The sequence below is a fragment of the Monodelphis domestica genome, chromosome 3, assembly GCF_027887165.1.
Source record: "Monodelphis domestica isolate mMonDom1 chromosome 3, mMonDom1.pri, whole genome shotgun sequence".
NCBI classification, from domain to species: domain Eukaryota; kingdom Metazoa; phylum Chordata; class Mammalia; order Didelphimorphia; family Didelphidae; genus Monodelphis; species Monodelphis domestica.
The window spans coordinates 339,967,857-340,039,945 of record NC_077229.1 but is presented as its reverse complement, the minus strand read 5'-3'; positions in this window follow the sequence as shown (position 1 = coordinate 340,039,945).

Below are 72,089 nucleotides of genomic sequence, written 5' to 3'. Positions count from 1 at the left end.
CAAGTACAGCAATCAGGTTATGCGCTGAATCAGACTTTAAATTCAGGTGCACTAAGAATTCTCAGGTACCCAACAGGTACCTGAAACCATAGAAAAATGTAATACTCAATAAGAAAGCTACAAGAGGACCAAGCCAGAACTTATCTCCAGAAGTGTAGCAGAGCCCAGTCTTAACATTAAATCAGAAGACAAGAAGTAATCTGGAAGAATGGGAAAACAGAAGGAATCTTGCCATAATGAGCTATTATGGTGGCTGGGATATTTGGGATACAAATGAAGAAGATAATCTACAATTAATGTTTCAGAGAAAAACACAGTTTGGTCCCAAATTCAATTAGAATCGCTGGAAAAATATGAAGCAAGAGTTTAATAAAATTAAAAAAAATATTTATAGAAATGGAATGAGAGCATTTGAAAAAGTTTGCAAAAAGAATGAGCTATGAAAGAAATAATTGGAAAGATAACAGTTTGGCACAAGAATTACAAACTTTCTCTGAACCACAAAGTCATTGAAAACAAGAATTAATAAAATAAAATGCGGTGACTTCATGAGGCAATAAAAATATTAAAACAAAGTCCAAGACTGAAAAATAAAAGATATTTCACAGCAAAAAAATTGATATATATATATCAAGATATTTCACAGCAAAAATGATATATATAATTTATACATATATATATCAATTTTTGCTGTGAAATATCTTTTATATATATACATATATATATAACGAATGGAGAAGAAAATGTATAAGACATTGGATTATCTGAATCAAAACATAAAGGACCTAGATATAATATTTCAAGAAATATTTTTTTTTATTTTTCTAGATCTTTTAGAACCAGAGGTCAGATTGGGAACAGGAAGAATTCACTAACTACCTTCTTAAGGAAATCCCCAAATGAAAACTCCCAGGAACATCATAGCAAAAATCCAGTTTTCTAAGAAAAAAAAGTACTAAATGAAGGCAGGAAGAAAGAATTCAAGTCCTGAGAAGCCACTTCACTATAAACAAGTAGAGAACATGGAATATGTTAATTCTAGAGAGCAAAGGATATATACTTATAAGCAATAATAAATTACCCCCTAAACGTGAGAATACTGCTACATTTGGAAAATTTTAAAGAGAAGGCTTTCAAATATTCTTGATAAAAAGACAAGATGAAATTCCAGCAGAGCAGTGAAGAGAAAGATAAAAAGGTAAACATGAAGGAACAATGATAATGGACTGCTACATAAAGATAAATAACTTATATTAAAAAATGAGGAGATGGTGCCCATGACTCCTGAATCCTATCATTATTAGCAGTTTGTAAAGAGAGTTCAGTTAGACAAGGCTTGGGAGTGGTTATGTTTAGTGTTTATGATTGTAAGAAAATAAGGGAAAAATAAATGAATAGAAATGCATTTGTGCAGGAGTGAAGGGCAAGGAAGGGTATGAAAAATTATCTTGTAATCAGGGTGTACAAGGAGATCTCTACACAAACAAAAAAGGAAAAATGGGGAAGAGAGTCTGACACTTGAACCTCACTGTCATCTGAACTGATCAAATGAAGGAAAAATACAAACACATAGCAGGATAAAGAACTACATTTCCCTTAAAAGGGAAACAAGAAAGAAAAGGAAGGAGGAGAAGATGGCAGTTTAGGAGGGTCCATAAAGACAGGGATTAGTCCTAAACAAAACAAACTCTAAGGATGTACAAAAAAATACATTTACTGTATGCCACTTTTTGAAGTGGAAAAGAAATTAAGAGGGTGTCCATATACTGGGTAATAGATGAATATAGTATGGCACATAAATATGATGTAATATTGCTGAACTCCTACAGATATATGTAATGACCAACCAAAATTACAGAAGACTAATGAAACATTGCTACAGAGGTGAAGAACTTCCAAAGCAAATGAGACTTTTTTTAAATTGACCAATATGAAAAATCATTTTGATTAACTATGTATGTTCATAATGGGTTTTCTTTTTCATGTGTTCTCATTTGGGGTGGGATGGGAGAGTGAAGAGATGGATTAAAATTATTAAATATAGATATTTTTTAAATCCTTACTTTCCATCTTGCGGTCAATAGGTATTGACTTCAAGGCAGAAGATTGGTAAGGGCTAGACAATGAGGGTTAAGTGACTTGCCTAGGGTCACACAGCTAGGAAGTGTCTGAGGCCAGATTTGAACCTAGGACCTCCCATCTTTGGCCTGGCCCTCAATCCACTGAGCCACCCAACTGCTCCCTGAAATATTTGTTTTAAAAGCAGTCTACTTCATAGATTTTAACTGGCTTTGCAAAAATTACAAGAAACCTTTAGATTTAAAAACCATTAATGGTCCAAAATGATTCCTCTCTAATTGGTCCATTGCTGCTTAAAAATCTTGGGAGTTATTTTTTTTTTCTCCCTGTACTTGTGATACATAGATTCTACTCCCTCATACGATAAAATCATATAATCCAATCAAAGAAAACAGTACTCATATTTGGAGAAATCAGGTGTAATTAACTTGATTAAATTTGTTATTAATTTGATTAAATTTATCTAAATTGCATCAAATAAATTTCAAAGCAAAATATAAATTATAAAGTATTTGTATCCAGATATATTTTCTTACCAAATCCCTGTGATGTTAACTTCATTTTACCAGTCTTTAAAATTTTTTTGAGGATTTGGTGAAAGCATTTATTTTCCTTTTAATATATCTTTATTGATTTATTTTTCCTTTTATCTCCATTTGCTCCTTTTTTCACTTCCTATACACTTTTGACTCTCTTTCTTCCAAATGAGTCATTCATCCCTTCCTTAGGTTTTCTTTACCAAGTCACATGACTTCAGAGCTCCCTTGGTCAAGATAATGGATTTTTAACCCTACATCTGGGATTTTTTTAAAATGTATTGTTAACTTAGTAGAATATGATTGGTTTCTGTGAAATCCTATGTATTTTAAGCATTTAAGCAATTAATTTTTATGAAGCAGGTGTACTCTGACATCTCTCCCAGAACCAGAATGACTTCATCCCTCTAAGGGTTCCCACATACTCTAATGAGTTTGGGTCTGTCTTTTCTCTACTACTCTCTACTGTTTTAAGTTTGTTCATCCTCTAGCAATGTTCTCTCCTTTCTTAGGGTTCCAGTTACCAGCATTCCAGTTGCATTAATCACTTATGGCGAACTTACAGTCCTTACAGAACTTAACTGATTTAGAAATAACAGATGGGTCAGCTGGGTAACTCAGTGGATTGAGAGACAGGCCTAGAGACAGGAGGTCCTGGGTTCAAATCTGGCCTCAGACATTTCCTAGCTGTGTGACCCTGGGCAAGTCACCTAACCCCCATTACCTAGCCCTTACCACTCTTCTGCCTTGGAGCCAAAACACAATATTGATTCCAAGACAGGAGGTAAGGGTTTAAAAAGAAAAAAAGAAAGAACAGATATACAAAAACCTCCCACAATACCTTGGTAACACTTGGTAATACAACTTAGAAAGTCATTAAGAAATGGTGAGAGATTTCCTTCAAAACTTATTGATTTGTAGACTGATACATTATTTCAATTTTTATATAGTCCTAAATTCATGACTGAAAAATGGCATCACCAATTGATGAGACCTTGAGCTGGGCTAGGATCCCAAAGGTAACTTCCCCCCAAATGGCTTCTTTTTTGTCAGGGAATCATTGTTGGACTCACTGTAAAAACTAGCCTTCCAATTACCAGATTTCACCCAAACTTACACACACATAGAGAACTTTAAAATCATTTAGACAACTTTTCCTTCACAAGAACAATAATGTCAAGGGCAAAAACAATGATAACATGTTCTCAAAGGCTGAACCTCCCCTTTACCTAAGTGATATGGGTGGTGGAGGAGGTAGTGAGAGGAGAGGTAAGACTGGAAATCTAGCTTAGCTTCTACATAGCATTTGTCCAGTCAGTTGAAAAGAGACATCAGTTCCAGTTTCTCCAAACTAGAATCCTGAATGTCCCTATAGGTTATCATTCTGTGCTGGCTGATTGTCACATCCTGTCTGGATTCCTGGACTCCAGGGTTTATAGTGTTGAAAATTTTGGCATAGAAACTAGTGTGTAATTAGAATTTGGTACCCCAGGACTCCATTTCCCAGAACCCCACTTTTATCCTCACATTACATCCGTATGTTTTTGGAGATGTCTCTGTAACCATGGCCCTCCTCCTGCTCTCTCTTCTCCGGCTTTCACCATCTGGTAAACTTGTCTTTAAGCAGGCTATACTTTTCCTCTACTTCAAGTGATGATTAAAAAATCTTACAAAACAAATATTTGGACTTATTGGATACTAATTTAATCTTATACTAGGTAGCTCAGAGATGCCACTCCTTGTCTCTAAGAAGGAAAAGAATGAAGTAAAAGGGGGAGGGCACAGGATAATATTTCAAGGGTCCTATGATCCCTTGTATTCTAAAGCAGGTCTTAAGGATCTCACTCCAATTCCCATCTTACCACATAGTCTTAACAGCATTGAATGAAGAAGTCACCCACTTCCTCAATCATATGCAACCAAAAAGAGCTGATTCAGACTTGTTAAAAGAAGCCAAACTTTCTGTCTCATAATAAAAATAGCAAACATCTATATGACTTTTTTGGCAAGACATTGTACTAAACACTTTGCAATTTAACCTTATTTGATTCACACAACAACTTAAGAGGTAGGTTTTATTATTATTTCCATTTTAAAGATCTGGAAACTGAGGCAAACAAGTTAAGTGACTTGCTCATGGTCACAAAGATAGAAAGTGTCTGTGGCCAGACATGAATTCAGGAAGATGAATTTTCTTATTCCAGTTCTAGAACATCTACTGCACCACCTGAATGTCCTAACCTTACTTCTTAGTATAATGTCCAGTCATCTACTAGAAGTGAGAGTGGTAGGGTGGTTTGAGTTTAAAGGAAAAAAAATAACTGAAATGAGGAAGTCAATGAACAGAACACTGTTGGGAAACATCAGTAATGACCCATTTGAAGTTATGATTTGAGAGCTATAACTCATTTTATGGCCAAGGGTTAGCCATAAAAATACTCCTTTTGTCTATAATGGTTTCTTCCAGCTTGAGGAAACTTTGTTTTTCTTTGTCAGAGAAAATGTCTAGGTCCCTTGTTATAAATTCCCGACAATAATATTTGATTTTATTATGTAATACAGATTTCAAGAGGAAAAACAGTAAAGAAATGTGAGTGTAATTTTCAATGTGTTCCTTGTCAATTGCTTTTCAAAAATTCTACAGTCGATTTAGTTTTTTCCCTAGAAAAAAATTTCCCCCTTTTATTAAGTAACAAAAATTGAACTTTAGGATATCTGAACCTCACCCCAGGTCAATATCAAGTTCTCTTCTGACAAAACACATCAAAAGAGCAGTTTCCTGGCAAAGGACTAATGCATACTGTACCAGCCTTTGCTTTGCCAAGCAATCGTTCTTCAGGATGTTGTCATAAAGAACCTGGTTTGATATTCAGTGGAAAATGACCTAAGTTGAACTAAATTGCAGCTAGCAATGCTTTATTGGGAAAAATTTTGAAGGAAACAAAATTGACTGAGCATTTTATTATTTTTTCACATTTTGCTATTAGAAAACAAAAAGTTTATTTTACTCTGGCATGACGAATCTCAACAAGACAGTTGCCCAGGTAAGCAACTGACATCCATATCCAAAAGCATGACCTTTGCCCTGTTCCATGGGAGGCGCTGGTTTGTTTGATGATTATTGAAAATCATTTCATGTTGGCAACCTAGATTGACTTTTTATTAAATTGTGTACCTGTATGGAGAGCTGCAGTACATACATTTGAAGAAGCATTATCTCACACATCTCTTGATGTAATTCATGAACTCTATACCTTGGTTTACCATTGACTTAGGCTACAAACATTTAACCCTTAGTGGCTAAACTTTTAGTAAAAAAGCTTTGCCCTTGGTTAGCCTGCTCCACCATTGCAAAGACAATAATTTAAGCATGTATATTTGGTCTTGATTTGTCAGTATTTATGTTTTCTGGCATCATCTTTTTTTTAAACCCTTGCTCTCTATCTTTATCAATACTATGCATTGGTTCCAAGGCAAAAGATCTGTAAGGGCTAGGCAATGGGGATTAAGGGCCTTGCCTGGATCTCACAGCTAGGAAGCATCTGAGGCCAGATTTAACCAAATTTTAATGACTCTAGGCCCATTATCTATCTACTGAATTACCTCATTACTATCTTTTCATTCTCTGGAGTGATAAGACTTGGGGTTTATATGCCATCACTGTCTTTAACTTCTCATGTGAACTTATGCAAATCAATTAACATCTCTAGGGCACTCAGTTTCCTTATTTATAAAAATAAAAATAAAAAGTTGCATCAAGTAAAATCTTACTCTCTTTTGGAGAATTAGAGTAGCAAACTGATATATTACATGAAGTTTAATTAAAATAGTTACTAAATGAGAGGTATACATTAAAAGAAATGTGTCCTCTTTTATCTTCTGCATCTTGGGGAAAAGAATGTGCAATAGTGTCACGAAAATAAAGTTAAATAAAATAAGAAAGGCATGCATCATATTAACATTTGAAAAACTTCTTCCCTCACAACCACCCCCAAAATGTAAGAGGGAAAATCTGTTATCCCCATTTTCTAGATTTCTCCAAGGTCACATAATAATAATAAAATCTATTTTAAGTAAGGTCAACTACACATGCAAATGTTGACCACATAATTTCCATTCAGTTCAACCTCTTAAAGTGCCTATTTTATGAAAGGCATAATTTATAATTGGCTAGAGATATGAGGAGGAGGATTAGAAATTAAGAAAGATCTGATCCTCCCTTTCAATCTCACATTCTAGTAGGAGAGATAAGATTCATATAAAAACCACTCTTACAAAATATTTAATATTTATATAGCCCTTTAAGATTTGCAAAGATTATCTACAATCTCTCTCTTTTTATATACATACACACACTTTGAAGTCCTACAAAGTAGGAACTATTATTATTATTATCCTGTTTGTCCATATAAAGAAACTGAAGCTGGCATAAATGACTTGTTGAGAGTGACACAACTAGCAAATGTCCAAGGCAGATTTTGATTTTCACTTTTCTTAACTTCACTTCCAGGACTCGATAAGCCAGATATCAAGTTGCCTTTTCAAAAAAGATCATAAATGTTTGAGAGAGGTAGAAGTAAAATTATATTAGGATTCAGAAGAGAAAGTCTTTTTAGTTGGAGGGATCAGAAAAGGCTTCACAGAGAAGATTGATAATTTGGTTGAAAATGGTACAATTTAAAGCAACTAAATGGAGTGTGACTGGTAACTTGGGTTTCCTTCCAGCTTTTGATTTGGGGATTTATTGCCAAACACTTAGCTTTATTTTTCACAAGAAGCCACCAATGAGTAATGCCTTGCATTTGTAGTGACTTGATGAATATTCAGTGTTGTACTGAAGATTTTATATAAAACATATCATTCCTAGGGAAAACCAGCAATTGTGTGTATGTGGTTGAGGGGCAGTTTTTAATGGCAGGTAATGACTAAGAGGAATCATCTTAAGTGTTTGATCTGCAAGAAGCACAATTTGAAATGCAAATATTTCCAATATCCTCTGGGAGATTTATTGATTAATTACTAGCCTTAATTAAAATATAGTACTCTAATAGGTCATAATCCAATTTGCATGTTTATGTATATTTAAAGTTTAAAATAATGTTCAGCAAAGCAATTTAAGGCCAATTTGTGAAAAAGTTAAAAGTATGTTGGAAAGGCCTTAGGCCACTACAATTAGTTAGGACTATATTAAAGGTCTTAATTTACCTAGGACCACAGGTCTTTGGGAGTTAGTCAGCCCTGCCAAGGTCTCCAAGTGTTGAGTGAGTGAGTTGTTAAAGAAAGAATAATATGAGCATAAACTAAAAGTGTCTCCTTCCTCATGCACTAGGGCGATATTTGATATTTTTCTTCACAAGTATTATAAGAAGTCTGTCCTGGGTTATTGTTTGAAGCAGGAGAAAAAGATTGTTGTACCATGACTTATAATGATCTAATAGTTCTATGACAATTAACATAGAGATTAAAATATGCTCATTAGAATATTGTAAAAGATCTACAATTTCTTCAGTGAGGATACATTCAATTCTACAACTTTTTTTTTTTAATCTTCTATATACCAGACCCTGAGCTATTAGCATTAAAAAAAGCTTCTGCCTTCACATAAATAGCAGTCTATTAAGGGAAAACAAATTGCCTATGGAGAGGTAAATACAAAGTAATTTGGAGGCAAAGAGCACCAAAATTGGGTGAAATGCTTTGCAACCTGATTTCTGACATTTTTGTTTAACTGAAAATACTCTTTACAAAGCTACCAGTGGTATCTCTCTCTATCTGTCTTTCTCAATCATGTTATCCTCTCCAATCTCCTCTCAGTCAATGCTAAGAACTTCCTATTATCACACAGATTGAATATAAAATATGCCATTTAGTATTTAAAGCCAATTATCTGGCTTAAAATTATTTCTATTCACATCAAGAGACAACACTTTTAAAGTTCATGTGTAAGTGGATGTCACTTATAAAATCTGCATTTTATGGTAAGAAGGGATTTCCTTTTTTAGTTCTTTTATCCCAAGTGCCTAACACAGTGCTTGGCACATAGTAGGCATTTAATAAATACTTATTGATTGATCAAAAAATAAATAAATTCAATATTTGAGTACCTAAGAAAAGAAAATTTGCCCAGAAGAAGATTAATATAGATCCATAGCCAAGTCCTGAGAAAAAGAAAAACAAAAAGCAAAGTTTCTGTGGTGCTGGGGATACAGAAAGAAACTATATGAAAGTGTGTGGTCCTGAGTTGTGTTACCCAAACACATTAATTTTCCTGACTCATGTGCTTACCTCACAGGATGCTGCTGGTATGTGTTTACTTTCTTGCTAAAAACATTGAATACTTTTGTGGAAGAATGTGAACTGGGTTTATAGGTATATTCTGATGCATTTTTATCACTTATGCACTTATTTTAATATAATCTAATATAATAATGGAGTCAGCAAGCCATTATCAGTTATCTATACTTTTGTTTTGCTACTAAAATTTGATAACTCTGGAAGAGAAAGTGATAGGGACGAATATGCACCTCTGTCTCATTTAAATCTGATTTATTTGTTAGTAAAAAGATATCACCATAGTGATGCCATTTTGGTTCTCTTTTAATAAGAAGGACAATAATCAACCAATTACTTATACTATTTAACTTAAATATAACTTCAAATAATGTGAATTTGAATACATGTGACCCCTTAAGGGAATTCATTACTTATTTTAATTATGACTTAGCTGTATATTATGAAATATTGGGAAATAACCATACCAGGTAAAAAGCCACAAGCAAGCTTTTTTGTTTGTTTTGTGTCATTTTTTCTTGTTTTTAGTTTTAATGAGTAAATTGATTGACATTCTCTTTTTGTTTCCTCATTTTATTTCTAAATTTGTGATTCTAGAATAAAATGTATATTACTTGATTTGAGAACAAAGATTATTACATATTTTTCCTTTATAGCTTTAATGCTTATCACAGTGACTGACAGAGGAGCTTAAATATTTGTTGATTGATTCTTTAATGTAAGCCAGTTTATTCATATAAGCAAGTTGCTTCTGTTGTTAGCAATAATTTTTGCTCTGCCAGCCATGAACCATATGAAAAAAGAGTACTGTTCTATTTCATTGCAAGTGTTTTCCAAAAGTATGTTTTTATTCTATGACTGAATCAGAAATTATTCTGAAGGGATGGTACAGAAACATAAAAGGTTTGATTCCAATTCTATCATTCACATTATTCAATCAGAAGATACTAAGGACTATATTCCAATATAGCAACCTTTTAAATATTGACAGATTTTTGCATAAAGCAAACTCTGAAGTCAATAAAGAGCTTAAATGCTTTTAAAGAGAGAAAAGATCAGTCTTGAAAGATTCCCCCCAAAACTATCAATATCAAAAAGCTTGATGAGGCCTGTAGATACCCTATTTATTTTTTATCATTAATAGAGAATTAGTTAGATCAAAGAAATGGTCAGAAGGTCCAATAAAGATACCACCATTACCCAAAAGAAGAAATAATATAACACAGCATTTCAGTGGAGCCTCCTAAGAACTTTGATTTGTGTGAAAGGTATTATTATACCCATTATACTAATGTGGGGGCTAAAATTAAGTTAAGTGACTTGGCAATGGTCACTCATGGACATAAGCAGAATTTGAATCCAGATCTACGTGATGTCAAGCCTAGTCCTCTATCCACTAGCTCATACTACTGCCAATATCTTAACAGGAAAGCTAACCAACAAAATCATTGGAATATGTTATCAAAGGAAGGACCAGAAGAAATTATGGGAGGAGCTGGGGATGGATACATTTTGATTGGGTAATGTGCAAACAGGCAAATGAAAAAAAAAATTAATGCTTTTTCTATGGTCTTTACCTAGTAATTTAAACTTGTTCCCCCTCACTTTACCATTAAAAAATGGATATATCACTAGTCACTCTTAGAGGCCTGCCATGAACATTAATTTGTTTGTGCTTTCAAAGAACTTCAAAAAATAAAAGCCACTGTGTTTGACAAGTGGAATAATTTATTGAGAGAGAGAAAGAGAGAGAGGGAGATGGGTGGGGGGAGACAGAGAGACAGAGACAGAGAGAGAGAGAGAGAGAGAGAGAGAGAGAGAGAGAGAGAGAGAGAGAGAGAGAGAGAGAGAGAGGAAGAAGATTTTAAAGAGCTTATCATAAAGAAGAGGGCTGTCTTATAAAGTGCACTTCAGAGAAGATAAAAACTTTTCAGTGCTGACCAGGTCACAAAATCATAAGACTGTTATATGGGAGAAGAATGTTACTAAACCAAACTTCTAATAAGATATTTTTTTAGCTGGCTTCTTTTAATCCAAACTTTGTGATATATCAGTTAAATCCCCAGAGATAAGACATGAGATCCCAAGGCTTTAAACTGAAAAAATGGAAAATTGTTTCCATATAAAAGGTATTTAGGGTCATGTAATACACTCCATTTGGTCCTTTATAGGAGTAGATTGGATTACTATATTAAACTCTGTCCCATAAATAACAACAATTTATAAGAAATTGATTTTTTTATTTCTTCTTAAAGGAGAATTTGACTGCACTTTTCAGCTGACTTTGCTCATGTTTCTGAAAGAGCCAAGCTTTCAAGAATACTTTAGAAAAGAAATGAATACTTTTAGCTGGTGTATTTTGGTGACTCAGCACAATTGTTGCTGAGTTGATGACACCTCCTGGGGCTGAAATCCAGCATTTAATGAAGTCTTCCCTAATCTCTTGGCAAGGGAGAGGATAACTGGATGCTCTTAAAAGCTAGCATCCTATGAAATAGAAGAGGATGTGGACTTCTGTTTAAGTATTATATCTACTTAAGTATGCTCATATGTGAAATTCTACATATTTCCCCCTAGTATTATAGGCTATTAGAGAAATGGATGTTAATGATACTACAGAATAAATTTTACATCTTTATATGTGAGGAAACTCAGACCCAGAGAGATAAAATGTCTTGAGCAACTGAGGAATTGCTAGAGCCATGACTTGAACTCAGCTAGGTCCTCCAAATACTCTCTAATTACCTTTTCTATAGATTTATAAATGACACTAATATTACTAATAGATTGGAATCTGCCACCCCTTGTGTAAGTGATGTGTCTTTTTTCACATGATGAAAATTGAAACAGGTATTGCATAATAGCACATGTATTGCATATATTACCTGCTATCTTGAGGAGGGAGGAAGGGAGAGAGGAAAGGAGGCAAGATCAATTGCAAATGTCAGAAAATTATTAGTAAATTTGTATCTACATGTAAACTTTAAAAGAAAAAAAGATAAAAAAATTAAAAGCAAAAACCGCCAAAATAATTCCTCTGAAAGAACAGTATTTTTAAAAAGTTATAAGAAATTTTATTTTTTAAAATATGTATATAATGAAACATCAAATGGACACCTTATATAATTGTAATTAAAAGTTTATTTATGGTAACAGGTATAGTAATGCTTGAAACATTAAGAGAGATTTTGGATGAAGTAATGAAAGAGAATTTATACACAGAATTGATGGAACAGGGAACTTTTCACTGGTGATCCAGCAAGTGCACAGAATCCTGGATTAGAATCCTGTGAAGATAACTGCCATTAGGGGATTTGGGGGAGGATCCTGGAGGAAGAAACATCTCCAGGACCCAGCTCTGACCTCCTGTGGACCTTTTCTACTTGTTGCTATGGATAACCCAGTTGATTGCTGAAGATCCATTTACTCATTCAAACTACAATTACTCTGAAGAAGAAATCTCTACCAAGGTGGATCTGGACTGCTTAGTTTACCTTGGAAGGGGGCTTTTCCCTCACTTGGTTAGACCAAGGTCACACCTGACACCTGACTCCATCACTATCTGTTTTAACTCTAGAGACTATTTCCATTGTGGGTTTAGCCTAGATTAGATCAGATTAGAAGGGGAGAATTGAGGTAGAGAGGGTAGAGAGTGTAGCCTCAGCTCAGCTGAGGGCTGAAAAGACTTTGTGAGGAGTCAGATGGTGGAATATAGATAACTTTATTAGTGTTTAGGGAAATTCTCAGCCCACATACCTTTCCCCATTCTCAACAACAACTATAAGAAACCTGTTACCTTGAGAAGTGGAGTCATAGTGATTGCCTATTGGCCTAAATCATAGAGAGAGAAGACACTTTCATTCTCTGGCCCTGAGAAGACCATCTTGTCTGACTGGGTTGAGTAAAATCCCAGTCAACATTTAATATCATCTTTACAGAAATTAGGGATCATATACTCATTCCATAAAATTCCTATGATATTATGAGCATAGCTCTCAAAGGAGCCAGTATGGTATGGTGGAAGAATTTCTGAGTTTGGAGTCAGATAATCCAAGTTTGAATCCTAATTCTATTCCATATTCTATGTATATATATAACTTAAGAAGAATTGCTTATTTGTGTTATAGATTTTTTATCTATAAAATGAAAGGATTAGAAAATAGCCCTGTTTTCCCTTTAAGCACACTAATTAGGATTCTAAGAAACAATAATGATAATCATCTGTAACTAAAGTTCTATAAACATACTGATTCCTATTTCTACCTACCAAGTTCACATTTATCTATCTATTTATCTATCCATCCATCTCATATCTATTACCTATCTATACAAACATTAAAATAGATAGATGAATATATATACATATGCACACATCACATGTTTAATAATAATAGACATATGTACTCATCTATATATTCCTATGTTTACATATATATATATATATTTGTAGTTATAAAAGTCCATTCTGTGTACATGGAAAAGTACATGGTAAATATTTAATTTATAAGTTATGTATATACTATAGAAGTTAATGACCTTCAACTATAAGCAGCTATATCTTTTTAAAATGTCTTTTTTCATTATTTTAATACTTTGTTTCATTTCTCCTGTGAAATAGATACATATATGCATTGTGTATATATATATATATATGTACATATATATATATATTCATTTTCATACAACTCAGTCCAAAATTATAACAATATGATGGAAATCTCTTTGGACCTAGAATTAGGAGCCCAATGCTTCCATCCAATCAGTGTCACAAATTTATTGTATGACTGAGTAAAGTAAATTCATTTGTATGAGCCTCATTTTCCTATTACATATCATCCTAAAATTATACTAAACGCTAACCATAATAAGTAATGTAATATTTTGGAGTTTGAAAAATGCTTTCTTCATACCATCTCTATAAATTAAGGATACATATTTAATTTGAAAATCATAATCACCATATATGTATTAAATTCTTGCTATATGTTATCCACTTTAGCAGAGTATTAAAAAAAAATGAAAAGGCAGTTGTGATGATTAAGGAACTGTGAAGATAGAATTAACTCTTCCCTTGCCTATTTTTGAATAAATCAACAAAAACTAAAAACACCCCTACTTAATACTAAGTAGGAGAGCTTTACAAGTCACTTACTAAAAGTGGGTGAAAACCCAGAGAAGACTGACCACCCCTAGGCAGTTCTAAGCAAATTCAAAGACTTTAATTGGCTCCCATAAAGTGGAGGAAGGGACAGGAAGTGATGTGGAAAAAGGACTATAAAGGGTCCTGAACTTCCTGTCCAAGAGGTCTTAGGCCTGAATCTGGTGCTTGGAGGATCTTAGACTGGGACTATGGCTTGGAGCTATGAATTGGGACTTCAAACTGGGATTCTGGCTCTTGGGTACTTCTGGAAAGACTGCTCCTGGATTTTCTCCTTTGGAGCTTCAGCTTGGATGAGTAAGAAGCTGACTCTCCATTCCTGGCTTCTGGAGAGATTAGTTATGTAGAAGCCTCCCTTGGATAAATCCTTGTTTAATTCACCACTGAGTCCTCTGGCTGAGGGGTTAATGAGCTCTGCATAGGTTGAGCTGGGGACCAGAGCAACATTTAGGGTGATAGGCTAAACTCCTTACTCTATCATCTTTCCCAGTTCTCTATGTTCACCTGTTCCATCTCTTTGTAAATAAAGCCACTGGAAGTCAATTTGACTTGAGCTATAATATTTTTAAATAGGAGACCACAGTACTATCTTAGAATTCTGATATATTTAGTCAAACCCTTAATTTTAATTCCTTACAGAACTGATATGCAGAATTGCTTAGGTCTTAATGATCAGTGGAATTTAAATATCTTGAAGGCAGGATTATTCAAATTTTGTATTTGTATGACTAGCCACTAATAAAGTTTCAGACATAGAGCACTGAATTTAAGAGGTGCTCAATGTTTGATTTAAGGTCTTTTAAATTGGGTAAGCCAAATTAGCAAAGGATCTTCAATACTTCAAGAATACAAAGTTTCATCAGAATAATTTTCTTTCTCCCTTATACTCCTTTTATTACTTAGGGAAACATTTTTCAAAAGTTGTTGTGACTGAAAAACATCAACTTGGAACTCAAGAAGATAATGAGTCACTCTGAACATGTACTGTTACCATGACCACACTTGGTGTCTTTAAATCTTCTAGAGTTCTGTCAGCTTAGTATGAGAGAATCAGTGATTCTGCAAAATGATAAAGTTTCAGAGAAAGGCCTTTAGGGCAATATATTAAGTAATGGTTATCACTCTCTAGTCATTACCTATATTTAGATATACCCTTTTGCTGGGGAAAACAACAACAATAAGCATTAATAAGAATTGGGACCAAGATGGTGGAGTGGGGAGGGAACTTGCCTGCTCTCTCCCAAATTCCCTTCCAAGTCACTTTAAAACAAATCTACCAAATTTTGGATCAATGAAGTAGTTGTTCTACCAGAAAAGCTTGGAGAATTAGCAGGAGTTTTGTATTCCTTGAGTGGGAGGAAAGCTCAGTCCTTAACAAGAAGCCTGAGCAAGGGTGGGGGACACCCCAGCAAAGGGAAGGGAGACATCCCTCTCCTGAAAAAAAAAAAAGAATGTTCCATCCAAAGCAAGCCAGCAATAGCCTGGATGAGTGAAGGTTAGCAGGGATGCCCTTGACTGGACATTAGCATATAGCAGGCCACCCTTCAGGCCACGCCAGTGGCAAGGCCTCACTGCCCAGAGTAAGCCAACAGTGAAGCTTCACTTTTAGCAAAAACTAACACTGAGTCTTCACTCCCACAGCAATAGTGCTCAAACCTGTCCAGAGTACTAATGAAGCCCAACCTCCAGGGCAATTCAACAGTGAAGACCCCATTATTCAATCAAGCAGTTAGACCACAGCCTTGTACAAACAAGTAGCAAAGGCCCCTCATTGTGCAGGCCAGTAACAAAGTCCCCTCCCTTACCAATACAGTCCTGCACTAAAGTCCCCCACCATTTCAGGCCAGCAACTAAACCCTGAAGTTACATTGCACCAAGAAGAAAAATGACCACTTATTAGGGTAGAAAAACTCACAAAGAGATGCAGAAAATCAAAAATATTAAGTATATCTTTTTTCAGATCATGAAGCCAAAAAAATCAGTCATGGAAAGACAGATAAAAATCAAATGGAAACTAAATAATTGATGTTTAAAGGATTAGTGTGTCAAAGAACAAATCTTAGAAACAATCAGTAATTTCATTGGGAGAATGAAAAGGATTGGACAAGATATTAAAATTTATGGAATGCAACCAAAGCAATACTTAGAGGAAAATTCATATCATTAAATGCTTACATCAATAAATTAGAGAAAGAATAGAACAAAGAACAGAGAAAGAACAGATCAGTTGGGCATCCAACTATAAAAGTTAGAGGGGAAAAAAACCTTAAAATTCCAAAAGAGAAATATTGAAAATCAAAGATGAGATCAATAAAATTTAAAGAAAACCATTGAACTAATAAAGCTAAAAGCCGTCTTTATTTTAAAAAGCTATAAAATAAACAAGTCGTTGCTTAATTTGATTTAAAAAGGAAAGAATAATTCAGAAATGGAAGGAAAGTGATAAATAATAATAATAATGGTTGACTTTGATTTTCCCCTCTCAGAACTAGATAAATCTAACGAAAAAAATAAACAGGAAAGAAGTTGAGGAGATGAGTAGAACTTTAGATAAGTTAAATATACTAGATATCTGCAGAGCTCTCACAAATCTGCATGAGGTTAGTAGTAGATCTAAGTTTGAGCATACATATAATGCAAACAAAGTTTCTGGTGGGACAAAAATGGCTCAGAGAACATAAATATTATGCTTGACTGCTCATCATGATATGCATTTAATACTGCATCCCTAGGGGGTTGTAGCACTATGATCAAACTGGAAAGATTTGTTTTTTAAGAGAATGGTCCTGGCAACAGATTATGTTTCCTGCCATAGGGCAAATATAGCAAAATATGGTCCTGGCAATATATGTTAACTGAGAACCAGATAGGCTAAAGTGATTAAATTAAATGCTTATATCAACATGGAGAAACAGGCCTAATATTACATTGCTAGAGCAGTTGTGAATTCATTTTAGAAAACAAGGTGGACTTATGCATTAAGAATTATAAAGGTATTCATACTCATTGACATAAAGATGCTATTACTAGTGTCAGCTCTGAAAGACATCATTTAGAGGGTAAAAAAGTTGTGTTTGTAACAAAATATTCATGGAAGCTTTATTTGTTATGACAAAATTAGTGGAAATAACACAAAAACAATGAATGGGAGAAATAATTGAATAGATTGATATTTGAATGTAATGTATTGCAATGTTATTAGAAATATAAAGAAAACAAGGGAAATATATGATGATATGAAAAAAGAAAAAACAATAATATATACTCTGGTTATATTTTTTTAAATTGTCACAAAATAAAGAGAAAAAAATTTCTAAATAAAACAAATCCAAAGGGAATTCAAAAGCAGAGGGTGTTTATATTGGCATACAAATATAATTTACATATTTGCAAAAATTGTAAGTAATGCAGATTTTGTGGTTTTGTATTTAATTTTTAATGCAATTTGTTTAGTTAAATGTTTTTTTTGGTGATAGCCTTTACTAAGTATATAATAAAAAATAAATTTATAAAAAGGTAAAAGAGAAAACAAATTTATTAATATCAAAAGTGAAAAGGTGAATTTACTGCTGATGAAGACAAAATTAAAGCAATAATTGTAAATTATTTAACCCAATTATATGCCAATAAATTTGAAAATCCAAGTGAAATGTATGAATATTTTGAAAAAATGAAAATGCCATTAACAAAAGAGGATATAGAATATTTAATCATATCTAAGAAAAAGAAATTGAAGAAGTTATCAATGAACTCCCCAGGAAAATGTCCCCAGAGTCAAATGGGTTCATAAGTGAATTCATTCAAACATATACAGAATAATTAATCCCAATTCTATTTAAATTATTTGGAAAAATAAACAAAGCATAAGGAGTCCTAGCAAATATCTTTAATGCCACAGATATATGGTAGCTAACCTAGGAAGAGAAAAAAAAAGAGAAAAAGCTATAGAACATTCTCCCTAATAAATATCAACACAAAATTTTTAAATAAAATACAAATAGGAGATTGAATTAATATATTACAAGAATTATTCCTTATTACCAGATGAAATTTTTACCAGGAATTCAGACTGGTTCAAGATTTGAAAAACTGTCAGTATAACTGACTGCATCCACCAATAATAAAAATAATACAAATCAGGTGATCTTTGCAGGGAAAGCAAAAAAGCTTTTGACAAAATATAACACCCACTCCTATTAAAAACATAAAAGAGGGAAAACTCTAAGGTTCAGTGAATAAAGTGTTAGAATTGGAATCAGAAAGACCTAAGGTCAAATCTAACCTCAGATATTTACTAGGGGGGCAATCCTGGATAAGTCATCTATCCCTGTTTGCTTCAAAAACAAAAACAAAACAAATAAATAAAAGTAAAAACCTAACACATTATAGACAATAGAAAAAAATGGAACCTTATATGAAATAAGTAGTATCCATCCAAAACCATAAGCAAATATCCATAATGAGGACAAGTTAGAAAATTTCACATTAAGATAGAGTGAAGAAAGTTTGCCCATTATTAAGATTTTCATTCAATATTGTATTAGAATTATTAGCTATAGAAATAAAAGAAGAAAAAGAAATTGAAGGAAATAGAAAAGGAAATGAAACAAAATTATCATTCTTTGTAGATGATAAAATGTTATACTTACAGAATCTTAAAGAAGGACTAAAATTGGCTGAAAGTTAACAACTTTGACAAAGTAGTAGGATTTAAAATGAAACCACATAAATCATCATCATTCCTATTTATCACCAACAAAGTCCAGCAGCAAAAGATAGAAAAAGAAATGCCATTTAAATTACCAGTAGATATTGAGGGTGGCAACAGCAGTGATTGTGGGAATCAAGGCAGTAACAGTGGAACATAAAGCCAAGATGGTGTCAGCATGGAATTTAGGAATCCCAAACTTGTGACCTAGTGGGATCTGATGAACCCCAATTTTAGATTTAGCTTGTAGATTGGAGACCTCTAAAACTTGTCCTTGTTCCCTGTTCCCAAGGAATCTACCCTGAAGGGAAATGATATTTCTGGTTGGGTGAGATAAGCATATGCTAAGGACTTTCTTTGTTTTAGGTAGTGTCCCCTATTGTATTAGAACCTTTCACAGGAAGGTCAGACATGGGCATGAACCATCCTTTTCTATCTATTGTAAGCAGCCCCCTTCTCTTGCACTCTAGCTTCTAGCTTGATTGTGTCTTGTCAGTGTAGTTTGAGCACTCCCATTTTCCTTGTAGCTATAGTGATGTCAATCATCTTTCCCTGCCCCTGGATTTCCAAAGGGTATATAGGTTCCCCAAGTTCTTTTGTTCCTCTGAGTCCATCCTGAGTCAGTGGCACTCCCAAGGGCTAGTGACCAGGTAGTCTTGACGCTGTGCAGGCATGGGAAGCAGCTCTGTTGTCCTATTAGTAGCGCTAACCCCTTTTCCCTTGACTAAAGAGTGATTTTGACTATTTAATAGTTCTGTGTTTTTTCTAGTTGACAATGGTAATGTAGAAAACAATTGAAGCTTGTCAACCACCCATCAAATGAACATAGAAGAACAAAAGTACTCAAAACAAATACTATAGTGGCAGAACCAACAAAAGAGACAATAGTGTTCTGGTCCAGAAAAAACATAAATAGATAGCAAGGAGAACTCATCTTCCTGGGGTGCTAGAGGGAGTTTCTGAACAAGCTTCAGTGGAAATCAGACATAGTACAATGCAAGCTACAGAGAAGAGCGACTTCAGTCCAATGTCAGTAGAATAAGAGTAGAAACAAACATAATACAGAACAAGCAGCAGTGGGAGGAAAGAGGCACTGCATAATTCAGCAAGAAATGATGTCACTAGCAGTAGCAATTAGAGAAGAAAAAGAAATTGAAGGCATCAAAATAGGCAAGGAGGAGACCAAGTTATCACTCTTTGCAGATGACATGATGGTCTACTTAAAGAATCCTAGAGATTCAACCAAAAAGCTAATTGAAATAATCAACAACTTTAGCAAAGTTGCAGGATACAAAATAAACCCACATAAGTCATCAGCTTTTCTATATATCTCCAACACAGCTCAGCAGCAAAAACAGAAAGAGAAATCCCATTAAAAATCACCTTAGATAAAATAAAATACCTAGGAATTTATCTCCGGAGACAAACACAGGAACTATATGAACATAACTACAAAACACTCTCCACACAACTAAAACTAGACTTGAGCAATTGGAAAAACATTAACTGCTCATGGGTAGGATGAGCCAATATAATAAAAATGACCATCCTACCCAAACTTATTTATCTATTTAGTGCCATACCCATGGAACTCCCCAAAAATTTCTTTACTGATTTGGAAAAAAAACCATAACAAAGTTCATTTGGAATAACAAAAGATCAAGGATATCCAGGGAAATAATGGAAAAAAAAAACACAAATCAGGGGGGCCTAGCAGTCCTAGACCTTAAACTATATTACAAAGCAGCAGTCATCAAAACAATTTGGTACTGGCTAAGAGACAGAAAGGAGGATCAGTGGAATAGACTGGGGGCAAGTGACCTCAGCCAGACAGTATAAGATAAACCCAAAGATCCCAGGTCTTGGGACAAAAATCCACTATTTGATAAAAACTGCTGGGAAAATTGGAAGACAGTGTGGGAGAGATTAGGAATTGATCAACACCTGACACCCTACACCAAGATAAATTCAAAATGGATGAAAGACTTAAACATAAAGAAGGAAACCATAAGTAAATTGGGTAAACACAGAATAGTATACATGTCAGACCTTTGGGAGGGGAAAGACTTTAAAACCAAGCAAGACATAGAAAGAATCACAAAATGTAAAATAAATAATTTCGACTACATCAAATTAAAAGGCTTTTGTACAAACAAAACCAATGTAACTAAAATCAAAAGGAAAACAACAAATTGGGAAAAAGTCTTCATAAAAACCTCTGACAAAGGTTTAATTACTCAAATTTATGAAGAGCTAAATCAATTGTACAAAAAATCAAGCCACTCCCCAATTGATAAATGGGCAAGGGACATGGATAGGCAGTTTTCAGATAAAGAAATCAAAAGTATTAATAAGCACATGAAGAAGTGTTCTAAATCTCTTATAATCAGAGAGATGCAAATCAAAACAACTCTGAGGTATCACCTCACACCTAGCAGATTAAATAACATGACAGCAAAGGAAAACAATGGATGCTGGAGGGGATGTGGCAAAGTCAGGACATTAATTCATTGTTGGTGGAGTTGTGAACTGATCCAGCCATTCTGGAGGGCAATTTGGAACTATGCACAAAGGGTGATAAAAAAATGTCTACCCTTTGATCCAGCCATAGCACTGCTGGGTCTGTACCCCAAAGAGATAATGGACAAAAAGACTTGTACAAAAATATTCATAGCTGCGCTCTTTGTGGCCAAAATTTGGAAAACTAGGGAATGCCCATCAATGGGGCAAAAATGGGGAATGGCTGAACAAATTGTGGTATATGTTGGTGATGGAATATTATTTTGCAAAAAGGAATAATAAAGTGGAGGAATTCCATGGAGACTGGAACGACCTCCAGGAAGTGATGCAGAGCGAGAGGAGCAGAACCAGGAGAACATTGTACACAGAGACAAACACACTGTGGTATAATCGAACGTAATGGACTTCTCCATTAGTGGCAGTGTAATGTCCTTGAACAATCTGCAGGGATCTAGGAGAAAAAACACTATCCATAAGCAGAGGACAAATTGAGGGAGTAGAAACACCAAGGAAAAGCAACTGCCTGACTACAATGGCTGAGGGGACATGACAGAGGAGAGACTCTAAACGAATACTCTAATGCAAATACTAACAACATGGCAATGGGTTTGAATCAAAAACACATGTGATACCCAGTGGAATCACGAGTCGGCTACGCGGGGTGGGAGGGAGGAAAAGAAAATGATCTTTGTCTTTAATGAATAATGCATGGAAATGATCAAATAAAATACTATAAAATTAAAAAAAAAGAAATATATCTTTACATGTGGGGTGAATAGGATGTTCAAACAGTATCAGTATCTTGGTGTTTGTGCTATCAGAGCCCTTTTCTTGACTACTCATCCACCTTTAGTGTTCAACTACCACCCAACTTTCTCTTGTGTCTCCACCAAATGGTTCCTTCCATAGCTCTGTAAAACCATCTTGAAAGGCAAGCAAAATGAGGTTATGGGTAACTGACAAGGCTCAAATCCATTGGTGAGTTAGCGGATGTCTCCTCCATGCATTTGAAGACTCCCCCAGGTAGAATGAACAGATAAGAATAATTTGTCAAAGTAACAATAATAGATGCAGACAGATATTATGGAGTGTTTAGAACTTAGTCAGACATTAAAGATGCCACCATCCAATGCATCCTATCCTGCACCATAGCTAATCATCTTGACTTCTGTCTTGTTACTGGACTTTGATGACTCTTGAAGAGATAATGAGTCTGATGGCTTTGTGTAACTCAGTTTATTTAAATCCAATTCACACAGGAGCCAAGACATCACCTTGTGATGTCATTGGTCATCTTTGAAATGAAGGACAAATGACAGTCTTCAAATGCATAAAATAATATAGGTAAAATTAAAAAAAAACAATTAGTTTGAAATCCTGTTATTATTTTTAAATTTTAATTGGATTCAGGTCAAAAACTTCTGTATAATATTAATCTTCTCCTCTCTCTCCTCTTGCCTATTCTTTTCTTCTTTCTACTTCTCTCTTCTTTTTCCTAGAGGAGAGAAAAAGGAATAGTTTTTAATAATCCAATGTGGAAGTTGGGATAGATGGTTTTTTATCACATCCCAATGACTAAATTTGGAATGGGAATTTACAATATACCATATCTTGAGGATATTTATGAAGATTTGGATAATCTCTTTTCTATTTTTCTTTTTTAAAATGGATAGAATGATCTTGGCTAATGCTTTTACAATTAATGTCTTTTCTAAATTTTCTAGATTAAAACTGGCATGAAAGCTAGATCATAGTAGTACATCAGGTAATGGTGTAGATATTTGGAAATAAAATTTGATTATATCTCATAGGGAAAAGAGAAATAAATGGTTATGACTAATTATAAATTAGGGAGACATTTCAATAAGTTAATGATCTCTCATGTGTAAAAGAAAAAGAAGAGTGAGAAATAGAGAGTAACAGTATAAGAAATCAGTGTAATGGAGAATGCTCTGAACTTGAAGAGAAGAGGCTTCATTCTTAGTCCTGGTTTTGATGCTTACTGGTTATATGAAAGCAAATCACTTCATGTTGCCGAATCTCCAAATATTCTTCTTAGTTAAATGGAAATAAAGAACTGACTTTGGAGTGATGAAAAGATTAGTTTAATCTTTGCCCTTGTCACATAATGGCTGTGTAATCCTCAGCTAGTCATTCATCTCTCATTGCCCCCAACCATCCCTCTTAACTTCTAAATTTCACATTAGGTACTAAGCTTTATTGGTAGAAGTTCTTAACCTTACAAGAATGAAACAAAAACAAGGTTATCATTTATCTGTATATGTATTTATGATTCTAGAAATATGCATATGTGCATATTTATTTGTATATGTATACATATACATACACACTAATGTAATAAATGTACATTCACATCTTCCAGCATTGTTGTAAGGGAAAAAAAAAAGCTTTCTAAATATCAATGTAAATTTGGCAACTTTAGACAATTTCCTTAAAGTCTAGGAGCCTTTCTTTCCTCAACTTTAAATCAAAGGTTTTGGACTTCATATGACTTCTAAGATTCTTTCCTACTAAAAAGTTAGGATTCTAAGAGAAAATAAAAGAGTTGAGCAAATAGTCAAAGTAAAGAAAGAGCTCTTAAGCTTCATGAAGTCAAGTATTATGTCAGGCTCTTTGAGAGTTAGCAATGGCTAAGCAAATACAGAGTTAGACTTCAAGAAATGAAGGTATGATTTCAAGTCCTAACTTTGACAGCTACTGTATGTATGACCCAGGGCAAATCACAAACATTTCAGTACTCAAAGATTTTTTTGGTAAGAGGAGAAAGTTAATAAATATTTAATAAATGAATGAATTTGGAAAGGCAGATTTGCCATAAAATATATATCTGGAGCATTGGGTTCAATTCTTCATGTCACACTTTAGGAAAGAAAAAAAAAACATGAGTACACTAGAGACATATGAAAAAGGCTGGTCATAATTATGAGAGAATTACAAAATGTCACACATAGCCTGAATAAAATAAATACTAATAATCTCTAGCATTTACATAGTACTTCAAATTTTGCAAAGTGCTTCACAATTGTTATCTCATTTTATCCCCACAACAACCATGGGAGGTAGGTGCTCTTATCTGCATTTTACACATGAGGAAACCAGGACACATAGAAGTTAAATGAATTGACCTGGGTGGCATAGCTAGTAAGGGACTGAAGCTGGAATAAAATGTGGATCTTCCTGACTCCAGGTCCAACACTCTCTTTACTATGCCACTTACCTAACAGAGCTAGTATTGTTTAACATAAAGAGAAATCTTGGAATGGGTAAATCCTGATAACTTTTCTCAAGTAACCTGAAGTTCTGCTCATTGGATTTGCTTTGACCAGGGGACAATAGGAGAACAAGGAGTAGGTGATGCAGAAAGGTAGATTTTAAGTGAATATTAGGGGGAAAAAAAACCTCCCAACAATTAATTATCCCAAGGAAGGCTGATCTTCAGAATGCTGTATGTTTCCCAACACTGCAGGTCTTTAGCCACTGACTGGAAGACAATTTGTCAAAAGATGTTTTAGCTTCTGTCACTGATTGGAGGGTGGACTGATAGCTCAAACATTTTCTTGTTTATCATCTTGCTGCACTGATTTTGGACTTTTTTGTCTTCTCCGTTATTTTCTTCTACCCTTTTCAGCTTTTATGTATTGTCTTCACACATAAAATTATGAGTTCCTTGAGGGAAAGGAATGTCTTTTCCCCCTTTTATTTATATATCCAGGGTTTAGTACAATGCCTGGCACAAAGGAGGAACTTAATAATATTTATGAAGTCTTGACAATGTTGTAAAGAGAATTTCAATAACAATTGTGTAGTAAATTATATAACCATTGAGATCATATGAATTAGAAGTGGAAGAGACCTTTGAGATCAATGAATCTAATGGTTTTATTTTATATGTAAAGAACCTGAGAACCAATGTAGCTATGTGATTATCATTAAAACTCAGGTCTCATACCAATATCTAGGAATTTCCCTTGGTGACATAATGAATTGGGTGTTGGTCTTGGGGTGAAGAAGATTTTTATTTTGATACTGACACACTTACAAACTAAAAACCCTAGACAAGTCGCTTACCCTGAAAGTCTAAATTTCCTCTTCCGTAAAATGGGGATAAGAGACAATATAGCTCAGAGGCTTGTTTGGAGGATTGAAAGTGTTCGTATGTGTCATACAGTAAACAAACTTTAAAGCACTTAAAAGGTTAATTATTATTATCATTAAAGTTCCCTCCCAACTTTCTATTACCTATAATATTTATGATGAAAATTAAAAAATATTAATGAGGATTTACTCAATTTTTTTCTTAAAAACACTGTTTTGGAGAATTCTGGGTAAACCTGGCTGCAGCTCAGATGCAGGAATCTATCTCTCCTCAATGCCTACCAATATAGACTACTTCAAAAGGACAAAAGAAATAAAATGAATTCATATGAATAAAAGGACTCCATATTAGGACACGGCATTGAAGGTATGTGGGATTTGGGAATTTTCACACCTTGCTTCCAGATTTACCTACTTCAGGAGAACCATTACATAACTGTGAAACATTAGTGTCCATGGCAGAAAAGCCTCGAGATAATCTCTTGGACACTCCCTTAGACAATGCAGATCTGATTTTATTTACCGACGGTTCCTCTCTAATGAGGGATGGCATACATTACACTGGAGCTGCTGTAGTCTCAGAATTTGCCACTGAATGGTCAGCTTCACTACCTTCTAACATTAGTGCTCAAGGAGCAGAACTCATAGCTCTAAAAAAGCTTGTATAATTGCCAAGGATAAAAAGGCAACAATTTATACGGATTCTAGATATGCTTTTGGCATTTGTCACTCAGTCGGGATGCTATGGCTCCAAAGAGGATTTTTAACCTCAGCTGGAAAATCCATAGCTAATGCAGAAATTATTAATGAAGTTCTTTCTGCTCTCAAACTGCATAAAGCCCTAGCTGTAGTTCATTGCTCTGCCCATACAGGTGGCTCTGACCCTGTCTCTAGAGGAAATGACCGAGCAGATGTCGCTGCAAAACTAGCAGCCATAGAAGGACCTGGATTAATTTTAACACTAACAACCACTGATAATTTAAATTTATCACCTTTTCTATAATGAAAAGGAAGTGGAAAAATGGAAACAAAAATTTAAAGCAAAACAGATTAATGGAGTATGGGTGTCATCTGAAGGAAAACCCCTGCTCCCTAGAAGTTTCTATAACCAAATTTGACAATCAATTCATAAAAATGGTCATTTTGGCACCCAGGGCATCATGGACTCTGTCAAGAGAGTATGGATAGCCCCTGGTATAACTACTATAGCCTCTAAAGTATGTTCAGCCTGCCCTATCTGCCAGGCATATAACCAACATGCATATCATGAAAAAGCTTTTGGGGGACGTCCTCTGGCTTACACACCTTTTGAACATCTACAGATAGATTTCATAACAATGCCAAAGGCTGGATGTTATACATTTTATCTAGTAATTGTAGATCAACTAACCAGATGGCCTGAAGCATTTCCTACGACCCAAGCCACAGCAGATTTTGTTGCAAAGATACTTTTAAAGGAAATTATTGCTCGTTTTGGCCTGCCAGCACGTATTGACTCTGATAGAGGGAGTCATTTTACCAATTCTGTCTTAAACCAAATATATTCTTGCTTGGGGATAACTCCAAAATTCCATGTTCCATATCACCCCCAGAGCTCAGGCCAAGTGGAGAGGATGAATAAAGAACTTAAGACTATGATTAGCAAATTATGCACTGAGACCCATTTAAAATGGCCCGAAATTCTCCCTTTGGCCCTATTTTATCTTAGAAGCAGGCCTAGAGGAGACTTACATATTTCACATTTGAGATGCTTTTTGGACATCTGCCTATACAGGCTAAGCCTTTCTCCCTGGCTTATACATCGTTATTAGGGGGAGATATTACTATTGCTTCCTATATACAGGAGTTACAGCACAAACTACGTGAACTTCATGAATCCGGAGCTGCAGTACAAGCTGGACCATTAGACTTTTCTCTGCATGACCTGAACCCAGGAGACAAAGTTTATATATCAAGAATTTCAAGCGAACTGGAGCAACTCAACCTTCATGGGAAGGACCATTCCAAATATTATTAACTACTCCAATATCTATAAAGATTGGAGAAAGGGACTCTTGGATTCACTGCTCACATGTGAAGAAAGCATCTTCTGCTGAGACTGATTGACTGTATCCTATCATATGAATTGTGACTCTATCTTATCATATGAATTGGAGATAATAATCCATAGACAAATGGATGCTGTTTTTTCAAGAATATATTGAATTACTGATTTTTTCTTATTTTTCTAATTTCTTTTCTTTTCTTTTTTGATCAGAATATTTGGTTTTTTTCTCATTTTTTGTACTGAAGGTACACATACTTAATATTAATATTATTTTTTTCCTGCAGTAATACAAGTTAATATATATATATACTCTTGCTATAATATCAATATATGCCTAAAAGCTTTAAACTATGGGAACCTGCCATTTATTGATAAAATATTATAGGACTGTGATTAATGTTTGTGTCTGATTCCAGGAAAAGGGATAAAAACAAGGAGCACAGACTAAACCTGAATAGTGCCAATAGAGCACACAAGAAATATTAAAGTGAGACTCGAGGTTGCGACGCTTAACTTATGTTTAAGTAGTAGGACTTCCTTGTATCCACACTCTTTACGAAGTACTCAAACAAGTATAAAGCTTGACTATCATGCTGGCTCCCTATATCTCTGGAAAAAAAATCAGATGAGGGAATAACATTTCCCCATCAAAATAGAATTCTAATTCTTTTCTTCTTATATTATGGCAACTTCCTGTAGTTTTGGCTACAAATGGCTAAGTGAAATATTACTGCATTCTGTCCTACATACTTGTGGGATAGAAATTACTTTAAACTGGACCTATACAAGGCCTATTTTGAATTTTTCTTATGTTTTTAATTATTTTTCTATTCTTTTGATAATTGACACATACACCCCCATAACTGAACATTGCATTCTGAGCTAAACTTGATATTTTTTAAAAATACTTACTTCAGGGGTGATTATATTTTAATTTAAAATCTAAGATTTTTTTATTTTGAATTTTTTTTTGTTTGAGATTGTATTTTTATAAAAATCCAAGAATTTTGATTTTTGTTTAAGATTTTACTGTTAAAAAAATTTCAAAGATTTTGATTCTGTTTGAGAAACGATCTTCAAGAAAGAAGCTTGAAACTTTTATATCCAGAGAATGAACTGTTGCAGAAAGATGCCGAAAACCTTTACTTCATCAAGAAGATCAAGAATGAACTTTGTATATGATTGACTGGACTGAACTTTTGATTGAGCATTTATTGTAATTGTACGTATTTATGCCAAAAGGGACTGCCCCTAATTTGGCTTTCTGTCAATGCGCCTAGCAAAACATTGGTTTTGCTTTCTTTTCTTTTCTATTTCCTCTCTCACTATTCTAATTTCTCTTAGAAAATTGAATATTGTGTATATCTATAGTTAGAAGTGCATTTAGAACTACAAAATGATTATGTTAAATGATCAATGGGGAGACTAGTCTCCCAATGATCATCAGGAGGGATTGTAAACCTTAAAATTTCTTAGACTTGTGAATGTTGGAAATTTCACCATTGGAAGGTTTCATGCTTGTAGGGAATTTCCTACTGATAGTGGGAACTCTATTGGAATGTGAAACCCATTGGCATGGGAGGTTCCTCCTCCTCCCTTCTTAAGATTACTTTAGGACAGAAACCTTTTGCTAAACAATGGAAAGGGCTTTGACCTATGCTTAAGCATAGAACAGGAAGTTCTTTGAGTCATGATTGATTTTAGAATTGATACAATCTCCACCCTACTCAGTCCTAACAGGATTTATGAAGGGCTGCAGCATAGATCAAAATTTAATTATTTGAGAATATGACCTTCAACAGACATATGCAAAGCCACAGACCTCTGGGTGGTCCTGGGTTAAGCTAGAGCCACCATTGGCACAGGGAAGACATGGACAGTGATTGGTAGATGTGAGAACTGAGGGGAGGGAACTGAGATGGTTTCCTTAAAGATAGTGGGGTCTGAGGACTAGGGTGGTTGAAGAGTTTTTGCTCTGAGAGGTTGTGCTATGAGAAGCTTGCTCTGAAGGAAGCTGGAGGTGGAGGCCCCTGAGACTGTTTCTCCATTTTGGTCACATGAGTGATAGGGACTGATCTCTTTTCTTTGCCTCAGCTATCTAAGGGCTTGGGCCTTTTGGCCCAGCCTAAACAGAGGGGGTATTTAAGCCCTATTCCCTTCTCTCTCTCTCTCTCTCTCTCTCTCTCTCTCTCTCTCTCTCTCTCTCTCTCTCTCTCTCTCTCTCTCTCTCTAATAGTTTTCTTCCTCCTGTTTGTAATTAAACTCCATAAAAGGTTGACTGCTGACTTGAGTTTTCATTAAGGAATTACATAGCTGAATTCCTTGGCGACCTTAAATTAATATATATCAGTCTTTTAAAGTGATTTCCTTGTCACATTGCTAGTGGGTAGGACAAGCTAACATAATAAAAAATAACAATCCTACCCAAATTAATTTAATTATTTAGTGCCATACCTATTAAACTACCAAGAAACATTTTTACTGAATTAGAAAAACAAAACAAAACAAAACAAAACTATAACAAAGTTCATTTGGAAGAACAACAAAAAAAGAAATCAAGGATATCATGGTGTAATAAAATATTAAACTGAAAGAAAATGTTACTTGTTGAAATGGAGAGGATAAACTGAGGGGAACCTGTTTCTTTACAATGGCTGCTATTCTCTGACTGGCTGTGACTTGAGAGATCTGCCACAGGAACCTATACTTGCTTATGTGTAATGGAGGTAGAACAGAAATGCTGGGGGTTGCTGCCACACACACACACAGGGATGCTGGTACACAGGGAACACTCTGGGGTTTGCCTATTGATCCCTACTGATTGCTTATGGATCAATCTACTTCCTAAACCCCTTCCTCCCCCACTCACTCCCTTCCCTCCCTCACCTCCCCAATCTTCCTTAAAGCCTTTGGCTCCTTCCCTCCCTCCTGAGTTAACTATAATGATACTTTAGTTGTTTTCTCATTCAAAGGGTTTCTTGGGATAGATACCAGGATGGGAAACTGAGGTAAGAGGGATAAGGAATTTCCCTAATCTAAATTATATAAAATTAGGCAGTTGAAAAGATGGAGGACAATAGCAGTTCAAAATCTTCTTTCTTCTTCACAAATCAACCAGATCTCTCAGTTTAACCTCAGAAAGAAACAAAGTTCAAAGTCCCTAAGTTTCCTCTTGTCCAGTTCAATTCTCAAATAGACCACCAACTCAAAAAGCTTCTCCTCTGATCAGCTCCAACTGCTCAGAGCCAGAGAGACAGAGACTAAGTTTGAAAACCAAGTTTCTCTTCTCTGTGTGGCCAGCCAAAAGCCTCTAGGGAAAAGAGTGACTTCCAGTCCTATACACAAAGGCCCCCCCCCAAAATAAAACAGTTTCTCCTCTCAGAGAGTGGCCAGCAAAATGCCTCCAGGGAAAAGAGTGACTTCCAGTGCCAGACACAGAGAACAAAAGCCTCTTCCCCTGTCAGCTCAACTGCCACCAACCTAGGACATTCTGTTGGAACCCTGGCTTTTGAATTCTTTGCATCTTGGTCCACAAGTCCTGCAAAACTTCTCTGTCATGGGAAATATTGAAAAAAAAATGTGAAGGAAGGTGGCCTAGCAGTGCCAAACTTCAAACTATGCTATAAAGCAGTGGTCATCAAAGCAATATGGTACTGGCTAAGAGACAGAAGGGAGAATCAGTGGAATAGACTTGGGGTAAGTGACCTCATCAAGACAGCCTATGTGGGGACCATAATCCACTCTTTTATAAGAACTGCTGGGAAAATTGGAAGACAAAATGAGAGAGATTGGGGTTGGATCAACATCTCACACCCTAAACTTTGAATGGGTGAATGACTTGACTAAAAAGAAGGAAACAATAAGTAAATTATGTTTATACAGAATAGTATAAACATCTGATCTTTGGGAAAGGAAAAAAAATTAAGACCAAGAAAGAATTGGAAAAAAAATTACAAAATGTAAAAACAATAATTTTGATTACATCAAATTAAAAATATTATGTACAAACAAAACCAATGTAACTAAAATTAAAAGAAAAGCAGCAAATTGGGAAAAAAATCTTCATAATGACAAACTCTGACAAAGGTCTAATTATTCAAATTTATAAAGAGCTAAATCAGTTGTGCAAAAAACCAAGCCATTTCCCAATTGATAAATGGGAAAGGGACATGAATATACAACTTTTTGATAAAGAAACCAAAACTCAATAAGTATATGAAAAAATATTCTAAATCTCTTGTAAACAATGAAATGCAAATCAAAACAACTCTGAGGTATCACCTCACACCTAGCAGATTGGCTAACCTGAGAGCAAAGGAAAATAATAAATGTTGGATCAGATATGGCAAAATTGGGACATTAGTGCATTGCTGGTGGAGTTTTGAATTGATTCAACCATTCTGGAGGGCAATTTGGAATTATGCCCAAAGGGTGATAAAGGACTGTCTGCCCTTTGATTCAGCCATTGCACTGCTTGGTTTGTACCCCAAAGAGATAATATGGAAAAAGACTTCTACAAGAATATTTATAGCTGTGCTCTTTGTGGTGGCAAAAAATTGGAAAATGAGGGGATGCCCTCCTACTAGGGAATGGCTGAACAAATTGTGCTATATGGTGGTGATGGAATACTATTGTGCCCAAAGGAATAATGAACTGGAGAAATTCCATGTAAACTGAAATGACCTGTAGGAATTGATGCAGAGTGAAAGGAGCAGAACCAGGAGAACATTGTACACAGAGACATTGTGGTACAATTGAACATAATGGACTTCTCGAGTACTGGCAGCAATGCAATGATCCAGGACATTTCTGAAGGACTTATGAGAAAGAATTTTATTCACATTCAGAGGAAAATCTGTGGGAGTAGAAACACAGAAGAAAAACAACTGCTTGATTACATGGGTTGATGAGGATATGATTGGGTTTATAAATCCTAAATAATCACCCTAGGGCAAATATCAATAATATAGAAATCAGTCTTGACCAAAGACACATATAAAACCCAGTGGAATTGTGCATTGGATATGGGAGGGATTGGGGGAGGGGAGGGAAAGAACATGATTTTTGTAATCCTCAAAGAATGCTCTAAATTAATCAATTAAATAAAATTAAAAAAATGTTTTGTAGTAGCTGGAAAGCATGATGGATAGAGCTACATGCCTGGATGCTGGAGGACTTGTATTCAATATCTAATCTCAAATACTTCCTAACAGTGATGAGCTTAACCCTATTTGCCTATCAAAAACAAACCACCAAACAACAAACAACCAAAAAAATCTCCCTATGCACAACTTTTGTATATGTGATATCTTCCCCTATCAAGAACTTTCATTCCAGAAAGATAGATGGTTCAATGATTAGGGAGCCTGGACTGGGAATGGAAGCTCCTAGACTCAAATTTGGACTCTGATGCCTCCTAGCTATGTGACCCTAGGCAACTTCTTAACTTCAGTTGCTTACTCCTTACTGCTCTTCTGCCTTGGAACCGATAATTGGTATCAATTCTAAGACAGAAGGTAAGTTTTTAAAAAAAAAAAACACTATTTTGTGTTATTAACCAAGCTTCAATTTTTTTCTTTTTTTAATCTGAGTAGGATTAATTTTTTTAATTTTAATTTTAATTCAATAAACATTTTTAAGTGTCTACTATATGCCAAACAGTGTGCCAAGCTCTGGGGATAAAAAATAAAAAAAAGACCCTACCTCTCAAGATATTACTTTAAAAAAAAATCTGAAAAGTGGGGTTTTGACACCAAAGAGACAAGGAAGCAGAATTGCAGGTATAAAGTGGAGAATGACTGGTAAGTCCAAATCTTGACCTCTATAAAAGAAAACTTTTTTTTTTCTAAGGAAAGAATATATCTAAATATGAAGCATAGCAATATTGGATTGTTGTAGCAAAGATTCTGAACAAGTCACTTTAAATTTTAGGATTCTTGCCAAATATAAGTATTTTCAAAATTTTGGCAAAATGGCTACATTTCTTTAATGATTATAAATTGCCATGGTTTTAGAAAGTTTAGCAGCTCCTGCTAGGCATTTTCTGCTAATTTTTAAAATTATTTTTGGCTGAAAGACATTGCTTTTTTCCTCCTTTTAAAGTTAGAACTCTCCAAATGGAGCTTATATTTAAAATATATATCAGCATTTTCAATCATTCATTTTTCTCCAAAGACAATGGAAGAAAATATGCAAGTTTCATTTTGTGGGGAGAAAATCTTTATACCCCTCTGATTTATGATTGACTCATAATGAATGGTGAGCACAGCTTAAATTGGTATTTCCTAACACAAGCTGACTGAGAGTTATTTTAAAAATGAATTGGACACACTTTGTCTCCCTATGTCACCTATTTATGTCAAAAAATATTTTTGTAATATTTCCTGTGCACACCAGAAATTTTAGCTTGATGCCTATGACTCCATCGGAAGGCAAAAATCTGCTAAATTGTTTGAATCACTGCAATTCACATTACTTCTGAAAGCATTTTATGCATAAATGTAGAAATATGAGAAACACCACTTAAAATTGAATTTTTACTCTCAATTTTTATGGTTACTTGATTCAAATCAATGAAATTTAATCAGGTAGAAAGGGAGTGAACTGGTTAAGCGGCTTCCTTTTCAATTCTCTATTCTTCCATCACGCACGAAGTCATTTTCCTAAAAGATTAAGGAATTTCTCTTGCATCTGAGATGGATAAAATAATGCATAGCTTCCCTATTAAAAATTGTGTATCAGAAACAAACAAAAAAGGGTAATCCTCTCTATTCTTAGGGAAATATAAAATTGTCATCTGTTAGATTTGCTTCTTTGCTTGGTATAGAAAATAAATATCTTTGCACTGCTTGCCATTCTCTATATACTATATTAATAATGGCTTTTGCATATGTAGTTCTAGGAGTAAATTTGAAAAGTAGAATAAAGTGTCTGCTTTTAAGGGTAATAAGAAAAGATGTGATACAGTATTTCCTGATAAGCTTAACTCCCAAGAGATTCATATGAGCTAATTTTACTTTAGAGAAAGAAAAATCTTTTATTTTAGGCTATTTTAAGAAGACAATTAGAAAACAATGTTCACTGAGAAAATAACTCAGTTTAATAGGAACTAACAAGTACAGCTATATCATGTGGATAAGATAGAGTCATTTCATTTTCTTTCTGTGTAATACAGAGTAGTGACCTGGGAAACTGGACTTTTGTGGTTTTATATGTGAACTCAAATGTTAAGATTATTTATATGTGTTCCACAGCATATCAAAGAACCAAAGACCCTCCCTTCAAATTATAGCTGTTATTGCAGTTCTCTTGGAGGGCAATGCTGCTCCAAAACATACAGCCAGTCCAGTGATGACAAAAGCAAGAAGCCTTTATTTAGTGTGTTCAAGTTACACATGGGAAGGCTTGCTTGTGACTTAACTTTAAACATTTAGGAGCATCAAGGGAAAAGAGAACTAAAGACAGATCTATATCAAAGTTACTGGAAAGGTGAGGACATAACTAAATTTAAAGTAGTGGTTGGGTGGCAATTCATCCCCTACTTGGGTATCAGGGGCTATCAGATGTGAAATGATCTTCAGGTGATGGCAGAGGAAGGCAGAAGGAAGATCAATGATCCAGTAAAAGACAACCCTTTTGACCTGATGTCTACTTATTCACTTTTTATCTCAGTTTGCTGTGGGTACACCTGGTTTGTCACATACAAAAGGGTTACTCACTTATGTGGAACAGGGTCAATGAATCTACCTTTTCCTCAGGTATTTAGGGCTGCTTTTCCATTGCTGATGCTGCATTGAGGGGCACCAATCAGATAATAACTTTGACTGTTTTATGGAATGGATTCAAGATAAGGGGAGGAGGGACTGGGAAAAGACAACAGGCAGAAAGAAGGGGAAATTCTAAGGGAGAGAGAATCCATCACAAAACCACCACGACAAATAGTTCTTATTTACATGCTGAAAGTGCTGCTGAGACAATTGTATATATATCGAAGAAGCTGGGATTGTGTTTCTGGTATAGTCATGCTGGTGTAATAAATGTGCCTTGGAGATATTTGGGACTTTTTGTACCTAATTTAAATCTGATAACTAGAGGAAAGGGAAAGGAAGGGAATAATCACTTAATATTGTTTTTTATAATGTGCCAAGTATTGTGCTAAATGCTTTAAAATATTATCTCACTTGATCAAATGAAATATTTCTAAAGTGCCTCCATACTAAGTTATGTACCTCATATTTTCCTGTGTCTGGAATGCCTTTACTCATACAGATATACCTCCCCCACCCCTATTGTTCTTTAAGATTCTTTTAAAATGCCCTCTCTTTTTGGAAGTCTTCCCTAATGGCTTCACGTCAAAAATGATAGTCCCTTCCTATGACTTCTCATACTTGTTTGCTTAGTCTCTCACCAACATACTTATCATGTTCATCCTTGTTTTCCAAAGCATTTCTATTTGTTACTGCTTAAAATGGGCAGTGTGTAGTAATAATCTTTATACTCTCTGCTTTTTACAGTGTCATTTACATAGTATGCATCCCTAAAAGTAGGCTGAAAGCAAGTTCAGTGTACTCAGTAAATAATCCATGTGGACTTATTGAACACCATGCTTTTGAGTGGCCAAGATTCTTGGAATTTCAGGCAGCATTAAGCAGCATGGTTGACTGTTTTATTATCCAATTGCCATTATGTGGAAAAATGCATAATACTGAGATGAATTTTTACATTATTTTATTGGTGGCTTTTGGATCAAATCATTCATTTCCAACTATACCCCTTTCCCTTTCCTACCAACTGGGCCGACTCCTATTAGAAAAATTAAAAAATAAGTTCATCAAGATCAATTAAAATCATTGAACCTGCCTAACAACAATAACGAAAGGGATCACAAGGATCTAGATGAAGAGTTGGAAAGGTTCTTAGAAATCATATAGGTATATTTTGTATTCCTTCTTGGGACCAATTTATGTACATTAGTCATTGTACTTACACAGCAACCAGCAATTATGTTGATTAAGAAAACTGAAGAAAAGTAGAAAAATAAACCTTCCTCCATTTTTGCAGTCAAGGGACAATGAGCATAAAGCACCGCATATACTGCCAGATAACTGATAATTTGACTAGTTTTACTGAATTGCATGTTTCCTCTCTCCCTCCCTTCCTTCCTTCCTAGAAGAAAAGGTTCTCTTGGGTGGGAAGGATGAAGGCTATTTTTGGTAGCTGATATAAAGACAAAATAAATCAATTCTGATAAAATACTCAGAATTCAGTCTCATTTTTCCCTTTCATATTTTTTATACATAGATAGATCAATAGAAAAATAAATATGTAGACAGACAGACAGTTTTCCTGGTTCTGTTTTATAGTTTAGTCATTTTTTAATCTTGTTTGACACTTTGTGAACCCCATTTGGAGTTTTCTTGATAAAGATACTAGTTTGATATTTCCTTTCAGCTCATTTTTAGATGAGGAAACTGAGGTAAAGAAGGCTAAGTGACTTGTGCAGGGTCACGCAACTAGTAAGGCCTGATTTATACTTAAGAAAATGACATTTTCAGACTTCAGTTTTGACACTGTACACTGCACAACTCAATACTCCAGTGCTTATTTTACTGTGCACCAATTTATATAAATCTTCCCATCTTTCTAATTTGGGAAAGAATTGTGCCCATTGATCTATTCTTATTTCTAATTCCCTCTATTTTGTTCTTCATTTCTTCTTGACATCCTGCTTTTCAAATTTCAAAACATCTTCTTTTCATCCCATCATCAATCTTGCCCTTGAAAACAATTTTTCATGAATAAAAATTTATATCTGAAACTAGCTTTTTTAAAATTTTTTTTAAAAAGTGAGTGGTGTTGTTTTCCAAATCTGAGTGTTGCTATAAGTATTTCCTGGTTGTTTAAGTATGAACTTCCTTTGCCCACTTGTACTTTATCTATATTTTACCTTCTAACTTTGTATTTAAAAGTATAAGTTGTCTGTGACTTGTTGCACACCTGGATTGCTTCCTTTTTCTAAGACTCTCTTTCCTTTTTCCCCAAATTTCTTTGTGTTTCCTAATTTTTTTTTCCTTTGAATGACAGTCCTCTGCAAGCACAGAAACAAACTGGGGCCATGGTTTGGAAAATATCTATCCATCTGTTAATCTTTCTTATTCTCTCTCTGGAATGCTGATTTAAGACTCTAAGTAATGGGTTGAGAGCTTTCTGGTAATCAGTAAGTCCGGAAAAAAGTATTTAAGTGATAGACTTGGTCTTGAGCATTAGGTCTACAAAAATAAACAAACAAACAAAAAATTAACTACCTTCAAGAATTCTATTGGGTGAACATTAGCACCTTTTTGCAGGAATAACATGTAGTGCTTTCCTATTCTTTATCAACTTTGATCCTTTACTATAGTTAGATGGTAAATAGGTCCCCAAATTAAAAAGGAGATGTTTACATTTGATAACATTTTTGGAAATTGTGTATTTTCAATGATTATAAAGTCCCTGGACTATGAAAGATCATTTATTTGGTAGTAATATTGCTATACTGTTGCTTTATTCCTTTAAATGTTGAAAGTTTATTGCCTTAGAAAAAGGAAAATTATAAATTACCACAGAAACAATGAAAGAATGACACACGGTAAGCAATGTCACCAAGAGTGACTTACAAATGAGAAATGGCATTGAAGCATTTTCAAAGACAAATAATTTATATGGTGGATTTGCCAACAATGCAAGGAGAATAAAATAACTCTGATTTGGGGGGTGGGAGTGAGAAGCAGCATGAAGGAGATTTCCTGTCCATTGGATTTATTATCTGTAAAATATTTTTGGATGAAAAGACAAATTACATAAGATCAGAAATTATGGAAAGGATTCAATCTTAATCAGAGGGAGGAATATTTTATAACAATAGAATTCCAACCCATCTATGTTCCAATCTACATATCAAGTTCTTATTGATGTATTGTTGTCCAGCCTCTTTTTTTATTCATCTTTGTTTGTGAAGAGGACATCATGGGGTGACTTCTTGATTTTTTCATGAATAGGACTTAAGTGTGACAGTGTTGCATGGAGTCATCAGTCTAACTCTCTTTTCCAGAGTCATTTAAGTCTAGTGGCAAGATCAAAGTCAGAATGACTGGCATACCCAAGCTTGCAGTGAAATAGCATGGTATCTTTGAAGTCTCACCAAGATTTATTTATTTATTTATTATTATTATTTTAATAAAAATTCCTTACCTCCCATCTTGGAATCAACACTGTATATTGGTTCCAAGGCAGAAGAGTGGTAAGGGCTAGGTAATGGGGGTCAAATTACTTGCCCAGGTTCGCAAAGCTAGGAAGAGTCTGAGGCCATATTTGAACCTAGGACCTCCTGTCTCTTGGCCTGGCTCTCAATCCACTGAGCCACCAAGCTGTCCTCTCTGACCAAGATTTAAGTGGTCTATGATACTTGCCATCATGGCCACTGGAAGAAATTGTTCTTATCTTTATATTCTTCTGGGAGGATATCTTCATATGCTTGGGGTAGACATCCCTCTAACTCATTAATAAATTTGACAGATCTTAGTTAACCTCAGTTAAAATAAACTAAACCTTATATAAGCCCTTCAGTGGAAACAGTTTTACTAGGGTATGGCAAAAGTGTGAGAAATTCATGATTGTATTGTTTATTCCCAAATAAATGAGACTTAACATTATAATGGAAACCACAGAATCCGTTCAACAAATAGCAATTACATTATTAATACATTTCTTGTAATATCCATCATTTCCTCCCTTATTTTTTATTACCTTTCATGCTAGTCATAAGATCAGAGATTTAAAGGTATAAGAGACTTTTGAATTATTTAGTGCATCCAACAACAAAATGTATTAGTCCTAAGGCAGAAGAGTGGTAAGGACTAGGAAATGAGTGTTAAGTCACTTGCCCAGGGTCACACAGCTAGGAAATGTCTGAGTCCAGATTTGAAACCAGGACCTCCCATCTCTAGACCTGGCTCTGAATCCACTGAGGCAAACAGCTGCCTCCGAGATAATAAGTTCTTTTATTTTTTAAATTAATTTATTTAGTCAATTTAGAATATTATTCCTTGGCTAAAAGAATCACATTATTTCTCTCCCAACCACAGTTGACGCACAATTCCACTAGGTATTATATGTGGCTTTGATCAGAACCTATTTCCATGTTGTTCCTGTTTGCATTAGGATGTTCATTTAGTCTACATCCCCAGCCATATCCCCTTGACCCATGTATTCAAGCAATTGTTTTTCTTCTGTGTTTCTGCTCCAACAGTTGTTCCTCTGGATGTGGATAATATTCTTTCTCATGGATCCCTTGGGGTTGTTCAGGATCAATGCATTGCCACTAATGGAGAAGTCCATTACATTCAATTGTACCACAGTGTATCAGTTTCTGTGAACAATGTTTTCCTGGTTCTGCTCATTTCACTCTGCATCAATTCCAGTTCCATGGAATTCCTCCACTTTATTATTCCTTTGAGCACAATAGTATTCTATCACCAACATATACCACAATTTGTTGAGCCATTACCCAATTGAAGGGCATCCCCTCATTTTCCAATTTTTTTTGCCACCACAATGAGCGTAGCTATGATGATTTATGTATATGCCTTTTTCTTTATTATCTCTTTGGGGTACAAACCCAGCAGTGCTATAGCTAGATAAAAGGGCAGACAGTCCTTTAGTGCCCTTAGGGCATAGTTCCAAATTGCCCTCCAGAATAGTTGGATCAATTCACAACTCCAGCAGCAATGCATTAATGTCCCAACTTTACCACATCCCCTCCAGCAATCATTACTTTCCTTCACTGTAATGTTAGCCAATCTGTGGGGTGTGAGGTTATATCTCAGAGTTGTTTTGATTTGCATTTCTCTGATTATCAGAGATTTAGAACACTTTTCATGTGTTTATTAATAGTTTTTATTTCATTAACTGAAAATTGTCTATTGATGTCCCTTGCCCATTTATCAATTGGAGAATGGCTTGATTTTTTGTACAGTTGGTTTAGTTCTTTATAAAATTGAGCAATTAGACCTTTACCAGAGGTTTTTGCTATGAAGATTGTTTCCCAATTTGTTGCTTCCCTTCTAATTTTGGTTGCATTGATTTTGTTTGTACAAAAACTTTTTTATTTAATCAAAATTATTTATTTTATATTTTGTGATTTTTTTCTTGCTCTTGCTTGGTTTTAAAATCTTTCCTTTCCTAAAGATCTGACATGAATACTATTCTGTGTTCATCTAATTTACTTATAGTTTCCTTCTTTATATTCAAGTCATTCAACAATTCTGAGTTTATCTTGGTGAATGGCGTGAGATGTTGATCCAAACCTAATCTCTCCCATAGTATCTTCTAATTTTTCCAGCAATTTTTATCCAATAGTGGATTTTGGTCCCCAAAACTGGGATCTTTGGGCTTATCATAGACTGTCTTGCTGAGGTCACTTACCCCAAGTCTGTTCCATTGATCCTGCTTTCTGTCTCTTAGCCAGTACTAAATTGTTTTGATGACAACTGCTTTATAGTATAGTTTGAGATCATGGACTGCAATTCCTCCTTCCTTAATTGTATTGGGATTAGTTATTCTTTGAATGTTTGATAGAATTCATTTGTGAATCCATCTGGACCTAAGGATTTTTTCTTAGGGAGTTCTTTGATGGCTTTTTCAATTTCCTTTTCTGATATGGGGTTTTTGAGGTAGTTTATTTATTCCTCTGTTAGTCTAGGCAATTTATGTTTTTGTAAATATTTATCCACATCACCTAGATTGGCATATTTATTCCCATATAATTGGGCATAATAGTTTTGAATGATTGCCTTAATTTCTTCTTCCTTAGAGGTGAGGTCTCCCTTTTCATCTTGGATTCTGTTAATTTGGTTTTCTTTCCTTTTTTTCTTTAGATTGACTACTACTTTGTCTATTTTATATGTTTTTACAAAGTACCAGCTTCTAGTCTTATTTATTAAATCAATAGTTCTTTGACTTTCAATTTTATTAATTTCTCCTTAGATTTTTAAGATCTCTAATTTATTCTTTATCTAAGGATTTTTAATTTCTTCACATTCTACTTTTTAATTTGCATGCCCAATTCATTGACCTCTGCCCTCTCAAATTTATTAATATATGAACTCAAGGATATACATTTCCCCCCAGTATTACTTTGGCTGTATCCCATAGATTTTGAAATTCCATCATTGTCATTTTCTTCAATGAAGTTATTGTTTCTATGATGTGTTCTTTAACCGATTCTGGAGAATACTATTGTTTAATTTACAATTAATTTTTGAATTACCTCTCCGTGTACCCTTACTAATTATTATTTTTATTGCTTTGTGATATAGTAAGGTTGCATTTATTATTTCTGCTCTTTTGCACCTATTTTCTTATAGGGATACATATTATTTTAACTCATTGGGTCTCTTAATAAAATTTTTTTTTTGTTTTTACTCCCCCCCTCCCTTTTTTAAATTACCCTTTGATGATTCTCTTGAGTTCTGTGCTTGGAACTCAAATATTCTGTTCAGGTCTGGTCTTTTCTTCACAAATTCTTGGAATTCTTCTATTTTGTTCAAATACCATACTTTCCCCTATAAGAATATAGTCAGATTTGCTGGATAGTTGATTCTTGGTTGTAGACCTAGTTCCCTTGCTTTCCAGAATATCATATTCCATTCCTTTTTATCCTTCAGTGTGGATGCAGCCATATCCTGGTCATCCTCACTGTGGTTCCAAGGTATCCAAATGACTTCTTAATAGCTTGTAGTATTTTTTCCTTGGTCTGATAATTCTTGAATTTGACTATAACATTCCTGGGTGTTGTCAGTTGGGGATTAAGTATAGGAGGTGATCTGTGGATTCTTTCAATCTCCACTTTTCCCTCTTGTTCTAAAATATCTGGGCAGTTTTCTTGGATAATTTCCTGTAGTATGATGTCCAGGCTTTTTCTTTTGTCATGGTCTACTGGTAGACCAATGATTCTTAAGTTGTCTCTCCTGAAATGATTTTCTAAATCTTCTGTTTTGTGAATGAGATGCTTCATATTTTCCTCAATTTTATTCATTCTTTTTATTTTATTTTATAGTGTCCTTTTGCCTTACAATGTCACTTGCTTCCAATTTTTGTATTCTGGTTCTTGAAGACCGGATTTCATCCCTGGGTTTTTGGTAATCCTCTTTCTGGTCTTATTTTCATTGGAGGTCATCTTTCATCTTCTTTGCCTCCTCTGTCATCTCCTTTGCCTCATTTTCAAACTGATTAATTTTTACTTTCAAGACATTGTTTTCTGTTTCCAGATGACTTATCTTGCTTTTAAGGTTGTCTTCAGCGTCTCTTAATTGTGTTTTGAATTGTATTTTGAGTTCTTCCACAGCCTGTATCCAATTCGTTGGGTTTTCTGTTTTTTTGCTTTGAGTTCCCTCATCCTTCTCTGTTCCATTTGGTCTTTGTTCATTGCCTGTATAGAAGCTGTCAATTGTAATTTTTTTTTCTTTTCATGTTCTTTGCTCATAGATACCCCTTCTTTACTCCCGGATATTGCCTGTGCTCTTGCTCTTCTCATTTTTTTTGTGTGTGTGGTTTGGGGCTTTTATTTCTGCCTTCACCCTTGGAGTTTTGACAGTAAATTTCTCAGTGCAGTCTGTGGGGGAGTGGTGTTGGAGCTTTAGCTTCCCTGTCCCCTGAGGCTTTGATGAGATTAAGTTTGGCTGGGTTGCTAGATGTGCCCTGGGACCAAAACCTCAGGAAGTGGGGTGGTTAGTATGGAGTGTCTCTGCTGCTGCAACTAGGCTGCCCACTCTGTGCTCTGAGCTTCTTCTCCAATTGCTTCCCCACCATGGGTGTTTGACACTCTGAGCATGGCACAGCTTTGCCCACAAAGTATTCCCTCCAGGCCAGCACTCTTGTCTGCCAAGAGGTTCCAGCTGCCACTGGAGGCTTAGTACTCTAGGTGGGTGAGGAGTCCCGGGACCTTCCTTCTTCCTTCCCCTTAAACTTTAGTGTTCTTGAATTCTGAATTTTGGGGGGCATACTTTTTAAATTGAGTCTAGCAGGATGGTTCCTTGTCTCTGTCTTTTTTTTAGGCTTGACATTCAGTCCTCTAGGACCATTTAGTTTGCAATCGGTAAGGAAAGGTTTTCAGATGTCTGAATGTTTGCTGCCTCTACACCATCATCTTGACTCTGCCTCCAAGATCATAAGTTCTTGAGAAAATAGGCCATTAATTTAACAACAAGCAAAGAAAAACATAACAAAAAGATTGGTCCCTTTCTCTCTCTCCCTGTGTGGCTTCATGGGATTAAATATATGTCTGTGAGATAAATCAGTGCATGCCAAGTATTAAAAGCTTCAGAGAAAAGAGAGAAAGTAGATTCTGCCTACTAAGAGAGAGCAAATTTTCTTTGTCCCTTCCTTTATAAAACCAGTTTTTGCTATTCTTCCTGCAACTCTGATTGGACCTCAGTCCAGATCTTGACTTCTGGACTCACCACCTATCTAACAGGGATTTCTTTCACTCTGTTCCATAGGCCAGAATGCCACTTTGCCCCTCAAGACTCTGATTTCTCCCTTATTATACCTCTATGTCCTGGTAAAGGGTGGGACTGATAAATAATAATGGGTTTTCAAACAGAATAAGAGGGAATCATTTATATTAAATTCACATAATCAGAAATTTTACTTAAAATTATATAGCTATTGAGCATTAGAATTCTTAAGAATTGCTTTTTTTTTTCCTTTCTCTGAAAGGAGAGCTTTCTTTAAGCAACTGGAACTATACTTGATACTTATGTAGGAAAATTATTTGTGTTGTTTCTGTGAATAATTTTCAGAATTTAATTGTTCTTTAAAGGATTTTTATATTTGCTAAAACGTATGTCAGAGGGTTTTTGTTGCTTGTATCTCAGAACAAATAGAATTGGCAGTAGTTAAGGAAATAAGTAAACTTGAGATTGGAGAGCTGTCAGCTAGCTTGAATTTCTATTTGAATAAATTTTATCAAAAGGAGAATATTTTAAAGTGAATTTTAACTTGGGAAATATAGATTTCAAAAGTATTTTTATTGGGAATTGTAGTAGTATTGGGAATTGCTGTTTGATTTAAAGGTGAAATAAAGAAAAATAATAATAAATTGACAGTAACATAAAGGCAATTATTTTTGGTAATAATTATGAAAATCTGATTTGAATTACATTCAATTTTGTGATTATAAAAATGAGCTAATTGGAATAGATTGAAACTTGCATGTAACTACCATTTTGACAATTGTGAATTGTTTTGTGCAGAACCTGGAATATTCTAAAATATATATATATTTGCCTTGTTATTTCATTGAGTAGATGTATAACTCTCATACCAGATAATTCTATATGAAGTTTTAATGTGACTGATAAAAATTCATATATCAAGAATTTTTTTAAATTATGTGATCTTCTGAAAAGTTAGTTCATATCACCAATTTATACTGTAGATAAAATTATTGCTCAATATAAATTTAATGAGACTTTCTGTATGATAAAACATTTTAATGATAGTTGCTTTTCTATAAAAATATCTGGATTTTTGGGGAGTATTGATTACATAGTTATCATTCTAAATACTAAAAGAATGATGTAAATTTTTTGAAAATTTTCACTTTGAAATAAGATTTATATGCTAAAAAAAGCTCCCCTGACATTATAGGAAAAGATTATTTACTTATTCTCCATTTTTTCTCTAGTATAAACAATATGTCAAACACATGTTACAACATGTCAAACAGAGAAATATGTATTATGAAGTAATATAGGTGTATTTGAGGGATTGTTTAGTTGTAATCGAGGGGTTAAGTATTGAGAATAGAGAGAGAGAAGAGTGGAGAACCTCCCATCTCAAAGTGGAGTTCAGGGGAGACAGCTGATGTTTAGGGTTGGCTCAGAGAGAGGAGATGAGGTTTTGAAGCTTTTACTCTTTCTGCCTTTCCTCCTTAGCTAAGGGTGTTCTTCCAGATTCACTTTTGTCCCACTTGTCCCCCCTCCACTACACAAGTAGTGTCTCCCCTTGATCTGTTCACTCACACTTAATCACAACTTGGGGAAAAGATAACTTTTAATGTCAACTCAATCAGGGTAATACAAAAAAATAACTAGCATGGAAAGAATGGGAAAGGAAAGTAGGGAAAAGGGGGGTCCCTGTTTCTAACTAAACCTTTTCCTCTCCCTTCTCAAATTTGGGGGGAACTCAGGCCTTGGCAGACTGAGTTCCATGAGAGAAAGTCAGGTTGACTTACCCTGGGTTTGTCCCCTTGGCCACAGTTCAGGCTCAGGAAAGAGGAGCTAAGGTAAAGTTGGACAGAGATTTAAAATGTCTTTCTCAGGTTTCCTCTTCAATAGTCTTTTAAATTGGGAAATGTTGGGGGGAAAGATTTTCAGTCACAGACAGGAAAAAGTGAGTAACCCTCAGATGAAAGTCTTTTTCAACCTTCTCTCTTAGGCTTCTCCTGACTTAAAGTCCAACTCCTCTACCATCCAGTCTTCCCCTCCTTCAGATTCCAAACTCCTGGAGCCCCTCCCCTGGAGGTGATCAGTTACACGTTCTTCAACCTGGAACTTTTCTTATGTGCCAGCCTCTGTCATATAGGCTAAAAAAGAAATATAGTGGATAATACTGTTTTTATTGCAAAATTACTTAAGTTTTTAGAGATCTCTGTCTTGATGTGAAAGTGTTTAACTGCTATATTTTAAAAGTAATTTTAATTCATTAGTGGACTTAGTGGTGAAAACAAGTAGAAGTTGAGAGAAGAACTGGATCAGAATGCATAGGAAAAAAAGTTATTAAGGGAATTTCATTAAAGTCCATTTGAAAGTTATGGGACTTTTGAATAAAATCAACTGGGGAGATATGTGTAAGTTCTAAATAAGTAGGAATTCAAGATATGAATTGTGAAGGAAAGTGGTAATCTATTTGCATTAACAGTATGAATACTGGGTTTGAGAATAAAAAAGTTTGAATGTTTTTAAATGCTTATAAGTTTTGAGCTAAAGTTAATTTGTAAACTACCCATTTTGTGATTGTTAAACTGAGTTTTAATAACTGTCTTGTTTTCCCACTACTAAAGAGAATAAAGTTAATTTAAAAAATTGGTAATTACTATGTGGAAAAGCTAAAACAAAAAAAAATCTTTCAGAATTCCCTTTATCTGTAAGCTTGTAAGGCTTTTTCAAACCATCTATGTGAGCAAGGTTATCAATTCTGTGAAAAGCACTTGCTTCAGTTATTGAATTTCTAATGAACAATGAAATTGGATTACTAAGAATATAAAAGTCTACTTATAATATAAAAACAAATTTTAATTATTAATCTGTATACCAGAATAAACTCAGACCTTAAGAAGAGAAAGAAATGAAATCTTTTATGTGTTTAAAACCTAGTAAATTTTTATTGTTTAATTGAAACTCGATGAGAGAAAGATTAATTGCAGTCAGCTCTAAATTATGGTTAAATGAAACTTTTCATTTGAAGTAAAAACTTTGGTAGTGTAACTGATATTATTTTGAATTTTGAATTCAGGTATATTTGCTTGCTACATCACTAAGTCAGTAATCCGCATTTAAGAAAAAAAAAACACAAGTTACTTGGGAATGTGATCCTGAACTTTGACATGTGGAGATCTTTATCTGGGGAAAAGTTGAGGGGCAACCTCAGTGCAGCTGAAGGTGAGATCCCTTCTGGTTTCCCAATTTTTAAATTTCCTTTTGAAGAGGAATGTTTCCCACTTGAATATTCCTGAGTATGGCTATGAAGTAGAATTGTTACTGAATGACTGTCAGCTGATACTCTTACCTAAAATCAGAGTTATACATATATTAAATCATTCTCTGCCTTTAAGGCTCATGTCTAGAGGAACTGAAATGAATAAGTATTTGAACTTGTCATCTGCCTATAAAGATTTACATATTCATGTATCAAATTAAGTCCCCAAAATATCTCCAGAATGTAAATAATATTTGTGTAATATCTATTCATTTGAATGTTTTACTAAGGACAATCCATTTGGTATATATTTTTTTTTATATGTACAACTGGGAATTACTTAAGTATATTTGCTCCCATCACAAGTTTTTGTTTCAATTGGAGTGAAAATGGCTTCTTCTAAGTCATTTCATTTATGTAATTATTGAACCTAAAGGTGGAGAAATGTGTCTGCTTTTGTGTGTGTGTGTGTATATAGGATTATATCCCTAATTTATCTGATCCTTTTAATGGAATTGGAATTAGTAGAAATGGAAAGTTTTTATAAAACTATAGGTTAAATACTCTTGCCTGTCAAATGTAAATGATTTAATTAGCATGTGAAAACTTAAATCTCTGAATTTTAATTGATATGTGAGTTCTTCATGTGTTTTTCTTATAGTTCTATTGTTAATAAGGTCAGAACAACAAGATTATGGATAACTTTTACCATATCTACTAATTATTGGAAAAATAAAATTTGAGAAATTGTATTAAGTTGCATTAAGATATCTGCTTTGTAAAAGATTTTAGCAGAAAAATTTAAGAAATCTCTAAACCTACTTTAAAACTAAAGAAGCAAAGCTACTAAAATAGGGCCCTGTCTTGCAATGTTCAAAAGAAAATGTTTATGAAGATCAACCAACCACAAAGTTTATCTGATATGTAAGATGAAATTGGTTTACATTGGGGATAAGCTACTGTGAATTTTAAAACTATTCCACCCTAATCAGACCGTTATTTAGAAGATCTGATTTATCTAGTTCCTGATCAATAAGAATGGAGATGCTTGGAATAACAGAATCAGGTTTTGGAAAACCCACATTCTCCACCCTACTCAGTTTAACAAGATTTTGAAAGATCTGCATCAAACTCAAGATTTAATTATCTGAGGAGATGTCATTCAACAGACATGTGCAAAAAAAGGACAGACCTCTGGGCTGTCCTAAGTCAAGCTAAGTCCTCATTGGTACAGATGAGACTCAGAAAAGTGATGTAAAAATGTCCATATAAGGCATGTCAGTTTCTGCCTCTTTCTCTTTCCCTGGAGAGACAACTCTGGCTGGCAGTGTGCTAAGCTTTCTGACATCTTGGAGTGTTGGATGGTAAGTTTACCCTGGAGCTGATTTCAGGTTCAGGTATCTTAGCTAAACCTCTTTGGAGGTCAAGCTGATTCTTTCCTCTTTCACACTCAAACCCTTACTTTCTAGATCTCCTATCTTTCTGCCCAGTATTAGCCCCTTCTTTTCTCCTCCTTCTTAAAATCTTCTCTACTATATCAATTAAATCACCATAAAATTTGGCAGCTGACTTGGGTATTTTATTATTTGGGATTCACCCTTTACACTACTAAAATGCAAAAATACTTGATGTTAATTCATGTTGATATTCATTATTATATTTCTTCTGTTTCTTGAATTTTTCTTTGGTATTATGTCAAAATACAAGATACAAAATTATATTTCACCAAGGTTTTCCTCTTGGCTATTTAGTGTCCTTTTTGGAACCCTTGGTCAAAAGGGGGTAAATATCATGGGCTAAGAAGTTTCTGATTACTTTCATGTTGTTTAAAATTGCCCTAGTTGGAGTGGAGGCTCATTATCTGTTCATGAAGAGGGTAGGATATCCAAGCAGGAGGCTTGGATAGGATAAGGCCTCTGTTTTCATATCAGCATAAAAAGTTCAAGGTATGATTGTCTTAGGGCTATAATAATGAACCTATAGCACATGTGCTACAGAGGGCATGAATGGTGCTCTTTGTGGGCATGTGCATCAGCACAGGTCAGAGACTACAAAGGCAGAGGGACTTGGGCAGAGCTATTCCCCACCCCCTTTCCACTGTGGCTGATGGCATTTTTTCATGTTACCCAGCCCTCTGCCCAATAGCCCAAGGGAAGCACTTTCTCCATCCACTGTGTGGCCTAAGGGGTGACTAGTCTAATTAGGCACTTGGTCTGGAGGGAGGGAACAGGATATGTCACATGGTCTCTGGAGGTCAGGGAATGGGGCAAGACATGCAGTCTCTAAAAGGTTTCCTATCACTGCCTTAGGATCTCTTCATTGGAATACCTGGTAGGGCATGATTTGATCAACTAATCTTATCACAGTTGTCAAGAGTTCTATATCTGAAAAGAAAGTCATGATAGTCTCCATCTCTAGTCTTAGCAGGGATTTCTGAAATCATAATGAACATTATTATAATTCTAAATGTCAGTTATTACATTTTAAAAAATATTCAGTTAACTACACATGTACACCCAATATATTTTGCTGATAGGAATTAATAGAGATAGACATGGAGGTTCAAAATGTCAAAGTTTTATCATAGTGTTAACAAAGAACAGAGGTCTGTTAACAAAGTGGGTCAAATACTCCCTCTATTCAGACTAATGATTCCATGTCAGGGCTAATGAAGTCTTTGAAACTTTTGTGTGTCTTCCTTCTTATGGGCCTGATAATACATTATTTGGACCTCCCCTGGCAATGGTAAGATAATCCTGATTGGTAGATATTTTAATGAGGAAGTGGTGTGTGAGTCACCTCAGCTCCTCCCAATTCAGAAAATACAAATAGTCCTCAGATAATAAAATTAGGCTACAGGGAATAGTCTGAAGCAGTTTGGGTTGAATCAAGTTGGTTGATTGTTGTCCTGTTCCAAGAGGGCCAAAATCACCTCAGGTGATGTCTTTTAATCTATTCATGAATTAGACTTAGGTGAGGCAGAGTTGCACAAAGTTCTCAGCTTTACTCTGTCCTCCAGAGTCATCCAAAGTCAAGTGGCAAGACAAAAGTCAAGATGACTGAAGATGGCAATGCAATAGACAAAACTGGCTTCTTTAATGTCTAATCAAGCTCTAAGGACTCCACAGTGACTGCTTCAACTTCCTTCATGGTGGTTGGAGAAAAAAAATCTCTATCTCTATCTCTATCTCTATCTATCTCTATCTCTATCTCTATCTCTATCTCTATCTCTATCTCTATCTCTATCTCTATCTCTATCTCTATCTCTATCTCTATCTCATCTATCTATTTATCTATCTATCTATATCCTCATCTACCTCTTCCACTAGGAGATGTTTTTATATTTATTGACCCTTCAACCCTCAACCTGGTTCAGCCCAGCTATGCATTCTACAGCTTCTTGGAGCCACAGGTATGATCTGAGTAGCAGGTAGACACCAGAGGGTAGGAACCCTGCAAAGGGATCAATAAGCCCTCATACCAGAGGAACCAGACTTTCCTGAATACTCCATATATCCCAATTAGAACTGGGTTTGGGTGGGTTATGGGTAAGGTTACAAAATAATTTGCATTTGGGTTAAATGAGGGATAGATAAGGTTACAAAGTTGGATAATACCAGGGTAGGGAGACAAATTACAATAACAGAATTGAGACACAAATAAATAGAGGTTATCCGAGTAAAGGTAGTGAAGTTAATTATAAGACAGAAGCTTACCCTTGAGTCAAGTTTCTCAGGAAAGTAGTTGAAGGGCAAAGTTATAAGGGTAAGGAGTTGAATCAAATAGCATGAGAGAGTATAAAGGCCAAACCAACTTGATTAATTCTTAAAAATATAATTAAAATAAATTTATACTCTTCCAGTAGTAGACATATATATATTTGATAGACCTAGAAAAGAAAAAGAAAAAAACTGATCATGTCTTAGTACACAAAAACCTTACAAACAAATGAAGTAGACCTTAGCATGTGCTTTATTGAAGACAATGAAATAAAAATTATGTTAAATAAGGGGCTACAGTAAAAGTATTACATAATTAAAAGCTAAATAACTTAATCCTAAACAAGTGTTGAGGCAAAGAACAAATCATAGAAATGTGATGTAAATTCATTAAAGATAATGACAATGAGACAACATGCAAAAAATTTTTCAAGATATAATAAAAACATTCCTTAAATGAAAATTTATATCTCTAAATATTTTTAATTAAAAAAATTAAAGAAAGATCCATGAATCTGGAGCCAAAAATAATATAAACCAAACAAATTAAAAATATTAATTCTAAAATAAAAATCCTGATAGTTAAAAAAATAAATTACCCATATCTTAAAAAAAAAACAAAAAAGAATTCATAAATAAAACTAGGCAATTAGCCAATCAATAAACATTATCAAATACTAATTGCTAGGCCCTGTACTAGGCATTTGCAAAGAAAGGTAAGATGAATACCCAAGTGAAATTCTTATATTAAACATTCAAAGAACAATTATTTCCAATATCAAATAAATTGTTGCAAAAAAAAGCAAACGAGATTGTATTAAATTCCTTGTATGACACCAATATGGCCTTGTTATTAAAAATGGATAGAATTGAAACAGAACAATAAAACTATGGATCTATATATTTAATAAACATAATGATTTTGAATGAAATATTTGTAAAGGTACTAAATCAGCATATTACACAGTTTATACACTATGAAAAATTTGGTATCATAATAGGAATGCAGGCTTGATTTACTCTTTGGAAAACTATAATCTTATTTAACTATATTATCAATAAAATTAACAAAAATCATATGATTAATTGAAATTGATGTTGAAAAAGTTTTTTTTAGAAAATATAATACTTATCTGTTAAAATACTAGAAAATAGAAAAACATATCTAATATCAACTGCTAAATGAATAAAATAAATGAAATGGGGAAAAATTAAAATCCTTTCCTCAAATTCAGGGATATAATTAGCTTTTTCTACTGTCCCCACTTTATTTGGCATAGTACTAAAAACTCTGGTTATAGCAATGATCAAGCTATGACCATCAATTAAAGAATGGTAAAATAATCTGTGGTATATGAATGTTGTAGAATACTAGGGCTTAAAGAAATTAGGAAATGCATGATTTCAAAAATATACATAAAAAGACATATAAACTAAGGCAGAGTGAAAAAAGCAGAACAACTGATAATTAATTAGATCAAAATGAACAATAAAGGTGCATTTATGACGTGATAAAGAATGAAATGAGCAAAACCAAGAGAGCAATTTTATTTGTAAAAGAATTTTAAACTTTGAAAGCTACAAATATTGTGATCAGTTCAAAAATTATAGAGGACTAATGATGAAAAATGTTATCCATTACAGAAAAGTGATGGATTTAGGGTACAGAAAGAGAAATATATATATATTTGGATATAAGCATAAAGGAAATTTGTTCAGCTTGAGTATGCATATTTGTTACAAGATTTTTTTCTTATCCTTTTAATTGGATAAGGAGTTGGAGGGGGAAATAAAAAAAACAATTTAAAGAAATAGATTGGTGAAGTTATATGGATGATAGGAATTGTATGTACTTTCAGATGAGATCAGATATCATCAGTTTTACTTTATTATTAAGAGAACTGTCATTGGATATGGCTAATATGTATGTTTGTCATTTATAAAGAAAGGGAAACATATAAGTAAAACTTAAAAAATGTATAATCCATTTCCTAGCTCAAGTTCTTTCACAGAAGAGTAACACACACATATATCTATATCTATATATATTTTTTATGTCAACAGAAGAGAATCATTCAGTGTACTGTGCCAGGTTCTAGGGCAACTACAAATTATATAAAATAAAGAGAAACCTGGGAAGACAAATCATCTGAGGCAAAGTGAGCCAAACCAGCTGTACATTATATGCAGTAACAGCAATATTATATGATGATCAACAGGGAATGACATAGTTATTCTGACGAAACAAAGATACAAGCCAATTCCATATGCTATCCATCTCCAGAGTAAGGACTAATGGAATCTAAATGTAGATCAAAGCAAATATTCTAATATTCAAAATTCTAATTATTCTAATATATTCAAATATTCTTTTTTCTTTCTTTTGTTTGTATTTTCCTTGCTTCATTTCTAATAGTGACATATGTTTTGCATGACTGAACATGTATGATCTCTATCAAATTGCTTGTCTTCTACAGAAGGGATTAGGGGAGAGAGAGAAAGAAAGAATTTGGATCTAGTGATTTTTTAAAAAGTGGATGTTAAACACTTTTTTACCTCATATTGGGAAATATTTGATGAATCAAATAAAACCTAAATTGTGGGAAAGTAATAAAAAGCTATTTGGAATACTTAAAATATTGTCACATTAGATTTTAATTCCACTTAACTTTATATACTCCATACCTCATTCATAATGATGGGATACTGTCTCATGTGTACAGTGCTCTATCTTCTGTCCCAGCATCTTTACACAGTCTGTCCTGTTTACAAAAAATCCTTACTTTTTTTTTTACCTCATCATGTAGAAACCACAGCTGCTTTTAAGATTAATTTCCAGAGATATCTCCAATATGAAGCTGTTCTTAATTCTCCACTGTTACTGTTTTAATTTGTGTATTACTGAGAGACTACTACTGTATATAGATATATACTTTTTCTTCAGTAAAATGAAGCTTTTTGAGGAAAGGAGGAAAAGGAATATTGCATTTTTATTTCTGATTTTTTGAGGAGTATTTTGAAGAGCTAGCCTAGTTTCTGGCACATAGTATAACTTGAGAATGGTTGTTGAATTGTATTGAATACCTAAGGAAGCAAGGATAGCATTAGCTAATTGAATGATGTAAGGAACATTCTTGTTCAGGTAGAAGATAGATTATTTGACCTCTAAGGTTCCTTCCAATTCTGCCATTCTGTGATGTTGTTAGAGTACAGTATATTTGGGGGGCACAAAGTAGTCTAATAATTTTGAAGCATGGAATGAAGTAATATGAGATAAGACTGGAAATGTTCACTGCTCATAAAGGACATATATGTCGAGGGAAAGAAATGTGAAGTTTTCTTTTTAGGCAATAGGGATTCAATGAAGACATTTGAGGAAAGTAGTTATTAAATAACTATGAATAACAAAGCATTATAATGTCAGCCATTTATAGTACAAGTTGGAGAAAACAAAGAGGAAATAAGTACCTTTTAGGAAGAGTCTTTTTCTTTAGTCCATTATTATAAGTAGAAGTGGAGAAGTATGATCAGTTTCAAGAAAGATTATAGGTAGGAGGGAAGGGACAAATATTTAGTAAGTGCCTTATTGATTGGATATGAGAAAAGGAGAAGGAAAAAAATCAATGAAAACTCTAAGGTTTATAATATGGGTGTCAAGGTGAATGATCATGTCACAAATAGAGATGATAAAGGAGGAGCTGGTTTATTAAGAAAGATAATAAACTTAACTTTGTATATAGTTTATAATGCTTGAAAAAGATCTATTCATTCAGTACTTCAACAACTGTTTTATATTATATATATATATGTATATATATATATATACTATTTTATATTCATCTAACAACATTGAATAAGCATTTACTATGTGCTAGGCATATTGCTAAGTTCTAAGGACACAAAAAAGGTTAAAAACATTTTCTTTGCCCTTAAGGAGCATGACACATTCTGATGGAGAGAAAAGATGCACAAAATTGTAAATGTAAGATACAGCATAAGTGGAAGTTAATCTCAAAGATCTTAGGATACAATGGCAAATTGAAGTACTAACCAAAATGAGTTTATTGAGAGGGAGGGAATATGCAAACAGAAAAAGAAACAAAATACATAAAATGAAGACATTTCCGATGAAAATAATCCTGTATGAACTGGGAATTCTGTGTCTAAAATTCAGGAGAAATATCAGGATAGAATTATATAACACTAGATGTAGTAAATTGGAGGTATTTCAGTCAATTAAATTGATGTGTATATTGAGAGGAAAACTGTTGAACTCTCAGCAGCTCCTACAAAGGGAATGAGGAATATGATGAGAAATCAGGGAAGGAAACAGAAGGAGTTGCAAAAATTTGGAGAAGTAGGAGAAGTAGGAGAATGAAGAGTCTCTAAAGCCAAGAAAGATTTTTTAAAAAATCAGTGAATAAATAAATGGTCAAGGGGTATGAAACGTCAATTAATAAAACATAATCTTTAATTTTAGAAGCTGCAGAGAAATCAAGGGAATTAAAAATTCTGCCCTCACTAACTCCCTTTTGCTCCTTTCCCTTTCCTCCTCTCCTCTCCTCTCTTCTCTCCTTCCTCTACTATCTCTGTCTCTTTGTGTGTGTGTGTATGTGTGTGTGTGAGAGTATATATAGGTGGCATACTGAATAGAGTACTAGGCCTGCAGACTGATAGAAATAAATTTAAATCTGGCCTCAGAGACTTAATAGCTGTGTAGCCTTAGGCAAGTCACAATGCTGTTTGCTTCAATTTCTCTGTCTGTAAAATGAGCAGAAGGAAAGGGTAAACCATTCCATTATCTTTACCAAGAAAACCCCAAAAGGGGTCACACAAAGTCAAATATAACTCAAAATAACTAAATAACAACCAAAAATGTACACATGCATATTTATGTACACATACATTATATATAGTTAAAATATTTTTAAACCTTTAAATTCTGTCTCAATAAGAGTTGGGATTAAGTGACGTGCCTAGGTTAACACAGGTAGGAATTTTCAGGTCAAATCTGAACCCAGGTTCTACTGACTTCAGGCTTGGTACTTTAACCACTGTAGTACCTAGCTGCCCCAACATATAATTATATAAATCCATAATGTATAGCAAGTAGTAGATCATTTTTCCTAGTCTTGTCAGACTTTATATTCTTGGGTTCAAAGAACATTGCAGTCAGAAAATTAAAAGATGCTTGCATCTTAGGAAAAAAGGCTATGGTAAATCTGATAAAATACTAAAAAGGAGAGCCATCATCTCACGAACGCAGATCCATATAGTCAAACCTATGGTTTTTCCAGTAGTAATGTATAGCTGTGAGAGCTGGAGTATAATGAAATATGAGTGATACAGAATAGACACTTTCCAATTGTGTTGCTGAAGAAGGCTTTTGTCTTGTACACCAAGGAGATCAAATCAGTCAACACTTAAATAAATTAATTCAGACTCTTCATTGAGAGGGTAAATTCTAAATATCTTGGTCACATGATAAACTGGAAAGGACTCATTGGAGGGCAAAAGGAAGAGATGAATAGGTATTGTCATGGAAGTAATGACTAAGGTCTTGGATTAACTTTGGGAGGTGGTGAAAGATAGAAGGACCAGGCATGCTATGGTCCATAAAGTCATTAAAGTCAGATATGTCTGCTGAAAAACAACATCAAGAATAAGATCATTTGTGGCCATGACAATAATGGCAGGAAAGAGGAGGCATCTTATATAGAAGTTTTTGAAGAAATTTAGGTATACAAGGGATTAGAAGAATAAGATAAAAATTTAAATATCCATAAAGATTGGTTTGTAACTAGGGATGTTTTATGACTACTTAATTATCTTTAAATTACTTTATAAAAGGCTTCTTAGGCTTTGCTGAAACCAACTTTTTATAATATTTGATAATTCAATACTATTCAATTACATAAAAATCTTTGCTCAGCTATATCCCAACTTATGAATATCTCATTTGTTTCTCTTTTCTACAATAGAAGTTCTTAAATTTGGTTAAAATATAACAAGGAGTTTTCATTTGGTCATATTTTTTGGGAGGTGATTACAGTATTTTTAAAACTTCTATTATACCTTATGGCTTTAGGAAGATCTATATAATATATAATCATATGTGATATTAATAATAAGCTGTATATAGGAATATTTATGTTCTCTATGGTCAGAGAAGTTCTCCTTTCAAACTTCTTGAACAATTATGTCAAGGTTCTTTCTTTGAACAAGCCTTTCAAGTAATACAGTAATATGTTTTTGTTATTACTTTCAAAATATATTAAATAATATGATACTTTACCCAACAATAATATATGATTTGTTATAAATATGTAATAAATTATAACAAATAGGCTTATCCAAGAGAAACAAATCCTCACATTAGTTAAATACAAAAATGCATGCCTCATTCTTTTTTCTCCTCACTTTCAGTCTCATCTTCCTAAAAAGGTAGGTAATTAAAAATAGGTTATACCTATATTATCATAGTATATATATTTCCCTGTTTGTAATGTTGTAAAGTGGGACATATTCCTTATAATAGAGAAAAATTTGTGGAGGAAATAAAGTCAAGAGAAGTATCTTTCAACATGCATTTTGGATTTGATCTGTTCCTTCTATGGGAGTGGATATCCTTTTTCATCAGGAGTACCTTTGTGGTGTCCTGGAACTTCGTCTTGTTGATGATAGTTGTCATTCATAGTTAATCATACAGTATTGTTGTTACTGTGTTTAGCATTCTTTGAATTCTGCTCACTTCACATAGTATAATTTCTTATAAATCTTTCCAGGATTTTAATAACTGTTGCATTTGTCACTTTTTATGACACGATATTATTCCATTACAATCATATACCACAATTTGTTCAACCATTCCCCAATTGATGGTCATCCCTTTAACTTCCAGTTCTTTGTCAACACAAAAAGAGCTGCTATAAATATTTAAGAATTTATTGTTTTTTTTTCTTTTTCCTTAATCATCATAGGAAATAAAACTAATAATGTTATTACTGTGATAAAATATATTTTCAGTTTTATAACTCTTATTTTTATCTCTTTTCCAGGTCAGTTGTTTCTCTGTTAAGACAATTCACATTTTATTCTATGTTTTTTCATTCTAGCTTCTAATTGTCCAATTATTCTTATTCTTATTTTTTTTTCCCTTTGAGGATTTGCTAGTGTTTGTTTTTACATATTTGCCTTCTGCTGTGATTGTCTTGATAGTCTATGTCATCATAGTCCCTTTTATATGGTCAGGTTCTTTTTTATAGTTTGATCATTTTTCCAGTCTTATTTCTTGACATTGAACTGTATGTTAAGGTTGGGCTTTGTGCCAAGAGTAGGGCAGGCTGATGGGTGCCTGTCACTGTCCCAAGCTTCAAACTTTTTTTACACTACTTTTTTCAGAACCAGTTTTTGGAGCTTTCGAAGTGGTATGAGCTATCTTGTTCTATTCTCTTTGTCCTTACCTGTAAAAGGTCCTTGATCCCTTTCAGTCATCCATAAACAATATTGATCCTCAGGGATTTCATTCCTTTGTGACCTAATGTGATATTGCTCTTCTGCATCTCTGTTTCCTTAAAACCACAAGTAATGTTGCTTTTCAGTCACTCCCTCCCTTCCTCCCTCTCCCGCCCCCCCCCTTCCATTGGGAACAAAAGTACTTATGTGCCTCAATATTCTTTCTCTCTCATGACTGAAAGTAATACTTCCTACCTTTGAACTTGACCTAGACCAAAGTAAAGGCAATGGAGTTGCTAAAATTTGCCTAATTCCATACTCAACCTTTGCACATGATCTTCTCATCCCTTTCTGATCAATTTTCTAATCCTCTTATCATCTACATCTTGAAAGTTCCCAAACCTTCTACTGCTTTTGCTATTTCCAAGTAGCACAGCTGGTGTTTCTGTCATATGCAATCTCGGCCAATCTCTAACCGAGTTGCAGACCTCTCCTTCTGACTTCCCAAGTTATCTAGAGAAGAAACAATGTCTCATTCCACTCTTTTGTTGGCTCTTCCACTCCAGAATTGGATTTCAGATGTTATTTTTAAATTCTTTAGAGTGAAATGTTGGGAAGGTTAGACTGTAGTGATTACTCTGCTATCTTGGCTTCACTCTAGAATGTTCATAGGGTCTGCTTTTATTTGTATTCCTAATCCTTAGCACAGCTACTGACACAGTATGATTTTAATAAATTTTGTTGACTTGACTGGACTGGACTGGACTTAAAGAAAAGGGGAGAAACTTCTGAAATATCTCAGGGATCTACTACAGAGTTAAAAATGGCAGAGACCCAGGAAGTGTGGGTTATCTAAAGGGGTATAGACATTCTTTTGTATACCAAAGCCATCATTGTTGGTGATCCTCAGGACTGTATGGTAAAACAGTCATATATGATTGAATATCTATGAGTCATAAACTTCATGATCCTGATATTCTGAATGTTCTTTGTCAGTACCTCCTCACATACACATATTTTTCTCTGCTCTCTTGATGTGTAAAATTATGTATAGAATTTAGATGGTAAATGCAGAGATTAGGTAAGATAGTGTGCTATTTAGATTGTTCCTTCTGCTTCTCTAACCCCAAACCAGATACAGAATATACCTTATTATAGACACTATTATGATTTTTCTGACATTATGGCATTATATCTTGCTTCCAGCTGTGCTGAGAATTCCATGAGAACATTCTGTGAGATGAGATGTAATTAGTAATGCCAGGAACTTTTCTACATTTAGACAACATAGATTATAGTTAGAGAGAGATGGGCCAGTAATAGTTTAGCTGTATGCCCCCATCTAGGCCTCAGGGACATCAGCAAATTTGAGAATCTCATGCATGATTAAATTATGAAGAGAGTTTACAATGTTATATCTAGAAACTTTAAAATGAATAGGTTGAAAGACAGATATTGCTTCTTGTCACCAAAATTTCTATGGTCTATATTTATTTAGTTGAAACTACTAATAAAATCTTCAAGATTTCCAGAATGCCTGGATAGATAGAGTGTTGAATTTTGATTCTAGGAAGTCTGGGTTCAATTTTCATTAAAGGTCTTTACTAAACATGTGACTACAGCCAAGTTTCAATGTCAGTTTCCTTATCTGCAAGATAGGAATAATATTTGTAGATTTTAATAGGTGATTTTGAGGTTCAAATGAGATCATCTATATAAGCAGGTCATAAATTTTAAGGACTATGTAGTGGTAAGTCATTATATCATCTACTATTCTCATATCACTATTGTAGAGCTATATTAATGAAAATAGGTTGCAGCAAGATTGTAGTGGAAAAATCATTAGATAGGAAATCAGGAGACCTTATCTTAGTTTTAACATTATCAAGTCACTTAACCTACTTAGGTCACATATTGGTTTTCTGATACTTTAAATGAGAAATCTAAAGCTAATCAATTAAACTAACATGGCCTCAGTTTCCTCTTTTTAAAAATGAGGAAGCTGAGGCACATGATTTCTGTAGTCTCATCCAGTTATATGAATGATCTTATGACTAGTTAAACTCTAAGTTTCCTATCTTCTCTAAAACTTTGATTCTACTCTGCCCAAGTTGTCAGAGACAAGTTTTTTATCTATAATATTTTATAACTTTCTTAAGAAAAAAATAGAGCATACTCTTTAAAGATTTTTATCTTATATCTAGTGTCTACATTTTTTATTTAATTTTTTCAAATACAGGTAAGCAACAAACATTTAAGATTAAAAGAAAATAAATTTTGAGTTCCAAATACTCTCTCTTCTACTCCCTTTCCCCTCTTTAAGAAGACAGGCAATTTTATATAGATTATACATGTGCATTATGCAAAAAGTTCATGTTAGCTTCACTGCAAAAAAATAAAAACAGAATAAACAAATAAAAATTTAAAAAATTTTAAAAGTATATTGCAGTTATCATTCAGACTCCCTTGAGTTCTTTCTTTGGAGATGGATAGCATTTTTCATCATAAATACTTTGTAATTGTCTTGGATCATTGTTTGGTGAGAACAGCTAAGTCATTTATAATTGATCATCACACAATATTGTTTTTACCACATACAATGTTGTCCTGGTTCTGCTCTTTTCACTTTTTATCAGGTGACATAGGACTTGTCAGGTTTTCTCAAAGCATCCTGCTCATCATTTCTAAAAGCCCACTAGTATTAATTGCTCTCATATAGCATAACTTGTTCAGCCATTCCCCAAATGATGGGTATTACCTCAATTTCCAAATGCCAACATAGAAAAGCTGCTATAAATATTTTTTCTAAAAATAGTTCCTTTTTTGAAATTTAGACTTTTTAGTAGTAGTGTTTTTTTATGGCTCAAAGGTTATGCACAATTTTATAGCCCTTTTGGCATAGTTCCAAATTACTTTTCAGAATGGTTGGATCAGTTCACAGTTTGTGTCTTAATTTTCCCATATTCCCTCCAATATTTGTAAATTTTCTTTCTGTCATATTGATAAAATTGATAGGTCAGATGGTAACTCAAAATTATTTTAATTTTTATTTCTCTAATGAATTGTGTTTTAGAGCATTTTATATGCTTATAAATATTTTTATTTTTTCATTTGCTAATTTCCTGTTCATATCCTTTGACAATTTTCCATTTTGAGAATGATTCATATTTTTATAAATTTGACTCTGTTCTCTATATGTTTGAGAAATGAGACCTTTATCAGAGAAACTTGGTATAAGTTTTTTCACCCAGCTTCCTCATTTTCTTCTTATATTGGCTACATTGGTTTTTGTTTGGGCAAAATCTTTTAAAGAAATTAATGTAATTAAAATTATCCATTTCATGTACTATAATTATTTCTATCTCTTATCTGATCACAAATTCTTTCCTTATTAAAAATATCTTCTTTTCTCCTAATATGCTTGTGAGATCACCTGTTACATCTAAATAATGCACCAATTTGACTTATCTTGAAGTAAAATGTGAGATATTGGTTTATATCTAGTTTCTGCCAAATCAGCAATTTTTTTCAAATAGCAATTTCTTGTTCCCAAATTTTTGTCTTTTGAATTTGCCAAACATAGATTACCATGGTCATTGACTTCTGGGTATTGTGTGCCAAATATATTCCACTTATCCACTATTCTTCTACTCTATTTCTTAGCAAGTATCACATTGTTCTGATGATTATTACCACTTTGTCATATAGTTTGAGACCTGTTACTGAAGTGTCTACATTTTTTTAATGAAGGTCAAGCATGCACTAATAATGATGGGTATTATTAATTTATAATGGGCAGCATTTGGAATTTTGAGGAGTATCTTGGATCTGGGCATTGTAATATGAAATATACAACTAAATTCTTTAATTTTTTGTTTCTTCTGAGAAGATTCAACACTTTTATTAAGTGTAGGTTGACTGAGTTAAAGGTATTCTAAAGTTCTATTGTTTAGTTATGTGAGCATTTAACATTAACTTGTACTCCTTTTCTTTCTCTTCATACCCTAAAATCAGCCTTGGATTTTAAAGGGAATATTTCATATTGACTTTGAAAATAGACCATTCTCTGATTGAGGTAGTAGTTCAACCCCATCCTTTGAAGGAATTCAAAACAAAGGCTGATGTTTTATCTGTCAACACACTACTTATGGACACTCTGGGGGATGCCAGAGGCCTTATGGCTCCTTATTCCTTTGTGAGATGCTTGCCTCTTTGTTGTCAACTAGAAAAAACACAGAACTATTAAATAGTCAAAAATCACTCTTTAATCAAGGGAAAAGGGGTTAGTGCTGCTACTAAGACAAAAGAGCTGATTTCCAAGACTGCACCGGAGTCAAGACGCCCTGGTCACCAGCCGCTGGGAGTGCCACCGACTCAGGATGGACTCCGAGGAACAAAAGAACTTGGGGAACCTATATACCACTCTAGGTGACCTGGGGGCTTTAGGATTAGAGGGTCAGTTGATTGACTTTACAATGGTAAGAAAGGAAAATGAGGAGTTCCAGACAGGAATAATAGTGAGGGGCTGGGGCCCTACAATGGACACAAAAGGGAAAGACTCAGCCTAGGGCTGGGTCACCTTGGTCATGGACCTTAGCCTAGGGGGCTATGTCCATTGGGACAAAAAGGATGTTCAATATTGGATAGGATTAGCTGTTCCCACCCAAACTACCAGGAAGTTCACTGTCTGGTGAAGAGGGACCTTCCCTGGGGGGGAGGGGGGGAACCTCTCCTGTGACAAGGTCAAAACCTGGGGTTTCTACACTCAAACTAAATAAACTGGGGATCTCTAGATTTCCATGTTGACATTGTCTAGAGTGATTCCTGGCATCTGAAGGATCTGATCCAGACTAGAGTCAGCTGCCAAAACAGGACTCACAAAGAGCATAACATTAGACTGGGGAAAGTAAATACTTCTCTTTGGCTTTGGAATCATTATGAGAAGTGGCTAGGTAAGCACTAGCACAAGTGTGGGTGCACAGATAACTTAGGGAGAGGTGGTTAGGAGAATGCCAGCTCAGGTGAGTGCTGGCTAGGAGAGCTCCAGCACACATGCATGGTCAAGCTTTGGGCTGCCCAGGAGAGCTCCCCTGTGAGCCTGAAGTCTGGCTGAGTTCATGCAGCTGGCTGGGGAAAGGGGGCTTGTAAAGTGGCCGGTGCCTTTTCTTTCTCTGGACTGGTTTTAACTATTTAATAATTATAAGTTTATGTATAGTCCCCAGAGATTTTTAATCTTAACACCTAACATTTCTTTTTTCTTTACCTCTATTATATAAATTTAGTTTTTAATTTGCAGAGTACAGAACAATAAACAGAAAGATCACATCAAATCCTTGGAAGAAAATGTTTTCCTCTACTTGAATTCCTGTTCAAGGGTTATTTTCATCCTCAATGTTCTCTCATCTTTTGATACAAACCCCTTTTTATCTGCTAGGTGCTACTTTAATTGTACTTTTAAATTCCTCTGGTCATGCTAATGAACTACAAAATAAGATAAGTGCACTGATGAGGTAAGAAGATGATGTTTTGCCTCTTTTCACCAAATGCTTTAAGATACAATTCCTGAAACAATATTTAGCTTAAATTCCAATACTTCTTTCTTCAGTTTCCTATGATTAATTCTTTTTCAGCATTAGCCTTTATTCATCTTATTCCAAATCCTCAGGAGTATCATTCATTTGAAAAAACTCCTTTAAACAATTTTAGATTTGCAAGTAGGAGTAATACACTTAACTTTATTGAGACTGGTAAAATTAAACCAATGCAGTCTTGAGCTGAAAGGTACCCTAGAGATAATCCAGTCTAACCCTTGCTATAAAAGATGAAGCCATTGAGATCTGGAGTGAAAGAGGTAAATGGCCTCCCTAAGGCCACACAGCTAGTTAATGGAAAAGCCAGGACTACAAGTCATGTCTCCTGACTACTAGGTCTGTGCTCTTTTCATAACATATCTACCTCTCAAGAATTTGATGCATGCCTGTCAAATTCAAGTTGGCATTGATGAAATTGGAATTGATGAATCATCAGAAATCTGGTAAAAATTAAAAGAAAGATGAATGTTCATAAATGAATACTTTGGAGGGAAAATAATTGGTTCCATTTTCTCCTTTCCTAAATGAGAAAAATATTTCCTCAGCCTGAAGAGGAATATCTCTTCTTTTTTTTCTCTCTTCCCAACCAAATCCCCACCCACTATTTCTAGCTGCTCAGGTTTTTCCCTACTTTTTTGCTTTACTTTCAAAGGAAATACTAGGGGGTGATTGCAGCCCACCTTAAAATAGTCAGGCATTTATTACTACAATTTAGCATGGGATGATAGGTTAAGGAGTCACTCAGTCCTCAAACTGGGGAGGGAAATTCATTTCCTGTTGTATAATTCTCTGGAGAACTTTATTCAGCAGACCTAGTCAAATCAGATCTACAAGTGACAGAACAGGGAATTGGGCTTGTCTATCAGAATCAGGTCAGTCTGCCTTTCTGGGTTCTCACAGATGATATGCATAATTATCCTCCGAGTTATATGCTGACTCCCCTCTACCCCACTGTCCTGGTTCAGTTTAAATAATATAAGCAACAAAGAATCAGGATTTAGACTTCTCTAAAGAGCACCACAATTGTCCTTTTGGTGTTCAGCAATTGTTTTCTCCTTGTGGTTTAGATACATTTACATATGTCACTCAGAATGCTTAATTAGGAAAACACATCATATTTAAATATTTGAACAATTTTGAAATAGTTTACTTGGAACTAAAAATATAAATTGTTCTGCTGAGATGTATTATTCTTCCTATTTTATAATAAATATGATATATGCTAAGAAAGATAAAATACAATGGATATTGACCTTTGTTAGAAAAAGTGGCTTTGAGTATACAAAACATTGAATTGCACCGTATAATTTTATGGAAATTTGATACAAGACTTTATTTAATTTATACAGTAAGTTATGATAACTCTAGGCTTTCTCTTCTGATTTATGCTGGAGGAACTGTGGGAAAAGAGAACATTATTTTGTGGTCATGGCCAGTAATTGCTACATGCTGTAAAGATTGCACTATAGCAAATCGAAATAATTACAAAGATATCTGTACAATATGACATGCTTTTTATACTCCTGGGATAGTGCACTAGGCCAGAAATCATGAAAACTTCACTTAAGCTGATATTATCTCACCAATTAACTGTTAAATATGTGATCACTGGACAACAGAGAACATTTGATCAACAGGCAAGCTACTCTAGCCGAGATTTCTGAAGTACATGATGGATGAGGAAAGAATCACCTTGGCTGGCATAGGAAAGAGAGATAACAGTGAGGAAATATAGGAAGCTGTCATCCTGCATTTTTATTAACTGATATGCAATATAAGTGTCTCTGGAGAAACCTCAGAAATGAATGGTAAAATTGGGAGAGACATTGCCAAGTCCATGTAGGACAGCTAAAAAGAATGGAGTCATTCTTATGTTCTTCGCCATTCATCTAGGTTGATAGACATGATAAAATGAGTGTGTTTTAGGTAAAATACTTCTAGAAGTCTTCTTCATTAAAGAGCTTTCATATTATTAGAAACATAAATATACATGTACACAGAGGAATAGGCCACTATGGCTAAATATAGAAGAAGATGCTAAGGTAAGCATTCAAAGAGACCATTGATGATAAAGTCTTTTCCTACTAGCAGGCATTTAAGGAAATTATAATTAACTTTAGTTTACATAATAAGAAACTGTTTGGTGGAGTCTAAAAGGAATATATCATCTATTGTAGTCCTTCTGGGAAACTTCACTTTAACATTTATACAGCTCCACTTTCTCCTAGGCTATGATAGCTGGGCACCAAGTCTTATCAGATCCTACTAAGGTTTCAGGAAGGGAATCATGGATAAACTACCATGTATAAACAAGCCTGTCTAATTTGGGGTGAGACTATTCTAGATTTATAAGTGTAGACGACCTAAGAGATTATCCATTCTAACTCTACCTTCAACAGAAAAGGAAAGAAATTGAGGATTAGAAAGAATCCTAGCTCTATTCCAGCAAGAGTCCTAACAAAGTCCAATCTCTTCATTTTACAGATAAACAAATATGATATTTTGTTTGAATTCACAAAGGTAGTTAGAGAAAAAAATTAGGATTTGAACCCAAGTCTTCTGATGCTAAATCCAGGGGTATTGCCACTGTACCTTGTCCCTAGACATAGTTCACAAATGTTATTCATTTTTCTTATTGTCTCAAGAACTCAGATATCTGACCACTAAATTACGAAAACATGGTCATCTGCATTGTGAGTAACTGAATCAATGAAAGCACTGATTTTTCTTCAAGTGTTGAAGTTGATTAATGTCTCTATATAAAGTCATTATTGTTATGTGTAGGTGGGTAGTATGCAGAGAAGTGGTGAAACAGATAAAGTTTGGGCCTGAAGTCAACAAAGTTTGAGGTTAAATTCTACCTTGGACACTTTCCAGGTATGTGACTGGAAGAGTCACATACTCTGCCTGTATTTCACCCCTATCATCTAGGAAATGGGAATAATAATAGAATCCCCCTTAACAAAGTTGCTTTGAGAATCTAATGTTGTAAAGCACTTTGCAAACAAAGCCCAATTTAAATGCTATGATTATTTTCATTGAAATGATGATGATGATGTCAGTAGAGAGATATTTACATTAAAGTAGAATTACATTGAATCAAATTCTTGAATTCCCCTCCCATTCCTCTCCTGGTTTGGTTTCCAAATGACAATGAAGACCAGTTTTTGTGAAGGTCTTTAAACTACAAGCTAACAAACATACATTTGGTATGAGGGGCAATAGAAAATCACTGAATTTTTTAACAGTATTAAAACTTCTCGAGCATATAAAGAGTACAAAAGCTACACTATGCTTTATATTCTACCCTTTGATACTCTTTGAAACTTGGCACAGTGTCAGATCAATGGTTCTGAAATGACTCAGTAGGAGAGCATGGATTGTCTCATTGTCCATCTCTATGCCCAATGTAGCTACCAAATGATTTTGAAAATATTAGGAACTTAATGTTTGCTCAACTGAACTGAATTTTAAAAAATTAGCTGATAAAGGAGAATTTAAAAGTTTAAAATCCACATCGAATGTTTATTGGAAGTCTAGCTGTCTCCTAAGATTTACATACCTATCTATATATTTACTTACACATATACACGTGCACATATAGAAACAAATACATGCATATGTGAATGTATGTATGTGTGTGAGTGTACAGATGAAAGTTAAGGTAGCAAGGGTTAGACAATTCAGTATACTGGAAATACAGTTTGATTTTGAGTAACTTTCCATTTTGTTCTTTCAGGGCTCTAGATATATTCAGGAATAAATATGTCAATGTAGCTTTAGCCAAAGTAAGCATCCTATGGTGGTTTTCTGCCCATAATATAAGAGAATCAGACCATGTTCCTTCATACAGAGGAGGAAGGAGTCGGTAGATTTAACTAGAATAATTTGATGTATTTCTAAAATGCCCAAAAGAACTCTATCCACCCTGTGTGTGACTGCCTTTATCTAGCTCATTCATGATTGTTTTATTTCCAAAGGTGTCCAGGGTTATGTTGGGGCACTTGATAAAGGCTTTGAAGGGCTCCATCTGCCAGTGTATAAAATAGTTCTTAGCTTAGTTATTATGACGCTGTGATCCCAGCCTAAATTCTGTCTGGTGTTAAAGTTGCCTTTATCTACTGGTTATTTTTCTTTGCTTATCAGTAAAGCTGTAACAAGCTGTGGATGGGGGCTTCAAGGTTTTGAACCAATGTATGAACAGCTATGGAGAAGCTTGGTGTCCCAGTGGATAGGGTGCCAAATCAGGAGGTAGGAGGACTTTTTTTTTTTTTAGTTTAAATCAGGCTTTACACACTTACTAATTGTGACTCTGGGCAAGTCACTTAATCTTATTTGTCTCAGTTTCTCACCTGTAAAATGAGCTGGAGAAGGAAATGCATACTGCTCTATTATCTCTACCAAGAAAACCTCAAATGGGGTTACAAAGCATCAGATACAAATGAAAAATGATATACCAAGAACTGAATTAAGAACTATGGGGCATACTTCCTCTTTTTTGGCCGTGTAGATTACAAGCCTTGTGGCTAGTGAAACTCTGTCCCTTTCTGTTACACACTCACCAATCACCTCCTCACTACTTTCTCTTAGTTGACCAGTTCAATTGCATCCAATTACGGTGGACTATCTTTTGTCTTATCTTTTTATCTTTATCCCTACTACCTGAATCTACTTTACATTGTAGGTATTGGACTTAATAGCTTGAAAATTGGATGACTGGCAAAACCAATCAAACATATAATCTTTATGTTTTTTATTTTATATATCTTTTATATTTTTATATAATTTTTATATTTTTTTATATTCAATACTAGTTAAAAATTTGGTTTGACAAAAATAATAATGGCTAAAAAAAGAATTGTTGTGGTTGCTGTTTATAAAAATTAAAGTTAAACTATGAATCAATAGGCTTTTTAGGAACCTTTATTTACAGTAAGGTAGAGATAGTAAAGTGGGAAATATAGGAAGGAGGTAGAAAATATTGCCTGGCTAAAAATACCCTAAGTCCTCATCCTAGTGCCTCCAGACTGCAAACGTGAATCCAGATCTCCTCAGTTCAGGACAGTGTCTCCAGTCAGGCTTCCCAACAACCCCAAACCAATGTCAAAGAGGCCAAACTGCAAAGGGCAGTCTCTCATGCCAAGGAGACAAGAGTCTCTCCTGAGTAAGTGTCCCTCTTCAGCCTGAGTCTCCAATGCAGAAAGCCAAATCTTCACCAGAATCCAAAATCTAAATCAGGAAGCCAAAATCCAAAGAGCCAAAAGATGCTGAAGACCAAAGAGAACCTTCTGTGCACAGGAGGTCAAGACCACAGGCTCCTGAGGCTAAGAGCAGCCAAGAATGGAGAGCTAGAATAAAGACCCTGAATCTCTTTCAGTCTCCAGCTTATATATACCTTTTTCTACCCATCAGCTCCCCTTTTACATCTCAGGAATCAATTACAGCCTTTCAATTTGCATTTTACTGCCCAGGGGTGGGGGGAGCAGAGCCTGTGTCCTATTAGGATGTGAACTTTCTTTGTTAGTCATTTACTAAGTGTTAATTAGGGATACTTTAAGTTCTTGATTGATTAACTTAAAATAGACAAAGGGAATAAAAATTACCTTTCACAGCATATAACACTGATGGTTTGTATTCATAAGCCTTATGGAGCCAGCATTGTTAGCATGGGGCTCTGTCTCACTTCCCTGAAGTCTAGATCTGGACTAATTTACTAATTAAAAAGAGAAATAAAAGAAAAATGTCAACCAAAAAAAGCATATGCAGATTTTCAAAACTGATTTAAAAAAAAATTAACCTAATCCCTTGTATAAGACAATAGAGAATTGAAAAATGGAGGATTACTACCCTTCCACTCATTGGTTATGAGGCCTGGGACATTCCTCTGATTCAATCATCACTAACAAATCTGTTTTGAGATCTTTATCTAATCCATGAAAGACATTGTGCCAAGCACTAGAAATATAGTGGAAAAGAGACAATGCTTTATGCCAAGACATTTAAAAATTGACTTCACCATGTAGCTGTAATATCTACTTCCTAATTTTCTTATTCAAATGCTTTGAGGATTAATTTGCTTGCTAATAAAATGATTCAACAAGTCAGACTCCTTGGAGATAGGTGCTATATAAATACTATCTATTATTAGCCATATTAAAAGCCAAAGCTGTGAGCCATTGGCCATCACTCTTTTTCCATAGAAATATGTAATTAATTATTTTCATTATTATTTTTCATTTTAAGAACATCATTTCTCAAGGGAACTCAAGAACTTTATCAAGATTTGTGATAATTGAGTATAACAGCAAAATATTCCTAAAAATAATCCTTGTGTCCAGATAATTAGAGAGATGTAAAGCAAATGAGGTTGGATGTTAATAATACAAACAACAAAAAGATAGTGAATATATTAGAAATCTTCTTTCTACCATTTTTTGGTTTGGTGTTCACAAGAACTGGATAGTTGTGGAACTCTGTCCAGGGTAATTCTGTGGCTTATAATCTTCCAGAAGAACAGAATTGCCCATGAATACTTTTAGAAAACCATATTTTCTTTGGCTTTATCATATTTGTGATGATGTCACTTCCATGTCTCTCCATCTCCATTTCATCATCCATTCTATAGGATAATGTATGTACCTATCTCATATTACTAATAACTATTTTTTAAAAAATAAGTGAGATATTTCTGGAAAAATGATTAAGGTTTCCTTTATTCTTCAACAACCAGTAAATTAGGCACACACACACACACACACACAGACACACACACACACACACCTCTTTTTTATGAAATTTCCATTATCAAAGCAAGTTAGCCACTTCTCTGCAAATTTATAGGCTAAGAGAATTTCTACAGCTCAGAGGGTTTGTGACTTGCTCAGTCACACAGCCAATAGGAGCTTCTAAAGGATAAGGGTTAGTTTTGTTTTGTTTTGCTTTCCTTCTTTCTTTGTATCCCTAACACTTAGTCCAATAAATGGTACAGAGTAGGTATTTAATATAAACACTATTCATTTAATGTATATGTGTCAGAGGCAGAACTTTAGCACAGGTTTTCCAGAGTTTGAGGCAAGCTTTCTATTTATTATACTGATTTAGCAGCTAGGGGATGTATTCCAATTCATTTAGTAATAATTCCAATTTATTTCACCCCTCAACAGATGCACTTCTCCCCTTCTCTGCCTTCTCTTTTCTATCACTTTCTTTCCTTTGCTTTCACTTTTTAAATTTAGTTCTTTCTTTGCTCTTCCCTAGGGAAATGGGGGCTGGAAGAGTAGAGAAAACTATTCTAGATCATTTTCTTTTCCCCAATTCAAGTCCTGATAGATGATTGTCTTCTCTGAAGGAGAAGTTTTCTATACTCTCCTGTAAACACCAAAAGGCCTTCAGGGGAGAATTTTGGAGTTTTTTTACTTGCTGTGAAAGTCAGCTTGTATCAGTGCGACTTTTTCTGCTCTAAAAAAACACTTAATTTCTATAAATTAAGGGCTAAGTGGAAAAAATAGGGGAGCATGACAATGAGTAGTGGACAGATTTTATAAAGGTGACTGAAATTGAACAGGATTAGAGAGAAACAGGAGTGAAGGAAATTCTGGGAAATGTCTTCACAGGTGTGAACTGGATATACCCATTTTCCCCCCTGGCTTCTTTCACATTCTTATCTTGTAGTTCCTTTTTGGATACTATCTGTATCTATCCTTCTGTTCTCATTATTCCTTCCTACTAACCCAGAAAAATCCTTTTCTCTTATTTGAAAGATATTGACAAAGGTTTCTCCTGCCAGTAGTGTCTTGCTAAAGCAGCTCACACTAATTGTTTAATCATTAGGAGACATGTACCCACAGGAAGCATATATTTGCTCCCATATTCAACTTTGATAATAGACACAAACCAAACAGAGCAGGAGGGAAAAAAAACAAAACAAAACAAAACACCTTTTGGCTAAAGTGATTGGCAAGATTTGGCTTAGAATAAGGGCACATGAAGAGTACTTCAGAGATCATGTAGCTATTTACTACATGGCCTCAGATTTAGGATTTTTTTTATAACTCTACCTACTTTGAAGTAAGCTAAGGGAAAGTGTGAGCTAGATGTTGCCCAGAAACTAGGAGGTTGAAAGAAACATTTAT